This window comes from Thermobia domestica, chromosome 8 (assembly GCF_964235325.1).
Source record: "Thermobia domestica chromosome 8, izTheDome1.hap1.1, whole genome shotgun sequence".
In the NCBI taxonomy this organism is placed as follows: domain Eukaryota; kingdom Metazoa; phylum Arthropoda; class Insecta; order Zygentoma; family Lepismatidae; genus Thermobia; species Thermobia domestica.
This window is the reverse complement of record NC_137461.1, coordinates 212,576,866-212,648,954: the sequence shown is the minus strand read 5'-3', so window position 1 is coordinate 212,648,954 and position 72,089 is coordinate 212,576,866.

Below are 72,089 nucleotides of genomic sequence, written 5' to 3'. Positions count from 1 at the left end.
GGCCTATATATATATTGTGCCGGTGCTGTGTCATCAGTTATAGCTCAGAATATGAAATAAATAAATGCAATCAAATGGGGATGGAACTGATGCACAACACGGTACTTAACTGTAAAATTGTGGTTGAATTTAAATAAAATTCAAATGTTTTTAATTTAAAAAATGTCTAGTAAGGGGAAAGGGTGAGAGAAAGAGAAAGGTTGTAATTAAAGAATAGGAATGAGCACTAGCCTGATAGATCCATCGAGACTGGCGTCGTCCTAGTCATCTGGAATGATGAATATCTGGAGAAGTCTGGATTAGCTGAAGACAGTCAACATCTGAATCTTAATCCTTTTGGTCTGCAAGGGGCGTCGATAAGCGTCTTACGATAATGTCCTTCTACATCTTCATTCTACTACTCTGGTGACAAACTTGAAGCTGTCTGCGGCGATAAACCGTCAGAATGGTACTCTTTGACTTGTGGAGTCGGTGGTCCTCCAATGGTGGGATCCGCTTCTCTCTGATGATCCTACACCTGTCCCAATCGTGTATTGAATACCCCTTGTTGTTCTGTTCTTCGTGGTTTTGATCAATTCAAGAATGATGACCTAATCGGGAAGTATCAGGCTGTGCTCGAAGGTATGCGGAAGGGAAAAAAGGAAGCTAGTCGAAGTTTATTTAACAAATGTGCATTTACAACATGTGTCTGAGAATGTACACTTCTAAACAAAGTTTTCTCTCAAAGTTTTCAAAAGTTTTTGTTTCTTTATATCCAATACATAGTCACTTCATTTCCAATAGACAGATACTTCACACCCCCTCCTCGTAATTAAAATACACGAAAATTTTAATTTTCCGTAGTAGAAAAAGAAAGAAAAAAATATCGAAGAAAGTCCAAAAAAAAAATGTTCGTTAAAGGTAAGAGAGTTCTTTGTGTCACATAATGTTTGTTTTGAATTAATCCTTGACCACAAACTGCAAAATTCTGAGTGTGCGTTCCTGACACAGTTCATATAGTTTACTAGGTAACCTGAAGATATGGCGACAGCGTCTCTGGGAAGATGGAAAATAAGAAAAATAAAAATAAACATTAGTGCTTGCATAATATCATTGTGAGTGACATGTGTTAGTTTGGAGTTCCGTTAAGTGCTCAGGGAGGGGAAATGAAAGGTAGGAATAATACTAAATTTAATTATCTCTAACACAGATTATCAAAACTTAGATACGTATAATAAAATAAAATCATAATCAAATAAATAAATATTTCATAATCCAATGTAGACCTGTATATATGTATATATATATGTTCCTCTAATGCAGAAAAAAAATAACTTCAATATCTAACGTGACTAATACGCGAAAAGAAAAAACGGTGTAATACTATCTACCTAACCAAAGATAGTAAAGTTAGACTGCACAAGAAGGGTACTGAATTCAGTTTGAGAAAAATGAGCTTTAAGTTATTTAGGCTTAAAGCGTCCGTAGACTGGAAAAGAATTCCAAGATATGGTTATAGCCCCATATACTGGCTGTAATCAAACTATATGAAATCAGCACGACAGAACTATTCACCACATATAACCTACAACCCTAACTAACATATAAATTCTTCTTATCTTCATCTTCTTTCTTCTTAAATATTGTCCTCTTCGGGCATCGAATGCTGGACATCAATCATGGCATCGAATCCTAGACATCTAAAGGATGGAGCATGGTTCTTGCAATCTTGACTTTAATCTTCTTACATCTTCTTAATATATCCATCGAAGTAACTATCCATACGCGTGTCGTAGATTTTCTTCATTCTTCACATACTCACATTTCAAAAAAATAAAAGTAAGAAACTTCTGTAGTGATACGCTGTCAAATCAAATGAAGTGGTACAATTCTTGAAGATACTAACATGTTCCAAAATTCGAAGTATTCCAAGTTTCAAAGTGTTCTAAATTTTCGAAGTTTTCCAAATTTTCGAAGTGTTCCACCGGTGGATTTGGATGCACAAATCAAGACCAAGATAAACTAACTTCTAAGCGTGGCCAGTGCTAAAAGAAAGTTCATCATCCATCTGCAAGGTCTTCCTATGCACAATCCAATCTTCAAGAAAAGTAATCCACATACAAGTTACGTGCGGACAGACGGACTGACAGATTCTCCATCAATGGGAAAATATATGGGGAGTAATCGCTGATAAATGTCCCAATTTTCTCTATCATAAACACAAAATACGACACGGTTTACGTCATCAAGATGTTCTTCTAAAAATATTCTTGTTGTAGCCAAGGCAATTTTGGCAGCTTCTAACTTCGGAAATTTAAATGCTCCAGTTGAAATGTTAGGTAATACAATTGTAGAAAGATCATTCTCCAACATCACTTTAAAACAATTTTTGTACGTCTCTCGTAAAATCTTCTTGTCTGAATTCCGTGGTCACATGTCATAATTACATAATTAGCTGGTAAACGATAACCATTGGCAATCTTCGCTTCTCCTGGCTTCAATGATGATATGGTCAAACATTCTTCTAAAAATTCAGATCCAGCTGCGTCTTGAATGGCTTTATCTGCACCACCTAAAGGAGTTAAGGTTTCATTCGTTGGATTTACTAAGGCATCTGCTTTTATGTCCACTATGTTACCTTTATAAATACTAATCTTCTGATTGATGGCAGTATTACAAGCAAATTTTGGTTTTTCTTCTGTAGAATTCTTCCCTATAGTTGCCCACGTTGGTAGATTTTCGGCAATCACAACATCCTTAATATGAAGAGAAGGGATGAAAATTTCTTCTTCCAAACATTGTTTCCTGGGGTTGAAGATCTCTTCAGTTGGTAGTCCTTGATGGTCTTCGCATCTCGTCTTCTTCTTTTTCATCGTATGGTCTTCCGTGCAGACGTTGATAGGCATCTCTTCGTCAGAGTCTTCAAGGTGGTCTTCCTCTTCCGGGGTTTCCTTCTCATAAAACTTCTTCAATCTCTGGACTGCTATGCTGTCTATCTTGTAAGATCCTCGGGCGGTCTTATACTTAACAAAATATGAATTTGGATTTTCCACACGTTCAATTATGCCTGGACCAATAAACTTTCCGCTGAATGCTTTGGCGTGACCTTTTTTTCTTGTAGTGTCTAATATCCAAACTTTTTCTCCTTCTTTAAAAGCAGGTTTCGTATGTCTCTTGTCAAAAAATTTTGTCGCCGTTTTATGACGTTTGTAAAGATTTTCTTGCGCTTTGTCTCTAATCTCTTGTAATTGCTGTAAACGAATGGCATTATCTTCGTATTGATACGGGGTATTTAAAATTGCCTGATGAAGTAACCTAGGTTTGAAGCCAAAAAGACATTCAAATGGTGAAATTTGAGACGATAAGTTCTTGGTGACGTTAAGCGAAAAAACTATGGGTTGTAATAAGTCAATCCATTCTCTTAAATCTTTGTCACATAAAGCTGATTTCAATCGTTGTTCTATGTTCCTAATAGTAATTTCGCAAACACCATTACTATAATGCCCATGTACATTTACAAAACGCATGTTAGCACCAATCATAGCACATAATTCTTTAAATAGTCCACTAGTGAATGCACTGCCTTTGTCTAAGACAATTTCATAGAAAATTCCAAACTTTAAAATTACTTTGTGATAAAGAAATGAAGCCAAAGTACTTGCTGTAACATCAGGAAGGGAATCTGCAATTATGTATCTAGTACAACTGTCTACTACAACTATCATATATTTGTGATTTAACATATTATTGGGGGAATAATTCCCAGCTACATCTATGTGGATGCGATAGAAGGGGGGAACGGAGGGATAAGTAAGCAATGTGCCATACGGAGAACCAATTTTCAATTTCGATACTTGACATATCGTACATTCTTTACACTTCTGATATATATATTTCTTCATGTTGGGAAAATACACTGTTTTTACTAACATATCATAGGTTTTAGAATAGCCAGAATGAGATCATCCCAATGCAGACGTATGACAAGCATTAAAAACTTTATAACGCAAAGAAGTGGGAACTGCAACTAAAAATTGTATACCTTGAGAAGTTTTTTGTTTTCTATACAAAATTCCATCTTTAATAGTAAAATATAATGCTTGGCGTTCTATTTTAGGATTTCTATTTTCTTTCTGTTCCAACCAAGAAAAAATATCTTTAAAAAACGGATCTTTACGCTGTTCTGTTGCCAGATTTGGCTCATTTAAGATTGAAAATGAATTTGTGGTCTGAGTAAACAAAATTTTCGGATCTTCTTGATTCTTTTTCTCGTCTTCCAAATCTCTAGGGGGGTTAGAAAAACGTGAAATGGCGTCTGCCTCTACGTTACTGGAGCCACTGATATGTGAAATAGTGAAATTATACGATTCGATTTCACTCAACCATCTAGAAATCTTACTTACATTCTTTGTTTGCTTCAAATAAATTAAACTATGACAATCTGTCTTCAAATAAAAATGACGTCCCAAAAGAAAATACCTAAATGAACGTAATGAGTACAATAATGCTAGTAATTCAAGCTGATAAGGGTGTAGTTTTTTCTCGCTAGGAGACGTTGCACGACTACAATAACTAATGGGAACTAGATTTGTATCGTCAGGTGAATTTTGAGGTTGTTTGATTAGTCCAGAAAGAGCGAGTTTGCTAGCATCAAAGTAGAGATACAGAGGATAATCAGGCTTGTATCTCATGAGACAAGGTGCTGAAATGATGGCTTGTTTGATATTATTGAATGCTGTCTCCTGTGCGTCCTTCCAACGAAAAGGAGCGTCTTTTTTCAACAAGGAAAGTAACGCTTCTGCTAATTGACTAAAATTAGGTAAATACGAACGAACAAAAGAAGCCAATCCTAAAAACTTTTTACCTGTTTCTTTGTTTTGGGACGTTGATAGTTGGAAATTGAGTTAATTATTCGTTTCGAAATAGACAAACCATCTTTACTAACAGTGTGACCTAAAACATCTAATGAAAAATATCCCAATTTTGTTTTTTCTGGGGAAAGCTTTAAACCAATTTCTTTTATTCTTTGAAGCAACATACGAGTTAACTGCACGATTTCATCAAAACTATCACTAGACCAAAAATAATCGTCAACATAAGCAAATATTATATCTTGTGGAAGACCTTCTAAGGTGAGTTTCACTAATCTGTTCATACCGCTAGTAGATGTCTTGACACCCTGAGGCAAAAAAATTAAAGTGGTACGATCCCACGCCTGGAATCGAAAAAGCTGTAATAGGTTTAGACTCTTCAGTGAGGGGAATATTAAAAAAATGCTCCAAAAACGTCGCTAGAAATAGATATTTGCGTCCTGCCAAATTGGTCAAAATATCCTGGATAGGAGGAACCGGAAAACTGTCAGGAACCATTTTTTTGTTCAAAAATCTCGCGTCTTGTACAAATCTATACTGTCCATTCTTCTTTTTAACAAGCATTACCGGAGAATTGTACGGACTAATACTAGGTTCAATGATCTTACTTTTCAATAAAATGTCTACTTGTTTTTTGATCTCATCCCGTAGATGAAATGGTATCGAAAATTGGGGTCGATTTACTGGGATATTGTCTACTAATTCAATTTTATGTTTATATCCCTTAGCACAACCATAATCAAATTCATTCCAAGAAAAACTAGAATAAAATTCCTCTACTAAATCATATAATTGCTGTTGTTGATGTGGCAACAATTCAGGGTTAACATTTACTCTATATTTATCATAACCTTCAGGAAAAGATTTCGTATCTACTGCATTAACTTGATGAACCTTATTGTTAGTGCTATTTTGTTTCTTGAAGTTGGTATCACTGATTACATTTTCGGCAGAACCCAAAACAACATCTTTTTTCAAGTAAAGTTTACTTTTGGTAGGATTAATCACAGATATTACCGGATGAATTTCGTCTACAACTGATTTACGCACAAAAATTTCTGCCTGCGTATCTATTAACTCATTAGGAACTAATAAATTGCGAGATCCTGCAAGATCATTTACTTTTTTTAATGTAACTTGAACACTTGAATTAGGAGGCAAAACAACAGAGCGAGCCACTAAAAATTGAGGTTTATATAATTTTGCAATATGGTTAGAAATTTCTTCAAAAGATACGTATGGCGGCAATTCAATTCTTGGAGGAATACCAAATTTAACAAAACTAAAAGAATTCTTATTGTGATCAACCATTGCAAGATGATTTTTCAAAAAATCTTGGCCAATTATGCTATTATATGGAAAATTATTATACACTCGAAAAGGATGCGTAAAATACTGTCCTCCTAATTTAAATTTTACTAAAGCGATTTGATCACTTCCTTGAGAATTTTCTGTGATACCACGAATAAAAGTCGTTCCTTTGAGTATTTTATGCTTATTGCTTAAACTATTACCAGAAATTAAGCTAACAGTGCTGCCTGAATCCAATAGAAATAAATGCGGCTTATTATCAATATATGCTTTAACATGAGGCAAATCAGCTTCATATTGAATAGGCACAAAATATCGCTTACTGTTTCTAACATTATTACACATATTATTGTCTAGTTTATTCCTGTTATTCGATTTAACATTCTCATTTACATTGACTGCATTGACAAAAGAAGCAAGACGCTGCGAATGAGAGGAAGCGAAGGATGCAATGGATGGATTTCTTCGCTCGAAACGCGAACGCTCATAAGATTGTATACACACAGATTTTCCTTTGTGTGCGTGAGAAACTTTTGCGACCGCTGTTCGTTGCACAAGATCTTGTAACTGGACTTTGATACCGTCCAACTGAGCTATCAATGTATTTTTTTCTTCAGGCTGACTTACAATTTCATTTTCGTTCTGAATATTAACATCTAAAGTATTTTCTTTTTGCTGCATAGCATTCTTACTAACAGGATGTATATTGTATTCGTTTGTTATTGCCAAGGACTTCGATTGCTGACTACGCATGCTGACAAGAAAATTAACTCTTTCCTCTAAACCTAAGGACTTTGCTAACTCAATAACAGTCTTATATGATTTTCTTACAACTACAGAATAAAATGAAGGCAATAACCCATTGATTATCAAGTTAATTTGCTCGGTCACTGGCATCTTCGGATCGTACTCAAGTATTAATTTCCACTTATGAAAAATGTAATCTAAAACAGATTCAGAATCTAACATCTCCCTATTTCTCATTTCTTGCTCTAAAACTTGCGAAACTATGTTATCTTCATAAGCCTCTATTAATTTCTTCTTAATCTGTACATACATGAGATTATCATATTCTGCGGTTGATTGTAAAGCTAGCAGATAAGCACGAGCCCCATTTTCTAAACAATACGGCAACAAATGACGTTTCTGTACATCACGTAGGTTGTGAAGGACAGAAAAATCCTCAAAATGACTAAAAAATGATTGAACTGACTCGTTCAATTTGCCGGAAAATCTGGGGGGTTCTACTAAACGATCTATAGCAGAAGACATAACACTACTATTCTCCATTATATCTATTTTCAAAATCACACTTATAATAAATAACTTACACTACTATTTATATATATCCAACACCACAAGGAAAAACAAAATATAATAACTTGGCAAAATTTTCTCTTCTCACCCACTTATCATTCGATTAAAATACAACAAAACAAAAAATTACTCTAACAGAACAAATGAATAAAGTAGCGAGGGTGGGCGGGTGGGTTAAAAATAACTCTACTTAATTTCTCTCGACAAACTAAAATTACACAGTACAAATTACTCAAAATTTGTGATCTTAAAGCATCTACCGAATATTTAGAATCGTAATTTATCGAAATTTTAGGATCGTGACAAAGGCGTAAGCCTCATAGCATCTCCATCATGTGCCGGTGCTGTGTCATCAGTTATAGCTCAGAATATGAAATAAATAAATGCAATCAAATGGGGATGGAACTGGTGCACAACACGGTACTTAACTGTAAAATTGTGGTTGAATTTAAATAAAATTCAAATGTTTTTAATTTAAAAAATATCTAGTAAGGGGAAAGGGTGAGAGAAAGAGAAAGGTTGTAATTAAAGAATAGGAATGAGCACTAGCCTGATAGATCCATCGAGACTGGCGTCGTCCTGGTCATCTGGAATGATGAATATCTGGAGAAGTCTGGATTAGCTGAAGACAGTCAACATCTGAATCTTAATCCTTTTGATCTGCAAGGGGCGTCGATAAGCGTCTTACGATAATGTCCTTCTACATCTTCATTCTACTACTCTGGTGACAAACTTGAAGCTGTCTGCGGCGATAAACCGTCAGAATGGTACTCTTTGACTTGTGGAGTCGGTGGTCCTCCAATGGTGGGATCCGCTTCTCTCTGATGATCCTACACCTGTCCCAATCGTGTATTGAATACCCCTTGTTGTTCTGTTCTTCGTGGTTTTGATCAATTCAAGAATGATGACCTAATCGGGAAGTATCAGGCTGTGCTCGAAGGTATGCGGAAGGGAAAGAAGGAAGCTAGTCGAAGTTTATTTAACAAATGTGCATTTACAACATGTGTCTGAGAATGTACACTTCTAAACAAAGTTTTCTTTCAAAGTTTTCAAAAGTTTTTGTTTCTTTATATCCAATACATAGTCACTTCATTTCCAATAGACAGATACTTCACAATATATAGTATGTATAAAATAAACATTATTATGTCCTCGCAACACGTAGTCATTATTAAAGATTTTACGAATTGCACTAAGGGTATTTCAAAATCTAACAGTGGCTCTGTGGTTCATTTTTTAACCCTGATACGTGGTACTTCATTCGATCCCCGTCCAAGATAGGTAACATCGTGCTCACTTTTTCTCGAGGTACTCCCGTTTCCACCTACTTCCTCATTCAATCAATTCTTTCATTATCATTCTCTTGCTTTAATTACTGTATTCCCTAGTCTAACAAGCGTAAACCTGGGAAGTAAAACTCAAATATTTCATGTTTCAAAGTCTGGCAAAGCAAAAACGTGAAAGAAGAAAAATTCAATTACAGACTGTGGCGTAAAAATTTCCCCTTAAGGGAAGAAGAATGAGCACAATTTGACAACATAAGTCAGACTTCCATAATAATTTAAATTCTTATGCTATTAAAGGTAACTAGGATTGTGACACAAGTGTTTTTTCTGAATCAAATCCCGCATGATCTCAACAAAATCTTAGATGAATCAATAGTAAAATATAGAGGGGATACATTTTTAGATAGTTTTACAGTTGACATTTGTGAATCTAATTGTCACTATTCGCTTCATTCACTTTTGTGCACATTGTGGATACAAAATATTGAGAAAGGGAGATAAAATACGGAAAATACAGATAAAACTGAATGAAATGTTAATTCAATTTTGTGAGAGAAAAGCCTCTTGTTTCATACAGGGTTCTGGTTGGAGTATATGTCCTGTTTTCTCTTGTATTGCTCTTTAATTAAAAGTAAATGTTATTTTAGTTGATTGTAATGTTGGATCAAGCGACATACCTCTAACCTCTACTGCGTTTGGATCATTTAACATGGATCACCATACTAATTGATTAGTTACTACGAGTCACACCTTGAGAAAGTTTTGCCAGCATTTCAAGACTTTTCGTATAACTTTATATCTTTAAAGAACTGAACAGAAACATAGCTTCATTCTAATAACATCATATTAGTATATGCATTGAAAATTACACTAAAACCTTGTGTTCTATATGTAAGTGGTATAGACGCAAGTGCTACGCTTGTTGATTTTTTGTTCATTAAGAGAGGACAATTTCCTCATTACTGTTTAGATCGTGCGTACACCTCTGGTCCGTGCTCTCAAACGGGTCGGGTTACGGGTTGGGCCGGGTCAGGTCAACTCGGGTCTGGGTACTCGGGTCGGGTTGTCGTGTCAGCTCGGGTCGGGTAAATCGGGTCAGTTCAGGACGGGATATCGGGTCGGGTCAGTCTGGTCAAATCTGGTCGGTTTGTCGGGTCGGGTCAGTCGGGTCAGTTCACTTTGGTCAACTGAGTTTAGGTTGAGCTTAATCTCGGCTGGAGTCGAAAGCTGTTGTTTTTCACTAGCTGCCTAATTAAAAATAGCAATTTTCAATTGGTTTTATAGAAACCATAAATCTATTTTGAACACTTGCAGCTAGTGTTTTTATGGTAAATGCTTATTTTTGTACTTGTGTGTACTTTAATTTTTAAATGTGGAAGATTGATTTTACCAATCGACTGTGATATTAATATCTACGCCAATATGGAGTTTGCATTTAGAACAAAACTAGAAGTTGTTTAAGCAAGTCCAAAAGAAAGATTGGATATGGACGACCAAGCATAAGTAGGGCCGCGGTGGCTCAGTGATAGAGAATTCATCTCTGGTGCATGGTGTCCAAGGCTCGATCCCAGCTCGTGCTAAGTGGGCTTTGTGGTGGAGAAACGCCGTGTAGTGGGTTTTCTCGGGGTTCTCATGTTTCCTCCCACTTTCTTCATTCCACCGTTTCATTCATTTTTCATGGTTATCATATTCCTTAGCCTCGGTGCAGAATCGAGGGACCTTCAACTGAATATTTCATTTTATTTCACCAAGCCCAAGGACATCGATACAAGAACAACATAAAGATTGGATATACAAGACGAAGTGCATAGTAATCTTGCTCTTGGCTTGTTTTGGTGATCACCAAGTAGCGATGAGCGTATTTTCTTGCTTTCCGTATAGTATGAAAGACCATAATCAAAATCGCACTTGGTCTTCATTTGTACCGATGAGGCGAGCATTCTTGGGTCTTGTATAGCATGAAAGACCAATAAGATTACGAAATGCAGGACCAAGACTTGACTACAAGACAAAGAATAAGACGCAGTATTGATGACCAAGACCCAGGGTGTGAATTGTTTGAATTTCATTTTTGGGCTGAAAGTGATGAAATAAAATTAGTACTTTATAATTGAATAGCATACTGTATTTTTAAATTTTAAATTACAAAATTAATATTATGTATCTTGTTACTTGCAACTATATATACTGTAAAATACGTTTTAATTACCAAGAAAGAAAAATCAAAATGGCACGGGTCCTGGAATCATAAGAACCTATTTTGAAAAAAGAATACAGGTGTTTTCCTGTTTCCTCAACCCTTATCATTGTAATTAAACGATTTCCTTTTGCCTCCGCCAAGAGACTCTTGCTACTGCCTTCCGAGAAAACCCCTGCCGTCCGAGCAGGTGAGAACACTGACCTTGAAGAAAAATTTCGTCACATAAAACTAAAGCAAAAAAAATCTCCCACGTGGGACACTGGTATCAGTTATAAAAAGAAATAAACAAACCTCAAAAGTGCCAAATATTCATTAAGATGCATATACAAATCCCCCTCTTGTTCTAGCTAGTGGTTAACGTGTAAGACTTCGGTACACGTGTTCCGGGTTTAATTCCCAATGTGAGTGCATTTTGGCATTCACCCAGTGTCGTGATCATAGTGCTCTCAAAGGGGTCGGGTCAGTCGGGTCAGCTCGCGTCGGGTTGTCGGGTCAGGCTACACGGGTCGCGTTGTCGGGTCGGGTGAATCGGATCAGCTCGAGTCGGGTTATTCGGGTCAGGTTGTCGGGTCAGGTCAATCAGGGGGGATCATGGATGGGTCGGGTCGGTCTTCAACCCGATCCGACCCGACCCGTTGAGAGCAATAACTGGTGCATGAGGTCCTTGGTGCGATCCCAGCTAGCGCCAAGTGAGCTTGTGGTGGACAAACACCGTGTGTAGGTGTTTCCTCAGCTTTCTTTCGTTTTCTCTCACTTTCTTCATTCCACCATTTCATTCATTTTTCATCATCACCCTTCCCTTTACCCTAGCTGGCACAACAGTGGGACGTAAAACTCAAAATGAACATTTTTAATTTCATATTCATTACTACTTGATTCGAATTAGTTACGCTTATTTATCAATCAAGTGCGTAAACATCTTGGTTGAATATTGATCTCTAGGCGATGCTTACTATATTTTATAGCAAACTCAAATTAAAAGAACATATCCAATTAAGTAGTAGCATGAGCGTACACGCTACATTATGGCTGCATCGGTTACGAAACTAAATTCAACAAGTATAAATCCTTATTAAGGACTGACGTTATAACAGTTGGTGATTTTGATTATGAAGCAAGTAGCTACATGTATATGGACCGTTGGTTTGACGAAAATTGTCTGGAATGACAAATATGTAAAAGCGAAAGTTAGAACACAAGCCAGGGAAAAAATAACATTTCTTACAACACATTGAAGATGAGCTTACTTATACCATTAGCAAATTTCACCTGACAAAGCTATTTCATAAACTAACACAGGAGAATTACAATAAATACAATGCGTTAACTCATTGGAATTTGTGGACCAAAGGAATATGAGGTAAATATACCAAAATGAAGCATCACAACCATTAAACAGACAAAAATATAAATACTATCTGTTACTAATGAAATTTGAAAATAGAAATAGAACGTCGCGTTAACTCTTTTACAAAACTTTAGTCAGTATGAACGAATCTAGTCCTAAAGGAAGTAAGGTTTGCACAGGGTGAAACCAAAGAGATGGCCCAGATTGTGGAGATGTATGTAACGTTCTCGAAATTCTGACTGATGACCTGGTTGATTATCAATTTAATAATAATTAGTATCTACCCTTAATCAGTAAGAATTAATATTTTATTGATTTATATCGCTTTCTTCCTGATATTCTCGTCAAACATGTAAGCCGCTTGGTCGTAAACGATCTAAAGATGATATCTGGCTTACTTTGGTGGAGGTAAGTAAGTTTTAATCAAGCGAAACGGATAAATTTATTATGACTAATTCGAACGTTATGAATAGTTTAACACTTTGAGGCCATCATGTCAATTTGTTTTCGATGATGAGCTTCGTGGAAGTTCATGATGAGTATTCAAAGGATTTCTTGCAAATTTGGGAAGTAGTCGAATGCAAAACGTTGGGTGGTTTTAGCGAGCATTAAAAGGAACTCTTTGTTTTAAGTCCCACGATTATGCCGGCTAGGCTGAAGGAGACGGTGATGATCAGAAATTAGTTAAATGGAAGAATGAAGAAAGTGGAAGGAAACGGGAGAATTAGAAGGAAAGTCACGCATACGTCGTTTGTCCACAACAAAGTTCACTTGGTGGGGGCTAGGATCGCATTCGAGACCCCAAGCACAGAGGTGAATGATTTACCACTGAGGCACCGCGACACCCTTAGCGACCTTTAAATATTGCGTTATTTCCATTTACGGCAGATGAGTTTGGAATATTTCACTATTTTGTAAACAAATAAATAAAATAATTACCGAGCATTTATGGACGCTTTATGGAATGGCGCGTCGAAAGTCCAGGAAACTAAAACTGGATGTGTTCAGATGGTATCCACTACTTAGCATTTGAAAATAGAATTTAAAGTGGTAATACTCTTTGCAATGTTCACCATTTTGTTGCTAACTATCTGCATCTAGAAACATTTGATCCACAGAAACCAATAATATACATTATGGACGAGTATATGAATAATATGTAATTTCATGCCACGTATGAGAGAGTTTCAGGTAAAGAGTATGTTTGGGATCCTATGCTACCGAGACACATTAAAGATGTTACTATACAATGGAAATATAATCGACCTAATTGCAGTTTTCATGTAGATAGTTTTGCAGTTTTGCCCAGCGAAGATTTATGACAAATACTCTTATTTGCAACTTAGTCCTGTAAACGGACACTCATCTAGTTGTAAGCATACAAATCTATTGTAAAGGGTCTTTCTTAGTAAGATAGTAAGATAGTGAAATTGGCCCTTGATCCAAATTCGGTCACTATTGACCCATAAGGTTACCCTTCACCTAAAACTATCTTAAAAAAATGACCTCCCACCCCCTTCCCTTACCGAATTATCGTATCATACATGCTCAAAATTGATTTTTTAAAATTTTGGTGGGGGTGATCGAAACATGTTGAAAGTTTCACAGATTGTAGATACTATTTAGATGTAAATGTGCATAGTCTTCAAAATCATCGATGAGTATTTTCTTTATTTTTTGCGTGTTGAAAATTTCATAAAACTGTAGAAAAAATTGAGGGGGGAGGATACGTCGCTGATTTTTTGGTTAAAAATTTGTTATACTCTTAGGTACAACATTTATTTTTTTCGGGGACTGAAAGTGATGGCAACATTGTCAAGAATAAATAAAAAAGAAAACAAACGTGTTTTTTTGGCTCAAAAATCTCACGTTGGCTGAACGTATCTATCAGTGCTTGCTTCACTGGCCGCATACAGTGGCGCTCTCTACCGCGAGCTGAGTATAATTTTGTTGTGCAAGAGTCGTTGAAGTGGAAGCACTGTTACGGAGATATATGTGGTGTTTCCGTTCCGAATGGATCCAATCGAAGCAGCCGAAGAACGACAGAAGCAGAAGAGACGCAAAAGAAAGGAAAATTGCAAAAAACACGTTTGTTTTCAGTTTTAATTATTTTTGACAATGTTGCCATCACTTTCATGCCCCGAAAAAAATATGTTGTATCTAAGGGTATAACAAATTTTTAACCAAAAAATGAGCGACGTGTCCCACACAAAATTTTTCCTACATTTTTAGAAATTTTCAACACGCAAAAAATAAAGAAAATACACATCTATGGTTTTTAAAAAAAATGCACATTTACATCTAAATAGTATCTACAATCTGTGAAACTTTCAACATGTTTCGATCACCCCACCAAAATTAAAAGATATTATATTTTGAGCAGGTATGATACAATAATTCGGTAAGGGGAGGTGTGGGGCGTCAATTTTTTTAAGGTAGTTTTAAGGGAAGGGTAACTTTTTGGATCAATAGCGACCCAATTCGATCAACGGCTGATTTCACTATCTTATTAGGAAAGACCCTTTTAATAAAAATCAAATTTCACGGTTCATTATCGTTTACTGTTGTGTTATTTGATTGAGACGAAGTATAAACCTTCCTTAGAGTTTAGTAAAGTGCATCAGGTGTTATGGATTGAGCAGTCCTAGAGCTTAGCACCGTGCATTGAATTCAAAACCCAGTATATTTCAAACCAAAATTGTTTTCGAAAAGTATTTCTTCAGTTTCTCGACAACAATAGTATGCCAAAACAATGAAGGACTTCAGAAAATATGAAGATATAAAACTTGAATCTGACAAGGGAAAGCATGAGCCGTATAATACAGTAGACCCTAGAAGCTCCATTGTTCAACACGCAGCAAAATCAGAAAGAAACACGTAGGCCCTATATCTAGAGAGAGAGCAAGATAAATATTCAAAAATGCTGAAACGTCCAAGCTTGCCACGCACATTTTCTATGAATCCAATACCGAAGCAACATTCAAATTATAGATAAACGGACGTCGATTCATTTACTTATTACATCCAAACGGAAGATGAGTAGAACGACATCCGGATAATTATAAATTAATTGGTTCTTTCATACTATACCAAGAGCAAACCATTCAAGCATCGCTCGACACAATAAAAGGATTTCTGGTGAAACGAATTAAGAAATAGGTGGGGATCCCATCATTGAATTCGTTTATCTAGGTCCAAAAAAGTATGTAGTTCACTCAAAATCAGTGATACAACAAATGCTAATTAAATATGTTATCCATAAGGTAAGCAAAACTACAATCAATCAGGACTTCAGAAAAGTCAAGAAACCGGTAAGAGCCTAATGTAGAAGCGTCTAACATCTGAGTACACAAACACGAAATACGTAGCATTTCAAGTGTTAATAGACTCACACACATGTATCTTGGTCGTTAGGTTTCAATACAGATTTCACGAAGCTCATGAAGATTTATAAAATCAAACAGTATTCAACGCATAATGAACTAAAATCGACTACGATTGAATGATTCATCAGGACGGAACATAAGCTTATGGTAGACGCTCGAGTTGCTATTCACATATGATAAGATAAAACAAGGCACATTTAATATAAGACTAGCAGACGTAACCAAACAACACGAAAACTATCTTATGGCTACAGTTTAGTGGAGACTTTACACTTGGTTCAAACCAAAATTTAAAACTAGAAACTTCTTTAGAGTCATAAAATTTAAACAAAACTTCGAGAGAGACTTTATAATGAATTAGTGGACTGACATCCTTTGTTTGACTAAGGTTCTGTCGGTTAAACTCCAACATATCATTTAATGATTCGAATGACCAGTTCATTAATATACTATTTTATGCACGTGAGCTAATGACAGCAGAATTTTCAGACATCTATCTCATTGAGAAAGTACAACACTGAAAAAATATAAAATACACTAAATGATTAGACTTGCGTATGCAATGCAATTGGTGGATTGATAAAAATACAATTATTTGGTATGTAGACGATAGGGAAACGTTTACCCATACTCGATGTTATAGCAAAAACACTATCCAAAGTTGAACTGTACTCTGTTAATATTTGTTGCATTTTTTTCTAGTAGCTCAGTCTGTGGGGGAATTACATCATATATCGTTAACATTGTGTTGGGACCTGAGTGGCTATACTGGGTAGGAAAACATCTACATATTTTCTCCAAGAGCTTAGCGGAGCCAAAATACATACATACATTCTAATCCATGTACAATGATATCAAAACACGATTGACACTTAACTATTTTTAGTCCATCAGTTTTCGAAGACTCTCAACAGAATTCGGTTGTAGTTTGCAATGACAATATTCTCGAGGAATAAAATGAAATACGGAACTACTTCTTTCAACGGAGTCATAAGAAAATCGTTGCTTCTACAGTACTCAAACGTTTAATGTTGTACGCAAGTAGATCATCCGAGACAATGCTAACTTTCTCTACACTTTTCGTCAACGCGGTACTAACGTGATGCTCATATATGACGACAATGAAGTTGATGACATATCATTCGAGAAATTTAAGACGTTAACATATTAGAATGAGCCGTATGGATTCTTAACCACAGAGATCTGCAGAGCATATAAAGAGAGAATTACCGTAATCAAATTCGTTGATAAATATGCATCTTTCTATATCTATATCTATCTATCTCTCTATCTATAAGTAACAAATAAACGAACAAACGTACACAAGAAAATGCTCATCAAACGAAAACATCGTTTCTTATTAATGAACGTAGCTAAACATAAACGTAGAGCCGGAACGGCCTTAGCAGATAAAAAATATTATACTGTAAAATTACAGGGTGAAGCGATTTAAAAAATAGAAGGAAAAATCTCAATGCTATTACGAGAAGCAGAAACGATATCTACTACCTAGTTACGCAATCAGTAATTTGAGCCAGGAAATTAGAACATAACTGATGAAATTAGGAACTTTATTTCCGAGTTCATACCTGTAGCCGGTCAAACTACTACAGCTTTCCCACCAACACAATAAAAAACTTCGTTTGAAACAGAGATCGTAACGACATTCAAACAGAACCCCATCTTCATGTAGCACTAAACAACCTTCTATTACGTTCGTACTGGCCCTAGTAATGAGATAATTCTAGTTAATCTAAACTAGGATCGAACTCCAGCACTCCACCATGACAACTAATATATCGCGATCTATTTAGAAATACCTATGCACCAACTGGGAATCGAACCTAAAGCATCTCCGCCATGATAACCTCCCTGGTTCGTTTCTAATTTGGGGATGATACAAGTGAACTCAGAGAAGTTACCTTCCATTCACCATCTGAAATGAGTGGGAATACGAAGTATAACTAAGCGAGAGGTAATGTTTCTGCTCATGTCAATGCGGGGATTTCTGTATCTAAATAACAACTCCAAATTCCGAGAATAGAATTAATGCTGTATATACTTAAAAGCTTGTGCAAGAGTGTGTAAGGTGTTGTGTATAAATTCGGGAATTTAGAAATGCAAATTGAAACGTTACATATCCAAACATTGAGCCTTCGACAAATGTTTAAGAAGGTAGCACATACATCTGGTTGTCCGGTTCTGCCTCTCCTGGAAATGCTGGTCCGATAGGCTCCTCCCAATTGCCAAGTCACAGGCTGGATAGTATCTCGCTGGCAGGTCACTCCAATGGGTAGAATGGAGTTAAGATCTGAGAACGGTCTGATATGTAATTTGATTACACCGTAGTGATTCAAACGGTCGGCATAATAATATTTCCTCGGTACTACACAATAAATTTTCTAAGTTCGTCTAGCGATACACTGACTCGCTGAAATAAATGAACAGTACCGTTGTCCTATCATAATCAGAGATCTGTTTTTAGAAATTCTACTTCTTCGAACTTTAGTTTCGTTCTCCGGTTTGTCGTCGTTGTTCCGTCTCTCCAACTCTCTTTTTCCTCCCTGTGACCTCTGGTCTTCTGGTTTTGTTGGATTTCCTGCAACCTAGAATTTGCTGTTTCTGTATGACGTCAGTGGCGTGTGGTCTTTCTCATCTAGGAAACGAAACGGTTTCCTCATTTTGGCCGACGACTGGCAATGCTTGGAATGCCCAGACTCACAATTCCTGGCAATTCTAAGATACCCGAGAAGAGTGTCTTGTGTTTACAAGCATCTTACAAATTTACTTACATAAAATTCTACCAATTCTTTCCAGTCATAGATTAATTAAATTCTGAATCCAATTAAAATAATTTGCTAGTCAAGACGTACTACATACCAACATTACATATTTGTTTCTACACTCGAGAGCAATGTCCATCGTTTATGTAATTTGTTTTCTTGTATTATTATTTCCTGATACTTTACTGTCTTCTGTGATTCTAATAATCAAAATCTAAATCTTTATAAAAATACGATCGACTGAAAATAAAACATAGAATAAATAATAAAATATATAGGCTCTGGCACAATATTTACAAAGAAATTACTGCATAGCAATATATAGCATTCTCAAAAGTCATTTAACGAATAATGAAATCGGATAAGTTCTTCTTTCGAAGTAGTATAACGTATCAATCATGGCGTGGAGCCGTAACCAAGGAGCTCAGGTCCTGTTAGACCTCCAAAATTTTGATTGGAGGCTAGGCTCTTCCTCCGAATGATCGTCCCATATTTTAATTGATTTGCAGGTAGGACTACTGTTAATTGTTTCAAAACTTAGCGCAAGGCTTTGTATTTACTTAAAGAATGACCTACTACATATACCGCATAAGCTACCCGTATATTATTTGATACGCATATATGTATAGCCGTATGAAGTAAGTTAACTTGCTTATAATCCATCATTTGAGTTAATTATAAGATTATTTAAGTCCTCTGACTGTTATCGTCTCATCGACGCCTCTAGTGTCCGTATATTTTTCTGGTATTGTGCTGTTTACTGTGAGTGCAAGTAAGCAAAGATTCCCTTTTGTCATTTCGTCGGCCAGCGTTTCGATCCACTTCTGCACGAAAACACTATTTATGATTTGTGTTTTTAACAGTTGGGGGCAACTTGAGTCTGCTGTGCTAGCTACTACCAGGCATAATTAATCTTGAAGCAGGCGTTACTTGGGTTGCCTATCTCACGGACTTTGTACATAAAGAATTTCTGTGGCCTACTGTACACTACGGTAATGAAAAATCTCATACTTGTGACCACGGTGAAGAAATTCTACGTAATAGTTCCAAATATGATCTTTCTATTGAGTTTAAATCACACTTGTTAATCAGTCTCTATCTACAGACTTGAAATTTTGAATTTTCCGATTCCATATTTGCAACTTAAATATATGACACACAAAACTGGTGAACTAATCAAATGTGTAAAAATTGCATTTAATTTGTTATATAGGTGGTTTATAAGGTTTTGCCGATACAGGCCCAGCTTCATCTTTAAATTTTGCTATCTAAATATGTTCCGCATTAAGTTAGATGCCATATCAATTGAACTGAATATATACTGTATACTTACGGTTTATTCAATAAGTTCTAAGTTATGTTGTAAATGCCTAATATAACGTCAAACAAAAACTAATTACAAATATATGCTTATCTCGGACAGACGGAGTAGTATTCATCTTACTACTCCATGTAATACTTTTTTCTGTTTACTTGACTTCAATAATCACTGAAGCAAATTTGTTCCTTATTCAAAGTACTTTTAACTACACTACGAATAACTATGACAATAATAAGGAACTCTATCATACATACCATGGTTCGTTGTCCATCCCATTTCATAGCATGTGAGAATCTAAAATCGCTTTCGTGTGAAATCTGAATGTCAGCAAAACTCACTCTGTTTCTGAAAAAAAAATATAGAACTTGATTTTGAAAACACACTTATTATGGATAACTTCAAGTTTTCTAACTTCACATTCCAAATAACATGCCAAATTTGACTGTAATTTCTACCAAAATTTTAAATATTTGGTTTATTTCCAATTTCATTATTGTAAAATTCCATTAAACTCACCTTCTTTCTATAGTCGGAACACGTATTCCTGAGCATGATTTCCTATGTTTTTAATTATATTTTTGTTTGTATACAGAACATTTATGCAAAGGAAACATTCTTCTTTTTTATGTAATCATGTGTTGCAAGTAAGATACGTAATAGTAATGTGGTCATTATTATTAAGAATATTTTTCAAAATTAATAATTACAAACACTTTTTTTAAGTATTTTTCTGCAGAACAAGAAACCACAAACAAAACCATCTTTCTGGTTACCTTCTGCAGTACCAAAATGACTATTCTTGATGACTATGATAGCACTGTAAATAATAGGACCAAATAAATAGTTAATATTAATATGTGATGTGCAACGTTTTCGAATTCTTTGCAACAGCCTCCTCCCCAAGTTTTGGGATTCTAGATCATCCAATGAAATTGCTACACATGTATTAGTAGAGCAAATAAACGTATGTTTACCTACTTGTACATGAATATTTATTATTTTTTAAAGCATCTCCATGGCGCAAGGGTTGAGGCAAGATGAAATTACTAGCCTCCTGTACTCAGAAGTTTCATCTGATTCCAAGGCCAACTTCTGCAGTGATGAAGATGACTATCCGACGAACGATGAGAGTCATCATATTAGCGAGGAAAATTTTCTTCATTCACGTGAAGATTACAGTGACCCTAATGACTCTGAAGTGAGTGATTCCCAGACTGATTAATCACAAATTCATATACTGGATTATTCTGTAAATCAGGTGAGTTCGGCGACCTCCTGAAATATCTCCGAGGAGAATTCACAATCTACATCTCAACATCATTCAAATTCAACATCAAGACAATGATTACGTAAATAATGTTCCTGCTTTCAGTGGACAGCGTAATATCAATATTGACGGAAGAGGCCTATACGAATACTTTGTACAATTAAATACGAAAAGCTTGATGGAATTATTCTGACAGAAACCCATCGGTATGTTTTTCAGAAAGGTAAACATTGATTCAAATTGACTCTGAATAAACTGAAAACATTTCTAGGAATTAATATAATGATGACGTATATTAAATATCCAGACACACGTATGTACTGATCGTCAATTCAGAGGTTGAGAATGATCATTATAGTCAATAGTATGTTAGTGAAAAGATTTGAAGAAATCAAATGCTTCATACATTTCATCAAAAATGAACTCAAGTATGATCTGAAAAGTGATGATTACTGGAAAATGCGTACAGTCATTGATACCTTTCCTAACACATTTCATGATTGTGTGGATCCAGATGAACACCTGGATGAAATGCTAATACCGTTCAGAGAAAACAGTAGGATGAAATAGTATATCAAATCAAAGCCGAAAATGTGGGGTTTCAAAATTTGTGTTCGAAACTGGACTGGTTCAGTTACGTCCATTGCTTCAGAATGTATGAAGGAGCTAATAATCAAACAAAAACCGAACTCGGTCCAATCGGGAAACTATTGTAAATTTATGTCATGATATGGTCGGTAAAAATTTTAAAAAATATTGGTTGATAACCTTTCCACTACCATTCCTTTACTTCAACACATGGAAGAGAAACAAAATTTTGCTTTAGGAACTGTTCGATTGAATCGAGTACCTAACGTAGACTTAAAACTTCTTCGTGGAAAACATCTACCTCGCGGTGGCTCTTCCATTGCAAATATCAACCCCACCCTTGTAAGATGGAAGTACACGTGAGAAGTGCATATCCTAATCTTACACAGGTGCCCAGCGGAAGATGAGGTACAAAAATGTGACCGCGACGACCAGTATATACGTGTGTCTGGATATTTAATATGCGTCATCATTATATTAATTCCTAGAAATGTTTTCAATTCATTCAGAGTCAATTTGGATAATTGTTTACTTTTCTGGAAAGCATACCGGTGGGTTTCTAACAAAATAATTCCATCAAGCTTTTAGTATGACTATTCGCTATTGAAGAGTACAACATACTTATGGCGGTGTGCATCTAATGCACACAATGATTGTACACTCCGCATCATAAAAATGCGACACCTAATGCCGTGCAGCTAGGCCACCCAATATACACCATCTTATCCCATAATCGTGTCTGTTAAATAGACCCCTCTTTCTCCTCCTTTTTTCTCTCCATAACTAAAATTAGTTAAAAAATGAACGCAAATCTAATTTCAAACTACACATGCATTACTATCGATAAAATGAAATAACAGAACCGAGACGAAACCAGATTCATAAGTTGATTTAGGGAGAGACTGAAAAACACACAATGAAAAATTGGAACAAATTGATGTTACACAGAGGTTCAGATATGAGCCAGAGAGAGAAAGAGAAGGCGAGAGAAGAAGAAAAAGAAAAGGGAGAACAGATAAAAATGTGGAATTTTAAACTCAGTAAGGAAACAACCTAATATTATAAACTTCCGTTACCAGAAATCCAACAGTAATATTGAAATATCGTTTGTCTTTACATTTTTTCAGGACTATTCGAATATATGGAGAATGCATGAAACATTTATTAAGACAGTTTCCAAAAGGATAGCATACTCAATTTCCATTAGAACTGTACATCTCACAGACACATCTAAGATAATGTCAACAGTTTAACAGATCCTTTGTTTCCGCGTGGTTCGAATGTAAATTCGGTAGTGTTCATTGGACGTACTGATGCAAACTACATTCTAATAAACCCAGTAGGTCGCGTAGGTCATATCTTCCATTCCAGACTACTAATGCAAAGTGAAGAAAAAAGAAAAAAATGAAAAAAGGAAGAGAGAAAGAAAGTTAAAATTGAATGAGTGCTACTTTACTGGTAAATTTTTATCAGAAATATCCTATATTAAAAGTCCTAACCGTATCATTATGAAAAGTTACAAATGTTCAAATGGAAAATTGGATGTTCCTTATAGATGTAGCAAACCTTGAATGTTTCAAATTTCAACGTGAATAAATCACATTGAATTATAGGATGGAAACAAATTTGTATCGAACTCTTATAAATAAAATTTGGTTTTCAAATAACCAAAGAAGTTGCCATTTTCTTGCCTTTTCCGAAAATTTATCTGTTCCGAACATCCTGTATCACTTTCTTCTCTTATGGATATAACGTTGTAATTTGAATAGAATGAACACGTTAAAGCTCAAATGGATCATAGTCAGTCGGATGATGTTGGTTATCTTATGGACCACCACTTGGTGGAGGATTCGAAACTGTAGTGACCCGGTAATTCGACTGAGACTCGGAAACTCAGATGATGAAAAAGATATTTTGCTTATTCCTTTGCGTTTAAACAGTATTTCTTTCAGAGATGACCAGGACTGGAGATGTTATCCCCATAGCACAAAATCTCGACGCTGAAGTTGGCAGTTAATTACATTTTCCAGACCAGGTCTATCGGTCTCATGCTCCGTTTTATCTTTAGTACATGAAGTGCATGTGTAGGTGAGAGAGAGGGGAGAGAAGTGAAATATGCAAAGACAGGATAGGGAAGCGTCAAGAAAGAGAGAGAGAGAGAGAGAGACGAATATAAATATATAAAACATACTTATCATTACAGTGTATGATGAAGAAAACACACACTGCTTAATCGAATTCTCGCCAGTGATGCTTTGTAAGTTCTCCAACAGAAGATAAATCTCTGTTTGCAGCCATTATTTTATGCGAAAATTTTATATTACCTGACGGGGAATCGAACCTAGATTTCTCGCTTGGAAGTCTGCTACTTTACCACTAAACCACCGATTGCTTTAGCTAAACGTTCTCCACCAAATGTTTGTAATATCTCTTTCTGAAAGCGGTAACACGAAAAATGTTTACTGCCGATCAATGAAGTGTTTCGAATATCCTGGCAAATCACTTGCCCTTTCTCAAACAACATTCGTAAATCGTCTCTATCATATTAAAGGCGTTCGCTTCCACATTCTTAAGAATAGCACGTCTAATATGCGAGATGGATTCTTCACTATCTCTTTGTAAAAAATGCAAGCTTGGTGTGAACAGGATTCGAACCTATGCTGGACAGCTATACTAATCGTAACTCCAGTACGTTACCGCTACACTGTCATCCCACCTGAAACTTGAAGCCAAATATTACTTACTTTAGCCTTAATCATTGGAACGATCAAGCTTCTTCTTGTATTGTTATTTGCACCTAAGTGCACAACGAAATTCATTTATTCGACGACCTAGAGAGAAATTAGTGAACACTAATAAAGAAAATCACATTCAATCTAGGACAAAATACAGAAATAAAAACATATTATGCAGTAATTTCACCGTGCAAGTTCAAAAGGACGCGAATAATAATAATAATAATAATAATAATAATAATAATAATAATAATAATAATAACCTATATTATAAAATTAAAGTGGCAGTGACTTATAGTATCTTGAACCACTCGACCGATCTCGATCAAATATTCAAACATTTATAATGTTGGGACCTGGGAGTATTTTTATCTATTCGTTTGGATGGTGTTACTTAGGGGAGGGGGAGAATGGAAAACATAAAAAATAAAGAAAACTTAATTACTTTCGAATCAAACTAACAATCTGGGTAATAAGTTTTGAATCAAACGATCAATCTGGATGGAATTTGCAACATAGAATACGTTTGTGCATGGAATGCTTTTAACCATTTCACCTCGATGGAGGAATGTAGGGAAGGGGGAGGACGGAGAGATATACAAAAATGAATGCAAATAAAAATAAAACTGACTATGTTAATTACTTACTAAGTCTTGAACCACCGGACAGATCGGCATCAAATTTTCAACATGGATGAAGATCGAGTCTGGAGTAGATTTCATCATATCACTTTGACGGTAAAACTTAGGGGAGAGGAGGGGAGGGGAGAGATATATAAAAATAAATAAAACTTAATAACTCTTGAACCACGCTACCTATCTCGATCAAATTTTAGCATAGATGAGAAACATAAATAAAATTTAATAAGTCTTGAACCAAGGTACCAATCTCGATAAAATTTTCAACCTAGATAAAGTTCGAACCCGAGATGGTTTTCCTCATATCATTTTCATGGTGTAATTGAAGGAAGAGGGACGGAGAGCAACATTTAAAAGAGAACGAAAAATGACCGATATTAGTATCGAATCTACAATTTTTAGAGTCGCTGAGATGAACAGTGACACATCTGAGGACTTTTAAATCCAAATTGGACCCGCAACATGGAGGAGGGGAGGACATATAAAAATGATCAAAATAACCAATATCATTGTCTAAATTCATAGTTGTCCAGGTGGCTGAGGTGAACAATGACACTAAAGATGCTGTGCTCCGCAACTTGGGAAACATAAGACTCAACGAAAATGACCGATATCAAAGAGCGCATCAGTAATAAAAAAAAGTGACTGAATAACGGAGGGTATTATTATTTTTTCTCAAATTAGCCCAGCAAAGCGGCAAATTGATGCTAGGAATAATAATAATAATCATAATAATAATTCGTGTACTTTTGAACTTGCACGGCGAAATTAATTCATAATATGTTTTTATTTCTGTACTTTTTAGTGGATTGTATGTGGTTTCTTTACTATTGCGTACTAATTCCTCTCTAGGTCATCGAATAAATGAATTTCGTTGTGCACTTAGGTGCAAACCTTACAGGAAGAAGCTTGATCGTTCCAAAGATCAATGCTAAAGTAAGTAATATTTGGCTTCAAGTTTCAGGTGGCATGACAGTATAGCGGTAAAGTAATGGAGTTGCGATTAATAAAGCTGTCGGGCTTAGGTTCAAATCCTGTTCGCACCAAGCTTGCATTTTTTACAAAGTGATATTGAAGAATCCATCTCGCATATTAGACGTGCTATTCTTAAGAATGTGGAAGCGAAGGCCTTTAATATGATAGAGACAATATACGAATGTTGTTCGAGAAAGGGCAAGTGATTTGCCAGGATATTCGAAACACTTCATTGATCGGCAGTAAACATTTTTCGTGTTACCGCTTTCAGAAAGAGATATTACAGCATTTGTTGGAGAACGTTTGGCTAAACCAATCGGTGGTGTAGTGGTAAAGAACCAAATTTCCAAGTAAAAAATCTAGGTTCGATTCCCCGTCAGGTAATATAAAATTTTCGTATAAAATAATGGCTACAAACAGAGATTTATCTTCTGTTGGAGAACTTACAAAGCATCACTGGCGAGAATTCGATTAAGCAGTGTGTATTTTCTTCATCATACACTGTAATGATAAGTATGTTTCATATTTATATTCGTCTCTCTCTCTTTCTTGACGTTTCCCTATCCTGTCTTTGCATATTTCACTTCTCTCCCCTCTCTCTCACCTACACATGCACTTCATGTACTAAAGATAAAACGGAGCATGAGACCGATAGACCTGGTCTGGAAAATGTAATTAACTGCCAACTTCAGCGTCGAGTTTTTGTGCTATGGGTATAACATCTCCAGTCCTGGTCATCTCTGAAAGAAATACTGTTTAAACATAAAGGAATAAGCAAAATATCTTTTTTTGTCACCTGGGTTACCGAGTCTTGGTCGAATTACCGGGTCACTACAGTTTCGAATCCTCGACCAAGTGTTGGTCCATAAGCTAACCAACATCATCCGACTGACTATGATCCTTTTGAGCTTTAACGTGTTCATTCTATCTGTGCAAATTACAACGTTATATCCAAAAGAGAAAAAAGTGATGCAGGATGTTCGGAAGAGATAAATTTTCGGAAAGACTAGAAAATGGCAACCTGTTTGGTTATTTGAAAACCAAATTTTATTTATACTAGATCGATAAAAATTTGTTTCCATCCTATAATTCAATGTGATTTATTCACGTTGAAATTTGAAACATTCAAGGTTTGCTACATCTATAAGGAACATCCAATTTTCCATTTGAACATTTGTAACTTTTCATAATGATACGGTTAAGACTTTTAATATAGGATATTTCTGATAAAAATTACCAGTAAAGTGGCACTCATTCAATTTTATCTTTCTTTCCCTCTTCCTTTTTTTCATTTTTTGCTTTTTGTTCACTTTGCATTAGTAGTCTGGAATGGAAGATATGACCTACGCTACCTACTGGGTTTATTAGAATGTAGTTTGCATCAGTAGGTCCAATGAACACTACCGAATTTACAACCGAACCACGTGGAAACAAAGCATGTGTTAAACTGTTGACATTATCTTAGATGTGTCTGTGAGACGTACAGTTCTAATGGAAATTGAGTATGCTATCCTTTTGGAAACTGTCTTAATAAATGTTTCAAGCATTCTCTATATATTCGAATAGTCCTGAAAAAATGTAAAGACAAACGATATTTCAATATTACTGTTGGATTTCTGGTAACGGAAGTTTATAATATTAGGTTGTTTTCTTACTGAGTTTAATATTCCACATTTTTATCTGTTCTCCCTTTTCTTTTTCTTCTTCTCTCGCCTTCTCTTTCTCTCTCTGGCTCATATCTGAACCTCTGTATAACATCCATTTGTTTCAATTTTTCATTGTGTGTTTTTCAGTCTCTCCCTAAATCAACTTATGAATCTGGTTTCGTCTCGGTTTTGTTATTTCATCTTGTCGATAGTAATGCATGTGTAGTTTGAAATTAGGTTTGCGTTCATGCTTTTTAACTAATTTTAGTTATGGTGAGAAGAAAGGTGGAGAGAGAGAAAGGCTCTCTTTACCAGACACGATTATGGGATAAAAAGGTGTATATTGGGATAAAAGGTCTAGCTGCACGGCTTAGCTGTCACAATTTTTTGATGCGAAGTGTACATTATTCACATGGAATCAAAAACAAAAAGTGATAACTCAGAGTGCCCTTTCACCGCTTGAACATGAGCATTGTTAACGCCTGGATATGTTAGACAGAAGTGTTAAAAGTTCGCTTACGTCAATTCAAAGCCGCTATCGATTCGACAGTCATATGCCTTGTGAGGGACAATGATAAGAAACGAGGGCGTCCATCAAACGAAGAGAAACCTCAACCAAAGAAGAAAAAGATCTTCAAGACACCAAATCCACTATGATACGATGGTATAAATCATTTTGCACGAAAAGTGAAGATCAAGCAGACTTTTGATGCTATATAATCGATTGTCCAACACAAGAACCAGGTACATTTCCTAGAAGTACAATGAACCTGCGTGTCCGGATTGGATGTAGAACTTTTGTACGAGACAGCGAAACAGAGAAGACTATATATGGGTATCGGTTATGTAGTAGTCTTTTGCTTCTTTTCAGTGAAATTTCTTTGCTATTTTCATACTTTGTTCTGTATAAATTTTAAGTAGCATTTTTCTAAATATTTAGCAGTACATGTTTCCATGGAGAATTTTCACGCAAGATAGTGAAACAAAAAATTGACTATGCATGAACAGTAGTTATGCAGTAGTTTTATGTGCTTTTTCGGTGAATGCACTTTTCTATACAAATGTATTTTGTTCTGTATGAACGTTATATAGCAAAGATTTTTAAATTGTAATGCCCCTAGTGAATGTATTTTTTGCCAAAGTAAATAACTTTCTAATTTATGAGGACTCATCCGAAGGACGTCGTCATCTTCATCCCATTGAAGGAAATAGCAAACCATTATAAACTCACCTTGCCCAGGGACCTTGGGATTTGCCGTCGGGAAGAACACCACATCATCATCGTTACTTGAAAGTAACTTTGAAAGTTATTTCAATTTGTTACAAAGATGTGGCATCACTTAATGCTAAGTCAAGTACTCCTTACTTGCACTCTGGCAACAAGTGATGCCAGGTCCCTGGGTCCCACTAGGACCATCAGAAAACAAAACTAACATTCTTTCTGACTTATACGTCTAATTATTAGTGTGAATAGAAAATTCATATTTTTTTTCACACCTAGAACATATAGCATACAAGAAAATGTTAGCGGTAACTGCACCAAACTTTGACATATTTATTACTTGAATCTTATAACTTTATGCTTGAGCACCGACCTATACTAAACTGAAAGAGACGCCTGGTGACAAAATATCAATCAAGAATTGTAACAAAATGAATAATATACATAAAAAAGCTCCTGTTTAATGTGGAACTCGGTAACTAACCAGATTGTATCGATGATTAATATCAAACCACGCATCAAACATACATACATACATACATATATATATATACAAGTGATAAAGTTAAATATACATTTAAACGCTGTGGCCATTGAGTAGTTAGGTGCTCACATGAACCTCTTGTTAAATGTAGAAATTTAACAACATATATTCTCACAGAGAACCAAACCTATGATTCATATGCCATGTTCAATGAAACTTAACGTTGAACAATATCCATTATACTTGATTTCTAAGATATTGTGTTTGCATTGAGCATCCTGTTTCAGTACTAACTTTCATTTTATTAATAAGTAAATAGTACTAACAAAATTGACAAATCACAGATAGAGTATTTACTGAAATTTCTGAAGTGGTAATTGGTTTCGTTTAATATTTAAAAAAATCGATGCTTCGATTAAGCGATTTATAAGTAGAGATCTTTTTGCAACTGAAATATAGAGTTGGTTTCAATAGCAAGTCCATATGAAACGTGGCCCTACAGGGTGCGATGAGATTCAAGCTCAATCTGTTTTCAGCAGGAATCGAATCCAGTTTTCCTACTCCAAAACATGTATGATATTCTGATATCTACTTAGAAGATCACTAAAAGTAAGGAATTTCAGTGTATTTTGCGTCGTTAGTTCTTCTTCAAAGTGTTGATTTCTTGATATTGTAGTGAACTCTTGCAGTGAGGAGTGCGGTTATGTGGAATGAGACATAGGTATTAATATTGTGCTTCCCTGTAGATAAAGTACGTGAATAAATAATTATTTACCCGAGTAGCGACAAACCGCGAATTTGAATGGAAACGAGTGACATATAGTAAACTAGGGAGGTTTGAGACAAGGGAGGAATGAGACAATGGTTATAATTCTGTTCACTTGGCAACACTGAAGTTGTTCTTCCTGTAGGAGATAAGGGCCCTCGATAGTCATTTGCTGAGTTGGAATCAAAAGCGGTGGACGCTACAGTTTAGAGCGTAGAGTGAAAAAACTGTTTTCACGTAGGTCGAGTAAATGTAGGCTACTACTTATTGAATGTATTTAACAAGTATTGAACTGGATTCTGTTTTATTACTATATGCACATTAAAAGACACGAATTTCAATGATCTTTCGAAACACTCGGAATGTAATTTAGAACTAAGTAATTTACACAAAAAAAGGAAAAACTGTGAAATGGCGGGAAAGGGAGAGTTGAGACACCTTTAGGAGGGAGGATTGAGACGTCTCAAGCCTCCCTACCAATGACTGTCTCAATCCTCCCATCGTTTGTTGATTGATATGTCTGTTATTTATTTTATTTTGCTAGTAAGATAATATTGAATTTGATGCAATTCTAGTAAACAGGGAGAGAAAATAAGAATGTGAGCGTTGGTTAGTAAGAATTTATTTGAAAAGTTCCCGTTAGATAGGGAGCTATAGTTAATTTTCTGTGAATTGACAATGATTCCTCGTTTTATCATTTTCATAGGTCATCCGAGAGACAGACAACGAACCACCAAACACCGGCAGCTCAAAAATTTCAGTTAGGTTATGTTGGGTTTAAGTAGAGAAGGGAAGGGAAGGTAAGGTAAGGTTAGTTCAAGATAGATTCGTTTAGAAATATAACGTTCGCCTTGTCAGTTTTTTCCGTGTTGGGGTTTTGCTGACTGCCTTTTGAGTGTTTTTGGTTATAGATGTTTTAATCAGTACCCGAGATATTTCCTTTATTTACCGAAGGTGGAGTTTCAGTCAAACTTTTGCGTTAATGTAAATAGACTAACAGGGCATAACTAGCATACATGTGAAAGCAATTAACACTTTGTGATTTGATGCGGTGAAACTGGGTGATTGGAATTGAAACTCAAGGATCTTTGTCTCATACTGAGCCCAGCACTTACTCATTCATATTATTGCAATATTAAAGTCTTAAGTCTCTAGTCTTGTTCCAATCTAAAAGTTACAGGAGGGATCCTCAGGAAATTAAAATGATTTGTTTTATTTTCACAAGTTTACAGGGGAACTGGGAAGATATTTTATTCCTCTTACTCATAAATCGTTCTCCAGATAGGTTAAAACAATAGTTTTAAAAGTCGTTCTCCATACAGGATAAACAGCTGTTTAAATTAGTCCTCTAGCCTTAGTCAACGATTTTGACGCAATTTTGTATTTTTTCATCACAAATAATGGTGTTAGAAACCTACTACAATGCCTTTTCGATGGAAGAAACGAACTGATCGCGTCACAGTCCCAGGACATATCATGGAAGCTGCTTTGCGTGAAGTAATTAATGGCAGAGGTCTACGATCAACCGTAAGAAGATTTGCAGTAGATAAGCAAACTTTTTCTCGTTATGTGAAGAAAGCAAAAGAAAGTGCTCCCTATGAAACTATATCTTATCTTCTGAACAGGAAGCGTTCCTAGATTTTTTTCTGATAGAGAAGAAGCACATCTTGCTGCAGCAAAGACCCATTACGGACTTTTGGTATTGGCTGTGCGTGATCTAGCTTACGAATATGCTTTAGCTAATCAGAAGAAAATGCCGCCTCAATGGGAAGAGAGACGAAGAGCAGGTTATGATTAGTATTTAGGGCTTATGCATAGATAACCCAATCTATCGCTTAGAACTCCTCAAGCCACAAGCTTATCTCGAGCTACTAGCTTCAATAAAGCTAATGTTTCATCCTTCTTTACGAATCTACAGCAAGTGTTGATGAAGAAAAGATTGAGCCTCATCAAATAAGGAATGTTGATGAAACTGCAGTTACAACATGCCACAAACCTCCAAAAATAATTGCAAACAAATGAGCTAAAAAAGTTAGTAAATCAACATCTGCTGAAAGAGGTTCACTAGTTACAATGTGTTGCGCAGTGAACGCAACAAGAAACACCATTCCTCCGTTTTTTGTTTTCACTTTAAACAGCATATGTTGTCTGGTTCTCCAGCTGGAAGTTCAGGCGCCGCTCACGTATCTGGTTGAATGACAAAGGAAATTTTTACATATTTTTTGATCATTTCGCTTAACATTCAGGCTGTTCTCAGGAAAGAAAAGTTCTGCTACTATTAGATAACCACAAGAATCATATATATATAGCTTTCATCCAGAAAGTCAAGGATAATTATATAATATTGCTAACGATTCCTCCACACACAAGTCATAGACTTCAGGCATTGGATGTGTCAGTGAGGAAATTGAAGTGACTCAAGTGATGAAATAGAATCTGAGGATAGTGGTGAACAGAACTACGGAATGGAAGTGAACTGTATGGATGATATTGAAGTTGGTGACTTCCTTGTCGTAAATTTTACAACTAAGAACACGTGCGTTCATTATGTTGGACATGGTTTTCCATGGTAATCAAGAATGTGAAATAAGTTTCTTACACCATAAGGGGAGGAGCAAATTCAATTACCCTGATGTGCCAGATTTGGCAAATTTTCCCTTGTATGACATTTTGTATAAGCTGCCATCTCCCTTGTGTTCTGGAGGAACTAAGAGAATGAAGAAATATGCCATTTTCTCAATTTCTTTCGCAAAGGTTAATTTGCGATAATAATGAACATTAAAGACGCCCGTTTATAAGTAGGGCCTTGTACAGCAAGTAAGGTTCGGTTTCTTTTGTAGAATTGAGAATATTTGCGTTTGTTTTTGTGAATCACGTGAACGCACACAAATGGTCTCACTTGTGGAATTCATATCGATCCTATAGCTTTTGCCAGTTTTTGATGATTTCTTAAACAAAGCAAGGACCTGACTGGAAATCGAAGCCTCATTTATGTTTCACATATGGGCTACAGGATTTCTTTTTTATCATTGTTTTTCTAGAATTTTTAATCATACATATTATAGAGTATATTATCATACAAACATTTTAATTTTGCTCTTTCTCTCTCTCACACCTACATTCTCTAACTGAAGATGGTCACATAGTAAATTTTGCATGTATTAAGGTCTAGATTATATTTGGTCTCGAAAGCACGTTCTAGTCCTAGTACAAAAGAATTATCTTAATTATATTCTAAATCTAAAATATGTTTTTTAAAATAAGTCTGCTTGGCAATAAATCCACATAATTTTGTCAATATATGCAAATTTGCTTACTGTCTCAATCCTCCCTTGCGCATGTCTCAGACCTCCCTAACTTAGGGAGTTTTGAGACATTTCGGACAGTGTCAGAAAAATGTGAATAATTTTCTTCGTAACGCGAAACGGAACTCAATAAAATTTACTTATATAGCTGAAACTTCAAACTAACACAAGGCAAAAATTCATGTAAGTATCGTTCATGGTTACAAGGGAAAAAATCTTATGCGAATTTTGTCTCATACCTCCCTAGTCTCCCCTATATCTAGCGCCAAAAAAGTTGAGTTTTCTCAATGTTCATTGAAATTATATAGAATATAGAAGATTAATGAATTACCATCCACTGAAAATGTAACTGTAACGAAATAGATGTTTGTGAACTATATCGACCACGCTGATAACGAAAACGACAATGAAATACTGAAATTAGCTCTCGTTTCCAAGTTAAAGGGGGGCGGTGCATTTAATAATATTTATTATATTTTATTAGCATTCATTGTCAATCCCTTCCCATATAGGCTTCAAATCCCGCTCATTGTAGACAAAGTGATTAAGTTTTCTGCAGGCAACAATAGCTATGTGTATTTTGTCGCTATTTTTAGCCCGGGCTTGTAGCAACAGCGGGGATGAAGGGAGGAGTGGAGTATGTTTCATTTAAGCGCAGTTTCAGTCTGTTACAAGTTATGTTGTGTTCTTGTGGTGGAAGAACGTGTTATTGAACTGTAGTTAGTGCGTGTGGTTATTGTAATTCCTGTGATTTAATATGCCTCGCAGATGCGTAAACAGTGCTGACTATTTTTGTTACATTTGTGGACAGGCTACATTGAAATCGCACAGGAGACCACTAACGCCATATATTAGGAAGGCGTACAGATTGTACTTCGGATGTGAAATCGGGAACCAGACAAGCCCTGGGCTCCTCATGTTTGTTGCATATCTTGTGTCTTCAGTCTTCATTCGTGGTTAAACCGTAAACGATCTCTCATGGGCTTTGCTATACCCATGATCTGGCGAGAATCATCAAACCATGTGGATGATTGTTACTTTTGTATGACAACTCCTCTAACACATAGCATTTCTAAGACGAAAAAGTCTTCCTTGATATATCCTAACATACCATCGTCCATGCGACCGGTGCCTCACGGAGATGGAGTGACTATTTCTGTTCACCTGATTGTGATAGTGACGATGGTGATAGTGAAACTAGTGCTGCACCATCACCTTCAAAACCCAATTCTTCGAAAGATGCTGATTTTGTGTGTAACGATGAGTGTACATTGAGTCACAAAATAACGTAGTGTGAACTTAATGACCTAGTGAGAGATCTGGAATTGCCGAAAGATAAAACTGAACTGTTGGCGTCAAGACTACAACAGTGGAATTGCCTTGATAAGACCGTAAATGTGACTGCATTCCGTAACCGCCATATGTCATTCGTTCCATTTTTCGAAAGTGAAAAGAACATGGTATTTTGTAGTGATGTAGAGGGACTAATGGCAGATATGGGCATTGACTATAAAAGTGATGAGTGGAGGTTGTTCATCGACTCCTCCAAAATAAGTCTCACATGTGTCCTCCTGCATAATATCAACGTGCTACCATCGTTTCCTTGTGGGTATGCACCTTACATGAAAGAAACATATAATTACATGAATCAATTGTTATTGCGATTGAATTATGACAAGTTTAAATGGCAGATTTCTGGGGATCTGAAAGTCACAGGCATTTACTTCGGCTACAACAGGGCTACCCCAAATATTGTTGCTTCCTGTGCCTCTTGGATAGCCACGCAAAAGCACTTCATTATAAAACGAAAGATTGGCCTAAGCGTCAATCATTTGAACCAGGACCTTACAATGTTATGCACGAAGGACTTATTGAATCCAAGAACATAATTCTATCTGTTCTTCATGTAAAACTGGTCCTAATGAAAAGCTTTGTTATGGCCATGGACAAAACTGGGGAAGCATTTCTCTATTTGCACGAGAAAGTTCCACGTCTTAGTGAGGCGAAAATAAAACATGCTATTTTTGTGGGTCCTCAGACGTAAACTGTACAAAGATGAGTATTTCAACACCATCCTGACAGGTGATGAAAAATTAGCTTGGGATGTCTTTGTTCAAGTATCAACAAACTTTTTAGGAAATAAGAGGATAGAAAACTATAAGGATCTTGTGGTAAATCTTGTGCACTGCTACGGTAGACTGGGGTGAAACATGTCCTTAAAGTTACATTTCTTAGATTCCCACTTGGACATCTTTCCTGACAACTGTGGTGCTGTAAGCGACAAGCACGGGAAACGCTTCCACCAGCAAATTTCGGACATGAAAATGAGATACCAGGGAAGGTGGAATGCATCAATGTTTGCCGACTATTGTTGGGTACTAATCAGGGAATCACCAGCAGAAAACTCCAAATGCCAGGAAAAGATGTTGCACCTTTAGTGACCTTCCTGCGAGGGATAATAACAAGGTAAATACACGGATAAGCTTATATAAACAATAACGTACAATTATCACAACTTCAAGACGAGAGCTAATCTTGCACTTTAATTAATATTTTCGTTACCAGCACACCCGAAAACAAAAAGATTAGCTGTTCTCATACCAGTTACAGAAAAAAGTAAAATTCTGTTGGCTAGTGTTATCAATAAACAAATAAACATCTAGAAATAATCGTCATAAGTTAGAAGTGAATAACATGAGAAGCACACTTTCAATGTACTTTCAAAGAGATTAGATTTTTTGGCGTTTCGGAAAATTTAAATAATATTAATCGTCAGAGGAGAATTCTAACTTAAATGAAAGTTTGTCGAAGAATTACTGACCGTGCAACAAAGACGAAATTTAGATAGGGATAAGATACAATCAGAAATGATAAATAACGTTGGAATTAAACTACCTCCAGGTGTGTAGATACGGAGGCCCCAAAATGATTTCCTAGACCTCGAAATGGCCAGCTTGTGAAACATCTTCGCAAAATTATCCGATTCAGTCATTTAAAATTAAAGTTAACATATAAATAATAATTTACGATTAAATTATTTACCGATCCTTACCAATCGAAAAATAGTGCGGTCGCTCTTCTATGTAGGAATGACCAAATACACAGTTTGCTACTATATTTGCCACAATCAATTGATTTAGTACTCCTTTGCAAATCATCTCGAATACGAAAGATGAAAATATTTTATTGGAACAAACTGTGTGGAAGATTCCAGAAGTATGGAAAATAATCCAGAGATACAGTGTCCTACTGATTTACAGTTGAAAAACCCATAGAACCAATTCTGTTATCCAAAGTCGGAAATAGAAAAGAGATCACACTCGTTTTCAAACAAGTGGTATGACGGAAGACAATGGCTAGAATATTCCATTTCTACTGAAGCATAATAAAAACTACCTCGTACATAATATTTATGGAGTAAAAGAAAAAAAAGAGTCTTTTTAGTTTTCTGTACGGAAACCAAAATTTTCCTGTTTCCTCAAGCCTAAAAATCACTGGATATAACACAACATTTTTGCCTTTGTACATTATAGCTGGCCCACCGTCAAAAACAATGTCCTCCTCTTAGATAAATATGCTGGCTACACCCCTGACTACATCTAAAAATACGTAAATACTTTGCGTGGAGGGAAACAGCTGACACGATAGATTTAGCATATTATAAATAACTGAAAAGTAGTTTCAAATAATGCAATAGGCGTAAAATCACAATCATACTACCGAATGCTTAAAAGAAAACCACAAAATTATATATATATATATATATATATATATATATATATATATATATATATATATATATATATATATATATATATATATATATATATATATATATATGTGTGTGTGTGTGTGTGTGTGTGTGTGTATGTATGTTTGTATGTATGTAACTGAAAACAAAAAAGGAAGTTCTAGTAGTAATGTTTGCTTACTTTAAAATAGGATTGCGATATATAATACGCAATATTTCTACTAATTATTAGAGTATAATTGGTGGAAATTTAAGTGTCAAATTGAACACTCTTGCTATCAATTACTTGGAAAAGGAGATCGTTAATTAAGGATGTAAGACCATACTCAACATTCGGAATGAATCACCTATGAAGCATAAGAAGATTAAATAGTGTATAAATGCGTACATTGTATCCTCGTCGCCAAAAGTGCCTTTACATCGCTGTGACGGGTATGTCATCGCGCAGTACTGCAAGGAAGGGATGGTTGCATAAGAAATTGTGATTAATTTTGAAGAGTTTTTATTTTGACTAGGGAATTAATATAGGTGAAGGGAGAAAATACACAGATTTGAAGCATCAGTGCACTGTTATTGAAGCATCAGTGCACGAAAAGATTCGTATTCTCAGTTTTTCTATTTATTGTTTTATATGTTAAGTTAAACACCACAATATGTATCACTGATATCGAAGATCGTATTATTTTTAAAATCGTGTTTGTAACCTATTGTCAAAACATTCATCTCCAGACATGATGTAGAGAGAAGAGAAAGAGATACGACATCTGTAATATATGTATATGTGATTCACTAAGTAACTGTAGAAATTAGTTAAAGGACACATAAGAGAGCAAAAAGCAGGTCTAGAAGTCTGAACTTTTTAGAAACGTCCTAGATAGGTGAAAATATAGTTAAAAATTGCGAAAGGTATCATGTAATTTACCTTTCTTTTCTAGTATACTTTTTCTTTCACATCCAAACATCTCGATTCAGAATTACGAGATAAAGGTGAGGAGAGAAACATTTCCATTTCAAGAATTATATCAGGAAAAAAATCTACTACTTGACTTAGACTAGTTTCGAACTCGCAACCCTTGAATCCATAGCTCAGCGCTCTACCGATTGAGCTAACAACTTCTGCGGGAAAAGCCTGATTTCTGCAACTACCGGTTGCTGAATGGTGTGTATTAACCAAGCTGGCCGAGATAATAGCTTGATATAGCTATTGCAATAATAATAATAATAATAATAATAATAATAATAATAATAATAATAATAATAATAATAATAATAATAATATAAAGCAGAAGAAAGAATTTAAAAAGTCGCATATGTTAAAAGTTTGACGTGCAGAGTAAGTCCTAATATGAGATTTTATTAATTATATATAATAAATGTAAGCGTGGTTTATTCGTGCGTGCTACTCAAACTGCGCAACTCACTACCGTAGTCCCATAAGGGTTGTACGCGCATGGTACACTAGCCTTGCGTCCTCCAACCGTGAAGAATGTTTCGGTTTGAACCTATGCGTGTCCTAAGAGGAAGGAGGAGAAGGAAGTATTAGTTTTTTTTTTTTTTGTTTTTTTTAAAGTGTGTTCCTAGTTTCATCAAAGGACTGAGAACATTTCTTTAAATAAAACTTTGGCAACTACTTTTCTCTCAAACTCCATTAGAAAGGCACATTATATGAATTGCAAATCTAAAATCCACAGCTGAGAACAAAATATTATGTTCAATATTTCATTATTTTCCTTTGACTTGTAATGAAAAACTAATTATAAGCATTGACGATTTCAGAAGATTCTCCCCCGGTAATGGTCAATATATGAATGAGAGAAAACTGATAAAACATTATTAGTCCACTTTGAGCATGGTCCAAGATAACTTATGGACATGAAAGGGGAAATTTATGTCGACAGAGTCTCAAATTCTCCCACAGGTCATGCCCTGAAATCATCACTGTTTGAAAGGTTTCCTTAATAAATAGAATATTACATTTATTTCTCGTTCTACGTTTTGAAATGGAAAAATCATAATTTTAAAGTGAATTATAATACGATAAACATAATGATTTATAGAACTAATGAAGTAAATATTCTTGTGTAAGTTATCGATTTCTAATCAGATTAAAACTCGAATATTCGTTTGCATCGCACTTTAAAGTAAATCCTCTCTCTATATAACTCTTACTGGAAAGTATGTATAACTCCAATTACTTAATCAATATTTTTAATAATATATTTTTATTGTAATACTTTTACTATTCAATGTTGTATACACTACATTTCCCAAAGCAAAACCTCGCAAATGTATAGTGGACTAGTGAATATTATCAAATAAATTATCATTTTGTTTACGTAAATACTGCATCGCCTCATTTGAAACTTCGTACTTTAAATAATAATAATAATAATAATAATAATAATAATAATAATAATAATAATAATAATAATAATAATAATAAAATCATAGCCATACCTTTATCAGAATTTCAGGCTTAGTCAATAAATGAATTCAACGTGGTCTCTATTCGAAGTTCTATTTAATCAAATCCGATAGGAATACAAAGAGAAACTTCGAGAACAAGTAAAAGAAAAATGTTACTTTGGTGGGATTGGAAGTAACTTTTACAGTGCCCGAGAATTATCCTGGCAGTGACGTAGACTTCGCTCTTGTTCAAATGCTATCCCACTGGTTAAAGCAGACGCTTCGTTCAATTTAACGTCCAATCCTAGGAAAGAGAAAATGCGCGAACACAAATACCAATTTAAAAGCACGCTCCGTTCTCTACAGCAGAAAAGCGAAAGGAAATGAACCGAAATGGGAGGCTCGTTTTTGATAAATATACTTGTCATCTTTGTATAACGATAACTGGAGTTCGAGGAGACATAAATGCTACATTTTTTGCTTTTATATTTATATAACTTTCATGAAGAATATGGTTCCTTATATTTGAATTTTATATTATAAGTATGTGGAAAAAATGTTAAATGATAGCCATTTATGTTTATTCTGTTCTAACAACACTCAGATTTCAACATGCTACAAACTTTCGTTCTATTGAAGATAGACACAAACATGCTGTGGACGAAATGGGAAGGGGAGTCCAAAGTTTATTTTAAAGAAACTCCCATGTCTTTACCTATCACGGATCTTGAGTTAGAGGATGATATATGAATTTGTTTCCTGGTCGCGGAAACAGAGGGGGGTTAGTGAATGTAGCTTCGAAAAGTATAACATTTACGAATAGGACATAAGAACAGTATTCCAGGAAAAACACATTCAAACAAATTAAAAAACAAAAGCGAAATGAAATGAACTGAAAAGCGCGTGTTTTCTTTGTGTAGGGCTGTACAGTAGGGTGGAGTGAAAAATTGAAGTTTGCACATCGGTAGTAGTAGGCCCCCCGTTATGGCGAAGTTTGGACTTTGACCCCGACCTTTGTGACGTCATAGGTCAAAGGTCAATGACCTTGGCCTGGGGTCAATGACCTAGGGGTACATAGGACCACCCCCTCTAAATTTTGACAGGGATACCTTGGTCCACCCCCTAAATTTTGACAGGGGTACATAGGACCACCCCCCTTAAATTTTGGAAATTTCCAAATTTAAAAATTTGGTGTGGTAGCCTAGGACCATAGTATGTACCTCTATCAGTATTGGGTGTCTATGTCGTGCCCTTTCATGGGTAAAAAATTGCCAAAAATTCAAATTTCGGGGGTTTTGGACCTAATTTATCCCCTTTGATGAGGTGTTATTACCCTATATAGTTATATGGGCGTATACAGGGGTTCATTACCTTTCATAAGACATGGGTATATTAATGCACCCCTTGAAAAATTTGGGAGGGGTACCTTGGCCAACCCCTTAAATTTTGGAAATTGACCAATTTAAACATTGGGTATTATAGTACAGGACCCTAATATGTATTATGATAAATTTGGGCGGTCCACCTTGTTTCCTTCTAGGGGTACAAAATTGCCAAAAATATAAACGTAAGCAATACGTTATACCACGTGTTTGGTTTTTGGTCGATTTTATCCCCTTTGATGAGGTGTTATTATCCTATATAGTTATATGGGCGTATACAGGGGTCCATTACCTTTCATAAGACATGGGTATATTAATGCACCCCTTTAAAAATTTGGGAGGGGTACCTTGGCCCACCCCTTCATTTTTAGAAATTGCCCAATTTAAACATTTGGTATAATAGTATAGAACCCTAGTATGTATCACTATAAATTTGGGTGGTCCACCTTGTTCCCTTTCATGGGTACAAAATTACCAAATTTTAGTACAACCACGTGTTTGGTCTTTTCACCTAATTTATCGCGTTTGATGAGGTGTTATTATCCTATATGGTTATATGGGCGTATACAGGGGTTCATTACCTTTCATAAAACATGTGTATATTGGTGTACCCCTTGAAAAATTTGGGAGGGATACCTTGGCCCACCCCTTAAATTTTGGAAATTGCCCAATTTAAACATTTGGTATAATAGTATAGAACCCTATTATGTATCACTATAAATTTGGGTGGTCCACCTCGTTCCCTTTCATAGGTACACAATTGCCAAATTTTAGTACAACCACGTGTTTGGTCTTTTCACCTAATTTATCGCGTTTGATGAGGTGTTATTATCTTATATCGTTATATGTGCGGATACAGGGGTTCATTACCTTTCATAAGACATGGATATATTAATGCACCCCGGGAGGGGTACCTTGGACCACCCTTTAATTTTGGAAATTGCCCAATTTAAACATTTGGTATAATAGTATAGGACCCTAATATATATTACTATAACCTCGTTCCCTTTCAGGGGTACAAAATTGCCAAAATATAAACGTAAGCAATACGTTGTACCACGTGTTTCGTTTTTTACCTAATTTATTCCATTGGATGAGGTCCTATTACCTTATATGTTATATGGTCACGTATGGGGATTCATTTCCTATCATAAGACATAGGTACATTTGTGCACCCGGGAGGGGTACTTTGACCCACCCCTTTAATTTTGGAAATTGTCCATTTTATATGTTTGGTATTATAGTATAGGACCCTAATATAAATTACTATAAATTTTGGTGGTTCACCTCGTTTCCTTTCATGGGTACGAAATTGCCAAATTTTAGTACAACCACGTGTTTGGTTTTGGCTCAATTTATCCCCTTGGATGAGGTCCTATTACCTTATATGGTTATATGGTCATGTATATATTGGTCCATTTCCTATTATAAGACATGGGTACATTGATGCACCCCGGGAGGGGTACCATGGCCAACCCCCGTAAATTTTGGAAATTTTCCAATTTGAGCATTCGGTATCATAGTACATGCCTCAACATGTATCATGATAAATTTGGGTGGTCCATCTTGTCCCCTTTCATGGGTAAAAATTGCTAAAATATAAACATAAGCAATATGTTGTACCATGTGTTTGGTTTTTGGCCCAATTTCTCCCCTTTGATGAGGTTCTATTACCTTATATGGTTATATGGTCATGTATATGGGTTCATTTCCTATCATAAGACATGGGTACATTGACGCACCCTTTAAAAATTTCGGAGGGGTATCTTGGCTCATCCACTCGGTTTTAGAAATTGCTTAATATAAGCATTTGGTATCATAGTACAGGACTTCAATATGTACCACTATAAATTTGGATGGTCCACATCGTTCCCTTTCATGGGTAAAGAACTACCAAAAATCAAATTTCGGAAGTTATTGACCCCTATTTAGCACGTTATATGGTTTATTACCTTTATATATTTATGTTTCCTTTTAAATTTGGGAATTATCAAATAACAAAATTCGGTAAACGTTTTCTAGGACCCATTGGTATTCCTCTTATGACCAAATATTCAAAATTTAAAGGTTATTGACCGGCTTTATTATTGAATAAGTACAGGATTTATTACTTTTTCATAAGACACAGGTGTATTTGTGTACCAATCTTAAATTTTGGGAGGGGGTACATTTCTTATTGTCATACCAATAATTGGTAATTGTTCTTAAAATTGGATAGTATCTCATTCATTGGGTAAATCATTGTCAAATATGAGTATGATCACGTGATCAGTTATTAACCTATGATGGGATTAGGAGTCCAGAACATTGGTACATTGAAACTTTGTAGGATTTTTTGAGAATGCGTCATTGGTTTTGATTATTCCCCCCAAATATAAACGTAAGCAAGACGTTGTACCACGCGATTGTCCTTGATGAGGTAGTGTACAGGGATTCATTTCCTTTGTTGTGGTACTTCTTAAGTTTCAGTACACACACACTTCTAGAAAACAGTTGGTTCTACTCAGGTAAACAATTGACGGACATTATTGACCTTATTGAACATATAATGATATGATTAACTCTAAGACTTAGGTATATCAAGAGAAGTATTCTTTAAATTTGGGAATGGTGATAAACAGAATTTTAACATAAGGTGCGAAATTTGAAACAATACATTGAACTTTAGTCACAGCTCATAGTCTAAGATCATTGGTGGTGATTGATTTGACCTTGAGCTTTAGAAATCTGATAGCTAACCTTATTGAATCTTATGACTCATAGACGAAAGGCAATACATGCTACAACAGTTTAAAATTTAATCATAAGGTGATGTAATCTGACACTAGCAAAGTTATTGTTAATGCAATTTGATTGGCTGATCACTATCTTTCCTGCAATCTGATTGGTTGATCACTATCTTTCGTGCAATCTGATTGGTTGATGAGTTTTAAATTTTTTTCTGCATTCAGTTTTGTTTTAACATTTAAAAAGTTTTTGAATTTTTTTTGTTTGAAACTTTGGTTTGACATTTTTTCGTTTCCAAATTTTTTGTTTAAAATTTTTTGTTTGAAAATTTTCAAAATTTTGTTTGAGATTTTTTCGTTTGAAATTTTTGTTTGAAAATTTTTTCGTTTGAAATTTTTTGCTTGAAAATTTTTGTTCGAAAATTTTGTTTAAAATTTTTTGTTTGAAATTTTTCGTTTCCAAATTTTTTGTTTGAAATTTTTTGTTTCAAAATTTTGTTTGAATTTTTTTTCGCTTCAAAATTTTGTTTGAATTTTTTTCGTTTGAAATTTTTTGTTTGAATTTTTTTTCGTTTCAAAATTTTGTTTCAAAGATTTTTGTTCTAAATTTTTGTTTCAAAGTTTGGTTTGACATTTTTAAAAGTTTGTGCACTTTCAGTTTTAAGTTTTGTTTAACATTTAAAAATCTTGGTTTCGTTCAACATTTTGCACTCACTGATAAATATGATCAAAACCGTTTATTTGTTAATCGAATAGTTAAAAACCGGATAAAGTTTGACGGTTAACCGTGAAACGTAAAATTTTTAGTTTGACATTTTTTTGTTTGAAACTTTTTGTTTGAAAATTCTTGCTTTCAAATTTTTGTTTGAATTTTTTGTTTCAAAATTTTGTTTGAAATTTGTTTCAAAAATTTTTTGTTTAAAAATTTTTCGTTTGAAATTTTTAAAAATTTTTTCGTTTCAAAATTTTGTTTAAATTTTTTTTGAAATTTTCGTTTCCAAATTTTTTGTTTGAAATTTTTTGTTTCAAAATTTTGTTTGAAATTTTTTTTCGCTTCAAAATTTTGTTTGAATTTTTTTCGTTTGAAATTTTTTGTTTGAATTTTTTTTCGTTTCAAAATTTTGTTTCAAAGATTTTTTGTTCTAAATTTTTGTTTCAAAGTTTGGTTTGACATTTTTAAAAGTTTGTGCACTCATTAGTAAAGAACCGGAACTGTTTAGAGCAAAAACCTCTGGCAACATTGTGGTGCAATAGTACACGTCAGAACATGATAATGCAACGTCATCAGTTTTGCATCATCGTTCGAGTTAGTATTCATGATAACATCATCATGGCTACTTGTCTGCAGTTTCTAAACACGCGTGATGTGATGAAATCAATTACCAAGATTACTGATTTACAACAGAATGTACCTTATAGAATCTTAGCTAGCCAAATGATCCCTACAAAGTTTAGATTAAGAATCGTAGTGAAGCTTGAAAATGATAAGAATATAATTTTACCAGCAAGATATTTACCCATGGAAGCATCAAAACAAGAAGAACTGCTGCGTTTCTTAAATACAGGATCTGTATCTTTATGTTACAAAGGATTCTTGGGTCGAAGTCATCAATTTGAATTTAGTACACAGCCGGATTCGTCAGCAATTGTAATTCAAACGTCAGCACGTCAAACATAGTTGTATGAATTTGGTTGGTCAGCAACTGTGATGAAACCATGAATTCAAACGTTACTACATTCCTTTCCAATGACGTCAGCAATAACTATAAATCAACCAATACACTGTCACCCCACGAAATCATTTGAGCAAGTGCTTTTCAGGAGGAAAGATGTGTACTTCTAACGATAAAGAGTTCATCTTCGCAAGCTATTATCCAATAAATATATTTCAAACAAAACATGTGATGATTGGTATCAGTGCTAGAACATTTGAACCACTGATTCGATTGGGCAAAGCAGAACATTTTGGTGTACAACTGACCTGTGAAGAATGGCACGAATCGACCAAATGAACGATTATTTTCATAATGAGCTAAATGTGACCATAGTCAAATCATTAGGCTCAAATCATGAAGTGGTGCTGCGTACAGTCCTCGAAGAGAAGATGGTGCTGTTACGTAAAGAGAGTACATTCCATGTCCCTCGCAACATGGTGTATCTAACACAAACGGAATGGAACAAATTCATCAGCGTATTTCAGTGTGTGAAACATGCAGTGGAAGTGTGCAACAAAACAAGTATATTCCTGAAAAAGTACTATTTTGAAAAATGTGTTATGCATATTGTACAACATGTATCTAGATAATGTGATGGTTGTCAACATCGTTCGTGGGTGCATACCTGCATTGATAAACAGTTTATTTGTGATCAAATGGACATTGAGTTTCCACCAATTGATATCGCAATAGACCTTAAAAGACTTGAATTGGAATTAAAATTATACGCTAAAGACAAACTAGTGCAAGAAGTTCAAAATACATTGTATCGACAATATCCAGAACCACTATCTGGTATGGATGTATGTGGAGTGTAATAAAATGATCCATTTCAATGAATTGTGTTTCTTTTCATTTCAAGTACAACCCCATATTCTGACGTGTACTATTGCACCACAATGTTGTCAAAGATTTTTGCTCTAAACAGTTCCGGTTCTTTACTAATGAGTGCACAAACTTTTAAAAATGTCAAATCAAACCTTGAAACAAAAATTTCAAACAAAAATTTCGAAACAAAAATCTTTGAAACAAAAGTTTGAAAAAAAATTTTTGAAACGATAAAACTTGGAAACGAAAAAAAATCAAACAAAAAAATTTCAAACGAAAAAAATTCAAACAAAATTTTGAAACGAAAAAAATTTCAAACAAAAAATTTCAAACAAAAAATTTGGAAACGAAAAAATTTCAAACAAAAAATTTTAAACAAAATTTTGAAACGAAAATTTTTTTAAAATTTCAAACGAAAAATTTTGAAACAAAAAATTTTGAAACAAAAGTTGTCAGAAAAAATTTCAAATAAAATTCTGAAACAAAAAATTCAAACAAAAATTTGAAAGCAAGAATTTTCAAACAAAAAGTTTCAAAAAAATTTAAGTTTCACGGTTAACCGTCAAACTTTATCCGGTTTTTAACTATTCGATTAAGAAATAAACGGTTTTGATCATATTTATCAGTGAGTGCAAAATGTTGAACGAAACCAAGATTTTTAAATGTTAAACAAAACTTAAAACTGAATGCAGCAAAGATTTGAAAATCATCAACCAATCAGATTGCACGAAAGATAGTGATCAACCAATCAGATTGCAGGAAAGATAGTAATCAGCCAATCAAATTGCATTAACAATAACTTTGCTAGTATCAAATTACATCACCTTATGATTAAATTCCAAACTGTTGTAGCATGTATTGCCTTTCGTCTATGAGTCATAAGATTCAATAAGGTTAGCTATCAGATTTCAAATCAATCACCACCAATGATCTTAGACTATGAGCTGTGACTAAAGTTCAATGTATTGTTTCAAATTTCGCACCTTATGTTAAAATTCTGTTTATCGCCATTCCCAAATTTAAAGAATACTTCTCTTGATATACCTAAGTCTTAGAATTAATCATATCATTATATGTTCAAGAAGGTCAATAATGTCCATCAATTGTTTACCTGAGTAGAACCAACTGTTTTCTAAAAGTGTGTGTACTCAAACTTAAGAAGTACCACAACAAAGGAAATGAATCCCTGTACACTACCTCATCAAGGACAATCACGTGGTACAACGTCTTGCTTACGTTTATATTTGGCGGGAATAATCAAAACCAATGACGCATTCTCAAATTATCCTACAAAGTTTCAATGTACCAATGTTCTGGACTCCTAATCCCATCATAGGTTAATAACTGATCACGTGATCATACTCATATTTGACAATGATTTACCCAATGAATGAGATACTATCCAATTTTAAGAACAATTACTAATTATTGATATGACAATAAGAAATGTACCCCCTCCCAAAATTTAAGATTGGTACACAAATACACCTGTGTCTTATGAAAAAGTAATAAATCCTGTACTTATTCAATAATAAAGCCGGTCAATAACTTTTAAATTTTGAATATTTGGTCATAAGAGGAATACCAATGGGTCCTAGAAAACGTTTACCGAATTTTGTTATTTGATAATTCCCAAATTTAAAAGGGAACATAAATATATAAAGGTAATAAACCATATATGTGCTAAATAGGGGTCAATAACTTCCGAAATTTGATTTTTGGTAGTTCTTTACCCATGAAAGGGAACGATGTGGACCATCCAAATTTATAGTGGTACATATTGAAGTCCTGTACTATGATACCAAATGCTTATATTAAACAATTTCTAAAACCGAGTGGATGAGCCAAGATACCCCTCCCAAATTTTTAAAGGGTGCGTCAATGTACCCATGTCTTATGATAGGAAATGAACCTATATACATGACCATATAACCGTATAAGGTAATAGAACCTCATCAAAGGGGAGAAATTGGGCCAAAAACCAAACACATGGTACAACATATTGCTTATGTTTATATTTTAGCAATTTTTACCCATGAAAGGGGACAAGATGGACCACCCAAATTTATCATGATACATGTTGAGGCATGTACTATGATACCGAATGCTCAAATTGGAAAATTTCCAAAATTTACGGGGGTTGGCCATGGTACCCCTCCCGGGGTGCATCAATGTACCCATGTCTTATAATAGGAAATGGACCAATATATACATGACCATATAACCATATAAGGTAATAGGACCTCATCCAAGGGGATAAATTGAGCCAAAACCAAACACGTGGTTGTACTAAAATTTGGCAATTTCGTACCCATGAAAGGAAACGAGGTGAACCACCAAAATTTATAGTAATTTATATTAGGGTCCTATACTATAATACCAAACATATAAAAGGGACAATTTCCAAAATTAAAGGGGTGGGTCAAAGTACCCCTCCCGGGTGCACAAATGTACCTATGTCTTATGATAGGAAATGAATCCCCATACGTGACCATATAACATATAAGGTAATAGGACCTCATCCAATGGAATAAATTAGGTAAAAAACGAAACACGTGGTACAACGTATTGCTTACGTTTATATTTTGGCAATTTTGTACCTCTAAAAGGGAACGAGGTTATAGTAATATATATTAGGGTCCTATACTATTATACCAAATGTTTAAATTGGGCAATTTCCAAAATTAAAGGGTGGTCCAATGTACCCCTCCCAAATGTTTCAAGGGGTGCATTAATATATCCATGTCTTATGAAAGGTAATGAACCCCTGTATACGCCCATATAACGATATAAGATAATAACACCTCATCAAAGGTGATAAATTAGGTCAAAAGACCAAACACGTGGTTGTACTAAATTTGGCAATTGTGTACCCATGAAAGGGAACGAGGTGGACCACCCAAATTTATAGTGATACATAATAGGGTTCTATACTATTATACCAAATGTTTAAATTGGGCAATTTCCAAAATTTAAGGGGTAGGCCAAGGTATCCCTCCCAAATTTTTCAAGGGGTACACCAATATACACATGTTTTATGAAAGGTAATGAACCCCTGTATACGCCCATATAACCATATAGGATAATAACACCTCATCAAACGCGATAAATTAGGTGAAAAGACCAAACACGTGGTTGTACTAAAATTTGGTAATTTTGTACCCATGAAAGGGAACAAGATGGACCACCCAAATTTATAGTGATACATACTAGGGTTCTATACTATTATACCAAATGTTTAAATTGGGCAATTTCTAAAAATGAAGGGGTGGGCCAAGGTACCCCTCCCAAATTTTTAAAGGGGTGCATTAATATACCCATGTCTTATGAAAGGTAATGGACCCCTGTATACGCCCATATAACCATATAGGGTAATAACACCTCATCAAAGGGGATAACTTAGGTCGAAACCAAACACGTGGTACAACGTATTACTTACGTTTATATTTTGGCAATTGTGTACCCCTAGAAGGGAACGAGGTGGACCACCCAAATTTATCATGATACATATTAGGGTCCTGTACTATAATACCCAATGTTTAAATTGGTCAATTCCCAAAATTTAGGTGGTGGGCCAAGGTACCCCTCCCAAATTTTTCAAGGGGTGCATTAATATACCCATGTCTTATGAAAGGGAATGGACCCCTGTATACGCCCATATAACTATATAGGGTAATAACACCTCGTCAAAGGGGATAAATTAGGTCCAAAACCCCCGAAATTTGAATTTTTGGCAATTTTTTAACCCTGAAAGGGAACGACATAGACACCCAATACTGATAGAGGTACATACTATGGTCCTAGGCTACCATACCAAATTTTTAGATTTGGCAATTTCCAAAATTTAAGGGGGGTGGTCCTAGGTACCCCTGCCAAAATTTAGGGGGTGGGCCATGGTACCCCTGCCAAAATTTAGAGGGGGTGGTCCTAGGTACCCCTAGGTCATTGACCCCGGGCCAAGGTCATTGACCTTTGACCTATGACGTCACAAAAATTTTTGCTGACTCAGCGAGCCATACGGGGGGGCCTACTACTTCGGTATTCTAATAGTGAGGGATTATTGCTTCTTAGTAAGTATTTTAAAAATCAATATTTATTTTCGTTGAAATCTATTATCTTTGGGTGCCACCAGAATGGTTAATCCTTTGCTTCCGCAAAATTTTCCAACTTTTAGGTTGGCGAGCAAGGAGACTAGAGGAATGGTTGATATCCTGCCAAATAATTGTCTCAGAAACTTGAACTAAAAAGAATTGAAATGGAGAGTATGTGTTTTTATTCTGCCAAAGCATTTTACAATACGTAGAGTGAAAATATTTCAAGTTTTCGTGCTATAAATACAAAGACTGCTACAAACACTGGCAGAAAGAGTGTAATAATACGACGTTTAGAAGAGTCTGTTCAGAGACTTTTGCAATGGTTGGTTTGTCTGCTGCACGTAAATGAGCTCCCTTTAAGACATTTGCTAGAATCAATTGATGGTAAGACAACAGGTCCTCATGCATTTTCTGCACAGATTGGAAGATCATTATTAAATTGTGAAAACAAACCAGTTGTGGAATAAGATGTAATTGAGAACCATCTTTCAGCTTTCGAGAATTATAATGATCTCTGCGGATCAGAAGTATTTGTATGAGATTTGCAGGGCTGTTTCAAATGAACATTTTCCTGATTCTTTGGCAAAACGCTATCCAGGAAACATTTCGCACGTCAGGTGGGTTCCTACAGCAAACAGAATTAATCGATTGTATGTAGCTACATCAAACCCTTCAGAAGAATTAAAAGTGCTCTCTCAGTATGTTGTAAAAGTGTATGCGCCAGTTTGGTTCAGCATAAAACAAACATTTTTGCACAGATGGATCAAGACGTTTCTTCAAAATAATTCAGTTATCGCGCTTCCTTCCTGAAAAGTACAAGGCAGTCATTCATCCTGTACTTCAAAGAAATGGATATTTTGCACATTCTGAAAACATTCTCCTATCTATGATGACAGATGAGAAGAAACATATCAGAGAACTGGACTTAAGACGAGTCCTTAAAGCAAAAACCTCGCAAATGCCTGGAATCAGAAATTACGACATTCCTTTAGTCAATTTTGAAGCTGAAGACTATACAGAACTCATAAACTGAACAATTTTGGCTATAACTTGTCCCCTCCCCCATTTATTATGGATCTCACTGCTTCGAATATTGATAGAGTCATTCAAGGTGATACCACAAATATTGAAATTCCGAATATTCCATGCCTTAGCCAAGCTGTAGAACGATGTGTAAAATTGGTGACAGAAGCATCGTCTTGTGTTTGTGGTGTAAGTGCACGAGATGGATACATAAGGGCAAGACTCGAGTCCCGAAGACGTACGCCTGTCTTCAACACAAAGTCAGAGTTTTCTACAGTGTAATGTATGTTGACATGTATCTCCACATATTATTTTGATATGAAGTTTTCCTAGCTCATTTTCAAGAATAGAAAGTAATGTATTTTGTCATGTCTTCACATATTATTTGTATATTAAGATTTCCTAGGTTATTTTCAAACTGAGATCAGAAATGTTCATGTCATTACATGACTTTTCTTATATTTGCAATTAATCTAAAAATTGTGTGAAGGTGTCTATTGTAACATACACTACACACAAAAACCTAAATCTTATGTTTGTACTGAGTGGTGTATTTTTGTCATCTTTTTTAAAATATAATATTATAAAGCTTTCTTAGCTTATATTCAAACAGACAAGAATGAAAAATCGCCTCAGTAACTTCTCTAATATTATTAATATACAGTATTTATTAATGATGCTTGTAGTTGAGTATATACGTAGGGCAATAGAGACTGCACATAAATCTAGTCCAATTTTACGTACAAGGTAGTGATCTTTTTATGTTTGTTCACATATGTTTATAAAGATTTTCCAACTGATTTTCAAACTAAGAAACAAAAAAGTTGATGTTATGAAACTTGTGTAATAATTATAAAGACGTTGTATTCGAATATAGTGAGGTTTCTGTGATACAATATTATTGCATAACAACTTTTCCGAACAGAAAAAATGCCTCATTTCACAATACTGTTAAAAATACATATTTCAGCCAAATTTCAAGTCCGTATAGCTTTCAAAGGAAATGACTCAGGAGACTAATATTTCTGTGGCACAGTACTCTAATGGTGAGGTAACTTTTTCTCTTTATTAGAAAAAATAATACAGAAAAAAATAATTTTGTCCATTTTACCAATACGGATAAAAATATTGGATTTCAGCCAAATTTCAAGTCCCGTGTGGCACCCAAAGGAATTAATTAACGAGACTAATATTTTTCTGATACAGTACTCTAATGGTAAGGCAACTTTTCCGCCCTATTAGAAAAATTAATTCCAAAAAAATTTTTAAACCACTATTTCACTCCACCCTATTGTACAGTCTATGCTGACTGGTGAAAGTTGTCAATCCTTTGTTTTATTCTCGTTCTCGAAATTTAGTGTATAAGAATGGCTGATAGTACCTTAAAGAAAGGCAAGCCGTTGCATTGTGATGCAGGAGACATTGTTTTTAATGTTTACAACTTTTCTTGCAGCAAACAATAATAAATCTGACAGTGTTCATGAAACCTCTCGAGCAACATATATCAGTGAGAGATCCGTGTGGCGAATTGTGAAAGAGAAGGAGTAAAATCTGGACAACCCGTCGTAACACCCTGTAAAGCAAGGCCAAATATACAGAAAAGACAAATAAATTTAGATTCTTTCGATGAAGTAGTAGCTCGTAGAACAATTCACAATCTCTATGCTGAAGACATTGTCGCCACCTTAAATAAATTGTTGTACGAACTTAAGAAAAGCATTGACTTCAAAGGTTTTGAGTGGGCATTACAACAAATACTGCGCATGTTGGGATTTAGGTTTTAAAGAAAAATCTATTGGAAATAGAAAACTGCTTTTTAAAAGGAAAGATATTGTTGTTTGACGACATAAATATTGGATCTAATCTTATTTTTTCTTTCTTTGTCGTAACAATGCACATATATATGCTTGCATTATTCAAATACATTGTTATCTAAATTCTCTCTAGTTCGCTACCAGCATTATTTTAAACTGTAGTTACGACGTGGCGTGCGAAGCGTACCATATTTCTGAATAGCGTAAGTTGGTAGCCTTGCAACTGAGAGCGTTGACGTCACTGCCAAGATAGTTCTCGCCGACTGTAGGAGTTCTTTACAATTTACAAACAAATGCCTTAGACAGTTTTTTTCTTTTCTTTAAGTTAACTTATTCACCGAACGTATCTGAGTAACTTCTCTCTATTTTCTACTCGGTTATATATGTTTTACAATCATTTCCGTTAATCTTGAACGACAGGAACACGAATACAAAAACATCTAAGAGAATTAAAATTCCAAATTCCCCCCACCTGGAATCGAACCCGGGACCCCATACACCTAAGGCACACGTGCTAGCCACTAGACCAGCGGGGAAAGCAAGTGAAATGCATTTTGTAGTATCCGAAGTTTACATCTATTTCATTCTGCTGTAATAATGTTTACCGTATTCGTTACTTTGAGGAATGATATATGTTATTCCTATAGGTTCTCTTACGTATTCGTCCGTAAATATTATATAAATTATCAGAATTATTCATGATCTTCCATGGAAATTCACTGGTGCATGCGAAGTAGAAACAGAAGAATGCAGTTTACTGATATTAGTCAATTCCCGGCGGGAGCTCATGTGGTTCGGATTCCACGTTAATCAGTAGGTCCACGTCTCACATAGCCTCGCTGCTGAAAGGGACGCTAAACTAAAATCAACTCAACTGATATTAGTCAGAATGCAAATTTCTCACAGGCTATCAGAATTCCTTATTGGAAAGCAGTGGTTCCCAACCTGGGGACGCGCAGCTTCCTCCTGAGTAAGCATGAAGTGGGAGTAAGGGGGCGAAAGCTACTGGCAGAAATGAATTGTGAATTAAATTATTATTATTATTATTATTATTATTATTATTATTATTTGTCATACCAATAAATCAATTTCTTCACTGCTTTCTCGTCGCAGCCCAAAACCCAAGCTATCTGAATGAGAGTTTGTTCCACTTTTACTAGACTATAATTTCTCCTCGCAGACTAACAGATAGTTCTCTACAGCCTTTAGAGCTAGGCATTTTGACAACTTGTAGAAATTTGCATTGTGATTCGTATTAGCAATGACAGTAAAGTGGATCTTTCTGTTTCTTCTGTGCATAATCAGCATCATTATATCAGAAGTATTCCGCCATTACCAGCGGTCACTTACCGTAGCTGAGAAGCTGCCATGCTCCACAATCTTCTGGTAACCTCTCCATCTTCACATACGATTTTTCTGTTTTGATATCGCCAATAGCCTAATTATGTTTCTATATAGTCTAATTCGTCCCCTCCATCTCTTTCCTGCTACCATACCCGCTAGCACATCCCTCATGATACAGTTTCTTCCTAACCAATATTCCAACCAGTTTCTCTTCCTCTTCTTAATAATATTTTTCTGCTTCCATTTCCAACCATCTCATTCGTTTTCCTCTCGACCCAGCTATTTCTCTCCATTCTTCTCCACGCACATATTTCGAAAGCCTCCAATTGTTTCTCATCATTTCTGCGTAATGTCAATGTTTCTGTCCTATAAATACAGTAAAATACAGTACACGAAGCATTTTATGAGTCTTTTCTTTTCAACTCTAAGGCCCCACAAAATAGTATTTTCTTCATCCTAAAGGCTTCTTTCGCCATTTCTATTCTTGCTTTTATTTCACGTTCTCATGTCATATCACTAATAATACTATTCAGACATCAAAAACTAGTCACCTGTTTTTTTCCCGCTCCTACTTCTATATTTGACACCGATCGCTTCGTTTCAGTCACTATGGATTTTGTCTTTCTAACATTTATTTTCATTCCATATTCTTCAGAAGCCTTTCTCAAGTTTTCTACATCTTATTAATTTTCTTTATAGATTCTACAACAACTATCATATCAACCCCAAACCGTATACACCTCATCATTCTATCTCCTACCGAAATTCCATCTTCATTATGAAAACTCATTTTTTGCTATCTCTTCTACATAGCTATTAAATAATGTCGGCGAAGTATATAATATATGTTGAACTCACCTTCCAATTACACTGCCTGTCTACTGTGCATGCGCCAGTGAATTTCCATGGAAGATCATGAATAATTCTGATAATTTATATAATATTTACGGACGAATACGTAAGAGAACCTATAGGAATAACATATATCATTCTTCAAAGTAACGAATACGGTAAACATTATTACAGCAGGATGAAATAGGTGTAAACTTCAGATACTACAAAATGCACTTCAATTGCTTTCCCCGCTGGTGTAGTGGCTAGCACGTGTACCTTAGGTGTATGGGGTCCCGGGTTCGATTCCCGGTGGTTGATTTTGGAATTTTAATTCTCTTAGATGTTTTTGTATCCGTGTTCCTGTCGTTCAAGATTAACGGAAATGATTATAAAACGTATATAACCAAGCAGAAAATAGAGACAAGTTACTCAGATACATTCGGTGAATCAGTTAACTTAAAGAAAAGAAACAAAGTGCCTAAGCCATTTGTCTGTAAATTGAAACGAACTCTTAAAGGTTAGTTCCAGTTCCACCAAGGTAACATTTTTCTTTTATCTGTTCTCGAAGTTTCTCTCTATATTTCTATCGGTTTCGATTAAATAGAACTTCGAATAGAGACCACGTTGAATTCATTTATTGACTAAGCCTGAAATTCTGATAAAGGTATGGTTATGATTTTATTATTATTATTATTATTATTATTATTATTATTATTATCATTATTTAAAGTACGAAGTTGCAAATGAAGCGATGAAGTATTTACGTAAACAAAATGATAATTTATTTGATAATATTTACTAGTCCACTATACATTTGCGAGGTTTTGCTTTGGGAAATGTAGTGTATACAACATTGAATAGTAAAAGTATTACAATAAAAATATATTATTAAAAATATTGATTAAGTAATTGGAGTTAAACATACTTTCCAGTAAGAATTATATGGAGAGAGGGTTTACTTTAAAGTGCGATGCAAACGAATCTTAATCTGATTAGAAATCGATAACTTACACAAGAATCTTAATCGAGTTTTAATCTGATTAGAAATCGATAACTTACACAAGAATATTTACTTCATTAGTTCGATAAATCTTTATGTTTATCGTATTATAATTCACTTTAAAATTATGATTTTTCCATTTCAAAACGTAGAACGAGAAATAAATGTAATATTCTATTTGTTAAGGAAACCTTTCAAACAGTGATGATTTCAGGGCATGACCTTTGGGAGAATTTGAGACTCTGTCGGCATAAATTTCTCCCTTCGTGGCCATAAGTTATCTTCGATCATGCTCAAAGTGGACTAATAATGTTTTATCAGTTTTCTCTCATTCATATATTGACCATTACCGGGGGAGAATCTTCTGAAATCGTCAATGCTTATAATTAGTTTTTCATTACAAATCAAAAGGATAATAATGAAATATTGAACATAATATTTTGTTCTCAGCTGTGGATTTTAGATTTACAATTCATATAATGTTCCTTTCTAATGGAATTTGAGAGAAAAGTAGTTGCCAAAGATTTATTTAAAGAAATGTTCTCAGTTCTCTGATGAAAATAGGAACACACTTTAAAAAAAGAAACAAAAACGAATACACCCTTCAGGGTTTGAACACATAAACTTCTAATTGAAAGACGAATGACCCAAACCGCTCGACCCGTTCGTATGTCTTCAGTACGTCTCTTTTGACTTTTGGGTAAAGTAGTTTCCTGCTTCACACTTCTTTTTGTTTATGTCGATACGACTATAAGTTTGTGGTGAATATTTGACAGTTACAGGTCTTGCAATGCATAAAAGTCTTTTTCGTATAAATTATGTTCAACTTTACGTCCTAATAACTTATATACAACAGGTTGAATCTGTGAAATGATTGGGGTTAGAGTGATCGTAAATGTTTTCATAGTTAGGAGCCTGGATATGCACACCCGCTTAACGTGGGGATTTACTTTTGAGAAATTTGGTACTCAAAAGCTATGGATTTAACATTAATATAGTTCATTTTCGATTATTTTTACATGTTCCTGTGTCTCCCATAATAGAATTAGAGGTGATACGGGTTTCGATTCTCGTCAGGAGTCGTGTGGTTCGGGTTTCACATTAAGTCGTAGATGCACGTCTTGTATAGAGTAGTACCTGAAAGACACGCTGAACTCTATATCACCTCACCTCGTAAGATATTCTACGTTTGCATAATTTCTAAACCACTTTTCATTCTTTGAATCTCCTCCTTCCTCTTAGGACACGCATAGGTTCAAACCGAAACATTCTTCACTGTTGTAGGACGCAAGGCTACTGTACCATGCGCGTACAACCCTTATGGGACTACGGTAGTGAGTTGCGCAGTTTGAGTAGCACGCACAAATAAACCACGCTTACATTTATTATATATAATTAATAAAATCTCATATTAGGACTTACTCTGCACGTCAAACTTTTAACATATGCGACTTTTTAAATTCTTTCTTCTGCTTTATATTATTATTATTATTATTATTATTATTATTATTATTATTATTATTATTATTATTATTATTATTATTATTATTATTATTATTATTATTATTATTATTATTATTATTGCAATAGCTATATCAAGCTATTATCTCGGCCAACTTGGTTAATACACACCATTCAGCAACCGGTAGTTGCAGAAATCCAGCGCTGAGCTATGGATTCAAGGGTTGCGAGTTCGAAACTAGTCTAAGTCAAGTAGTAGATTTTTTTCCTGATATAATTCTTGAAATGGAAATGTTTCTCTCCTCACCTTTATCTCGTAATTCTGAATCGAGATGTTTGGATGTGAAAGAAAAAGTATACTAGAAAAGAAAGATAAATTACATGATACCTTTCGCAATTTTTAACTATATTTTCACCTATCTAGGACGTTTCTAAAAAGTTCAGACTTCTAGACCTGCTTTTTGCTCTCTTATGTGTCCTTTAACTAATTTCTACAGTTACTTAGTGAATCACATATACATATATTACAGATGTCGTATCTCTTTCTCTTCTCTCTACATCATGTCTGGAGATGAATGTTTTGACAATAGGTTACAAACACGATTTTAAAAATAATACGATCTTCGATATCAGTGATACATATTGTGGTGTTTAACTTAACATATAAAACAATAAATAGAAAAACTGAGAATACGAATCTTATCGTGCACTGATGCTTCAATAACAGTGCACTGATGCTTCAAATCTGTGTCTTTTCTCCCTTCACCTATATTAATTCCCTAGTCAAAATAAAAACTCTTCAAAATTAATCACAATTTCTTATGCAACCATCCCTTCCTTGCAGTACTGCGCGATGACATACCCGTCACAGCGATGTAAAGGCACTTTTGGCGACGAGGATACAACAATAAACAGAAAGGATTTAATATGGAGAACGTATATAGTATGGAGAACGTATTCAAATAGTGTGTCAGATAAACCTCCACCTCGAATATACAAAGAAGGAGAACAATTCATTTAAGTCTTTCAATGAAAGAAATATCCAAAAAAAAAAAAATTAAACCCACATTTTATTAGCTAGAGAAAATAAAATTCATTATATAATGATAACTTAAGTAAGTTTTGGGTAGAGTGAAGGAAACTATATTTTGCTGTGATAGCTAACAAAATAACTAACTCTATGACCTATGGAACCAGAAGCTTCGATGAAACGTTCACTAAAGTTTTCCGTGGACTTTTATCCTTAGCCAACTGGATGCAGTTTCTACTTTGTTTTCCTATTTCTGCCAAATTTGTCTTAATATTGTCGTCCTATCTGCGCCTAGTTCTTATAATTGTCTTTTTCCGATTCAATTTCCAGTTCAAACTTTAAAAGTGTTTCTATTTTCTTCCATTCTGGCTACATGACACATTCATTTTAGCTTCGTCTATTTGATGATCCTAACATTGTTCCGTAAACGACATAAATTATATAGCTCTTCGTTACGAAGTTACCGCCATTCCCCATTACCTTTCCTCCTGAGTCTGAATATACGTTCTTGTTTTGAAATATTTTCAGTCTAATTTGTACCCTCAGAGTAAGCGACTATGTTTCAAATCCATACAGAACAACAAGCATGATTGTCATTTTATACATCATGTTATATATACTTTAAACATCAAAATCCTCGACAGAATTTGCGATGACAAAAGGTTTTGAACTAAATAGTAACACGAATTCCCTTCTTTTGGTCGACATCTCATTCTTTCCTGAGTATGGTTTGGTCTGCTAATGTTGATCCTAGATATTTGACAATATCCACTTTATCTAAAGTATTATTTGATATTATATGGCAGGCAGTGTTACGATATTAATTTGCACTGTTACGATCGCGATGAACTTCCCTGTATTTAGGATTCTTTCTGCCATGCTTCTGCAAGCGTTTAATAACATTTCTGCATTTCGTTCTCTTGTTATTCTATCATCTGCTATTCAATCTGCATCATCAGCATACACTATAACCTGAGGAATACAATTCAGCTTTAGACCTTCCTTGTTATCTTTGATCTGCCTTGTAGAGTACTTCAGAACTAACTTGAATAATAATAACGACAATGGAACTTCTTGTTTCAGGCCATTCTCGACTTCAAAGCTCGTGAAGAAGAATTCTTCTACCCTGAGTTTACCTTTAAATTCTCTTAAACATATCTTAATTAATCTAACTAGCTTTTCAGGTATTACAAATTCGGTAAGAATGTTGTACAGTGATTTTTCTCCTAACCGATTCGTAAGCCTTTCTAAAATCAATCAATAAATGATGTACTGGGTTATTCTATTGCCATTTCTTTTCGAGTATTCGTTAAATGGAAAGTATTTGGTCGAAAGGTGATCGAATTTGCCTAAATCAGCACTGATAATCTCAAATAATTTCATCTCCTTATAGGGTCAATCTTGCTAATAGAATGTTTGAAAGAATTTTATAGCATGTTGACAGGAGAGAAATATATCGATAATTATTACAATCAGTTTCGATGTCTTTCTAGTGAATTGGAGCAATAACTGATTTTTCCACTCTTGTGGCAATTCCTCCTTGTTCTAGATAAGGAAAATGAGCATGTTTATCTTGTCCCACAATTTTCCCACTCTAGCTAAACTTAACCCGAAATTCGTTTACACCCTGAGATGTGTGTTTCTTTCTATTTCAATTCAGTTAGGCTGTGGAATATTCAGTTCTGCTATTTGCGTTTCTCTTTCTCCACGAACATTAATGTTCGCTGAGTGTTACTCAAATAGTCAAAGAAATCTTTCCATTTATTCAAGACGCCATCTGTGTCAGTGAGAACTATTCCGTCGGCTGTCTGTAATACATAAGTATAAGCCCGAGGTTGATAGCCTTTTTAAATTGGATGATATCCTTATATACGTACGAACGTTTGTGTTTTAACTACTACATTCAAGTTTCTTAATTTTAGCTTTCAAAAAATTGCATTTCTCTGTTCTAAAAGTTTTGGAAGTTTCTTCTCTGATCTCTGCGAAATTTTATGTAGTTATTTCATTCGAACTTTGTAGCGAACACAATTGTGAGTTGATTTTAGTTTAGCGTCCCTTTCAGCAGCGAGGCTATATGAGACGTGGACCTACTGATTAACGTGGAATCCGAACCACATGAGCTCCCGCCGGGAATCGAACCCGGGTCTCCCACGCCAAAGGCGCGTACGCTAACCGCTTAGCCACGAGGGAGCTCGAACCCAATTGTGCCTGGGTTCTATTCTGTGGTAGTTTAATGCATTCTTGGTCTAACCATGTTTTTTTTCCTACGTATTTCCGCGTGTGCTAATTTTTCTTTTGTTGAAATTTTAATGCTATCTCTAGTTTCAATCGAAGTATGATCAACATTAATGCACTCTGACCCTTCTAAAACTGAGAAACTATTCGAACGTTGAATCTGGTATTCCTCTCTTACCTGGTTCTCCTCTAGTTTCTTTAAATTATACATTTAAGTTTTCCAACCTTCAATATTTCCTCTTTGCAACATTAATCTCTATCTTATTATGGCTGCTACCAGGTAGTGATCACTGTCACATTGAACTTATTTAATATCCAAATACCAGTTATGCAAGACTGTCTTCTTTTATTTAATAAAACGTGATCAATTTGATTATGTGCTTTGCCGTGTGGTGAGGTCCAAGTATATGTATGAACGTCGCGGCTTGGAAATTTTGTACTCTACACAATAAGATTTTGGCAAGTTACAAAGTATGGTGGTCCGAAAAAAACTTTATTCTTTTATGTCGCTATACCGCGGAAAAGTTGCCTTTGGTACTGATTAGAAAAATTAAGAAAAACATTTGAAATCGGTTAACAACTTCTGTTCGCGCATCGCAGTTAAAGTTTACCAAAAATGACGAAAATCGTGTGATTTTTAATTTCTTTTGTCTTATAAATAAATAATATTTAATCGATTCCATGATTTATTTTCGTTAATATAAATTGTAGTAAAGTATAAAAATAGTTACAGTGTGTTATTTTGTTTTATGTTTTCCAATTGCACAACTTTACTGAAAACACTTTTGACTGGGAAATATTTCACCGCAGACCGACAATTTACTGGATTTATCCCCACTTTCCCTCCATTTCTGCAATATAGCTTGATTTTGAGAGTGTTCGAGGATTGTTGCTGAATGCTGAACGCTGCAAGTTTTTACACGCATTCCGTGTCCGTCACGTCCTCGTCATTTCCTCACTTAGTGATTAAGTGTAGCGTTGTGCGGAAGTCCTCTTCGCTGTTAGCTGTGTTATTACATTTATATTAGTTGTTCATTTAATCTTGAATTATAGTGCTTAGTATTTTTGTTGCATTCCGTACGGTGATCTTTCGTAGCGCTACAATAGCAGCTTCGAAGATGATTACGAGACAAAACTTTGAGTGTCCTCTTTTTGGTCATCCCAGAGATTTGCCACTAACTAAAATGTCTACAAATGAATATGTACTTTTGTGTTCTTTTCACGAAAGACTACAATTGTACTCAGAAACAAACAATGCCAAAGTCAGCTTTTCAAAAGTTGCTGCGATAGTAGCAAGAAGAATAAAAAACATTTATGGAAGAGCGTCCATTCCTACCGTTACTGAGTACAGGATCGTGCAGTTTGTCATTGTGTATCATGAGAGTTACTATAAACTGAGAAAGTCGTACGGTCGTGATTTGAACAAGCCAACATTTGCAAAGAAGATAGCAGACTTCAAGCAAAAATCATTGTCGCTATTTGATGTGGCAGCATTCAAATGTCCTATCATTTTGAACTGTACGTGTAATAAGATAGACGATTTGTGTGAATGTTTAATTTCTATCAAGTGCAAGTGTGAAAAGTCTAAGAACATACCTTTGAGTTACGATTCATCTCTTTTCAAAGGAAGTGTTGGTTTGGGTAAAATTGGATCAATAGATCTTCAAGAAACGAAAAGGCTAACTTCAAGATTAAGAAGAAGGAACTACAAACATAAACTTAGTTTTAATGATACGCCTTCTTGTTCATCAACCATTTTTGAAAAGACCCACAGATTATTTCAGTTCAAGACTTCAACAAGATGGTTCGGGCTCTTCCGAGTTCTGTGAAAGCGAAAATGACGAGTTCGTCCCAGATATCCCCACGAAAACTCCGTCAGAACGGCAAATGAGAATAAAACTGAAGACGGCACTAAATACTGATAGTGAGAACGGTGAGAATAGTGAGAACGGCACTAAATACTGATAGGTTTGGTATATCTGACTGTGCTACTGATGCAATTGTTTCCAGCGTTCTACAAGATATTGGAATGCTGACAGACACGGGCTATTCTGACGTGGTCGATAAAAATAAAATACGGAGAGAGAAAAGTCATATCAGGAGATCTTTACAGTGTAAACCTAATACTTTGCTTCGTGGTCTATACTTTGATGGGCGCAAAGATGATACCTAGGTAGTTGAAGAACGTGGTTCTAAGTTATTTCGTAGACTTCAAAAAGAGGAGTACTACACTATCATTCAAGAAACTGGGTCGACATATATTGGCCACGTTTCTCCATCATCGGAATCATCTATTGATATCGCTTCCAGCATAATTTCCTACTTGACTGAAGTTGACATTTCTTTGGACGAATTAGATGTTGTTGGTTGTGATGGTACTGTTACCAGTACAGGACGGAGGAATGGTGTAATTCGGAAAATTGAAATTCATATAGGTAGGTAGACCGTTGCAGTGGGCTGTATGTCTTCTCCATTGTAATGAGTTGCCTCTCCGCCACTTATTTCAACACGTCGATGGGGAAACAACAGGTCCTAAAACCTTTAGTGGGCCGATTGGTCAACTGCGTAATGGCTGTAAAAATTACTTGTAGTTGAATTTGAAAGAGTTGACTGCATAATCCCTGAAGTAGACTGTCAAATTCTCAGCAAAGACAAAACAGTACCTTTTGGATATTTCAAGATTATTAAATGCAAGTTAATATCCAAAAGATTTGTCCTATCGAGACTCTGGCCCTATATCGCACTCAAGATGGCTGACATCCGCAAACAGAATTCTTAGGTTGTACATCAGTACTGAAAATCCCTCAGAAGGTATTAAAGAATTGGTACTTTTTATATTGCGTTCGTACGTGCCTTTGTGATTTAAAATCAAAACAAGCCATTCTTTTTCAAATGGTTCCAAACATCTTTTGGAAGAATTGCTACAAGATACCTCCCTGAAACTCTTCGGAAAGTGGTAGAGCTAATGGACGAAGGGAAATACATTAGAGAACTTGCTCTTAGACAAATAATAAAGGAAAGACAGGCAAAAACTAAAGGAAATGCAATCAGGAACATACCACCCAAACTCAATTTTAGTGCAAAAGATTATACGGAAATGATTGACTGCTCGACCTGCAAAGTATTTTCTCCTCCATTGTTGCGTCGAATCAATGATGATGAAATCAGACTCCTTATACAGAGTGGCATGTTACCCGATTGGGAAGTTGTAAGAGGATTCCTTGCCACACAGAAGCTGTCGAGACACGTGTAAAACTGGTAACAGAAGCAACTGGCAAAGTATGGGGTGCTCAGTCAAGAGATGTATATGTCAGTGCAGCTCTGCAATCCAGAGCTAGTATGCCACACTTCAGCCTAAAATCTCATTTCAAAGTGAATCCTCATTGCTAAAACAAATGAAAAATCCATAAAAATCAAGGATTAACAAAAAATATGTAAAACACACCTGCATGGATGGTTAGTTGAAAGCGATGTAGGTGGAACTCAAACTGCAGCCACCTTCTCGTGGTGAGTTCTGGATCACTCCTGTTTACGAATGGGCAAAGAGCTGCAGATGAAATTACTTAAATTTTAAGTATAATTAAAAAAAATAAAAAAAAAGTTTCATGAATGGTTTTACAATGTTCATTTTGCTTTTTAAACCAGTCATTTAACTGAAATAATCCAAACTATGTTATACAATGAAAAATGTTAGCTTTTGGAAAATAATTTTCAGATATGTTGTGAATTTAAAAAATACAATAATCATTTCTTTTACGGCTTAATTCAATTTATATTACAGAGAATAAATCATGGAATCGATTAACTATTATTTATTTATAAGACAAAAGAAATTAAAAATCACACGATTTTCGTCATTTTTGTTAAACTTTAACTGCGATGTGCGAAGATGTTAACCGATTTCATTTTTTTCTTAATTTTTCTAATCAGAACCAAAGGCAACTTTTCCGCGCTATAGCGACTTAAAAAGTTTTCTTTCGGCAAACCCTATTACGAAGTTCATAAGTCTAACAATGTTGACATTACTTTAATAATGCAGAATTTTATTTCCTATAATGAGTTTCAATATATCCTCCCACCCTACCTTCGCATCGAAATACCCTCATGGAAATTTCATATAGTTTAGTTTCCCGAGAGTTTCTCAAATACGTATTGCACTTTTTCGTAGAAACTGTCATTTATGTAGTCATCCTTATCTTGTGCTGGGGTAGGTACGTTTAAACAATAATATCACACCAATGAAAATTTAACCGACACCGATAACATAATATTAAGAGTAATAAAAGAAAGTCCACTATTAATAAATTCAATCTGCTTCATTGTTGTTGTTAGTGAACGAATAACCCTGTTTCTAACTGGTTATTTTTATTTCCTTCCACATAAAGGAGCCTAATATTTACTGACTACTACTAACTTTCCTTCCTTCTTACTTTCTGAAATAGTACTAGATCCATTGTCTATTTCTGTTACTCGTTGCGAATTTTAACGCGCCTGCCCCATAGAGACTTCTAATACTCCATGTTCAAAATCTTATGTCCATTTTATGTTGCTGAAGTCGTGTCACGTTATCAGTCCTGATGCGGGGCTTCTATGAATGTTTCTGAAGAAGTGCATTTTTGATGGAATGAGATTGTTAGGTTCACACCATATCCCCAAGTTGGAGGACCACGCCTTGTCTTCTGCCTTTAACAGCTTATTCAATATATTCGCAGCTATGCTCTATATTTAGAGGCCTTCTCCTCGATCCGCGGAGACAGGAACCCTCTGCTGCTTTAAGTGTCATAATTTATTCGTTCCATGACACAAGTGCAATATTCTCTGCTATGGTAAAAGCTAAAACTCCAAAGACATTACTTGTCATTTGGTAATTGCGTACACCATTCATTACAAAAGTGAACCGGACAATGCCTTACTATCATAACTGCCCCAGGATTCACATTCAACATTGTTTCGAATCTAAGTTCAATGAAGAAATGCAGTTGTAGTTCTATTTTCTTTATTTCCACATGACCTTCTAGTCAGTTTTTCCAACCTTTTCTCGAAGGTTTTAGTCGATCATTTACATGTAAAAGATAATGGAGAATTGTTACACATATTTAAATTTTCTTATATGTCCTGCAGTAGATAGTTAAACAGAAACTTTCCCTATAGCGTTAGCCTTACTAAATAGACCTAACTACACCTAAGCATTATCACATATAAATTATAAAGCAATTCTGCTAAAGAATCATTAACCAAAATGTATCACTAGACACTTGAAGATAATAGTAATAATAAAAATATTCGGGACATGTATAAGGTGTTCAGCGAATTTAAGAAAGGCTATCAACCTCGTGCTTATATATTAAAGAAATCTGACGGAACAGTTCTGACTGATACGGATAGCCTCTTAAATAGATGGAAAGATTTCTTTGACGATTTGCTGAACACGCAGCCAAAAACTAATCTGCGTGGAGGAAAGGAGATACACACCGCAGAACCGTATATTCCAGAACCCAATCGAATAGAAGTGGAAGCCGCTATAAAGAAATTAAAGAAACACAAATCTCCGGGTGTAGATGAAATTCCGGCTGAGTTAATTTTAGCTGGAGGCGAAAAATTGTGGAACAAGATACACAAACTCATTCACCTTATCTGGAACAAGGAAGAATTGCCACAAGAGTGGAAAGAGTCAATCATTGTTCCAATTCACAAGAAAGGCGACAAAACTGACTAATAATTATCGAGGCATTTCTCTTCTGTCAACATCCTATAAAATCCTTTCAAATATTCTGTTAGCAAGATTGACCCCATACGCAGATGAAATTACTGGAGATTATCAGTGCGGATTTACACGAAATCGATCAACTATCGACCAAATATTTACCATTCGCCAAATACTCGAAAAGAAGTGGGAATACAATACCCCGGTACATCAACTATTTATTGATTTTAGAAAGGCTTACGACTCGGTTAGGAGAGAAACATTATACAACGTTCTTACAGAACTTGGAATACCTAAAAAGCTAATTAGATTAATTAAGATATGTTTAAGTGAATCCCAAAGTAAAGTCCGGGTAGGAAAATTTTTGTCCAGGAGCTTCCACGTCGAAAGTGACCTGAAACAAGGAGATGCGTTGTCGCCATTATTATTTAACTTTGTGCTGGAATTCGCCATAAGGAAAATCAAAGATAGGAACCAGGGCCTAGAGTTGAACGGCATTCACCAGGTTATAGCATATGCTGATGATGTAAATTTAATAGGGGATGATAGGAGAACAGTAGAAATAAATGCAGAAATCTTTTTAAACGCTTGCAGGGACATGGGTTTAGAAGTAAATGCAGAGAAAACTAAATACATGGAATTGCGTCGGGACCGTAATACGGCAAATTGTGGAGGCGTTAAAATATTAAATAATGCTTTTGATAAAGTGGATACTTTCAAATATTTAGGATCAATATTAACAGACGAAAATCATATTCACCAAGAAATTAAACGTCGACTAAAAGCAGTTAATTCGTGTAACTATTCGGTTCAAAATCTCTTGTTGTCGCGAATTCTGTCGAGGAATTTGAAGCTTAAATATATAAAACGATAATCATGCCTGTTGTTCTGTATGGTTGCGACATGGTCGCTTACTCTGAGGGAAGAACATAGACTGAAAGTATTTGAGAACAGGATCCTGAGAAGAATATTCGGACCCAAGAGGAACGAGAATGGGGAATGGTGGAAGCTTCATAACGAGGAACTACATAGTTTATACGGTTTACCCAACATTGTTAGGGTCGTCAAGTCTAGGAGGCTTAGGTGGGCAGGTCATGTAGCTAGAATGGAAGAAAGTAGAAACGCTTTCAAAGTCTTGACTGGTAGACCCATAGGAAAACGACCATTAGGAAGACCTAGGCGCAATGGGAGGATAATATTAAGATGGATCTCGCAGAGATTGGAATACAAAGTAGAAACTGGATGCAATTAGCTAAGGATGGAAGTCAGTGGAGAGCTTTTGTGAACGCGGCACTGAACCTCCGGGTTCCATAGGCCATAGAGTTAGTTAGTTAGTTAGTTAGTATCACTAGACACATACGTTAATACCAAATATGATTTTCATTGAAAAATGACATAAGTATTAACTCATATATATAATTTAGTAATATAAACGGATACTTAATATACTCCTGTAAAAGACATATAAATAATATGTTCTTCTTTTAATATGTTTACATATCGCCATAACTAACGCACATAACACATTTTGCCAATCTCCCAAAATTGTTGGAAGCAAGAAGTTAGTTATTGGCGATGGCGAAAATAGTTTAATTTTAGCACCTGCCGAGTTATTAAAAAAGAAGATAACAGGAATATTCTTTGCTGTTTGGTTATGCATATTCAAATATAGATATACACAACCAAATAAGAAATACTAAGGATTTCTCTAATTCTAAACATATATTTATCCGCTTTTATTTTGAAACTCGGTAAAGCTCGGTGGTGTCTCCGGCCCCCAGATCCCCGGTCATGGCTTTACCATGAACTGTGATTACTTGTAAAAGAAGTAGTGACAACAAATTTACTTTTTTTGGTGCAGGGACTCTCACCAAACACACTTCAATTCAAACGATATTATTTCCTGCATATCATCTTCAACTGCATGTAAACTATGTATTCATAAACCTTTACAACCTTCAATAATGATTTAGCGCAAATGAGCAATGCAGAACTAGGACATGCTCAAGAAACCTCGTATATAGAGAATAACTAGGAGGAAAACTTTAATTGGTTTATACATTATTGAAATATCCTCTGTTATTTCCACCTTTAGTTGTTATTGTTTAGACCTATTTATAATATTTAATTAGTTATTTTTTAAATAAACGCTTATATAAAATCATGTAATAACGAAAATACTTGGCTCGCGCAATACAAAGAAAAATTTCTTTAATAATACAAAACAAGCATGTTAGGAAGAAATAAGAGAGAAAATATTTTTTTTTCCTATATCGAAATCGAGAGTCCTATTGGTAAGCGGACGTCGTATTTCTTGTCCAAGCTACTACGTCAAATAATGACCGTTCTGATACTTCCACATGGTCCATAACGCATAACAAGTCCATTCACAAGCATGCGAACTACCTTTAAAACAAGCGTTTGGAAACTATGAACAATTTCTACATTTAATTTCCAACGAACATCGTGCCCTTCTTACGATATCCGAATTGTTCCGTTACTCACACGACATGCTGAACATGTCGCGAAATGTTCTGTTTTTATGTTATTGGAAAGTATGAGAACAATTAATTATGTACAGACATTACAGATATATAACAATAATAACTCCCTAAAATTAGATATTTTACTCATTAACAAATAGTAAAAGAAACCCTAGAATATCACTATTCCTCGCATTTAAATACTTCGTTCGAAAACAAATACGAATAGTCAAAAAGCATCTCACAAATACAATTTCACCTACCAGATCAAAATCGTATTGAAACATCATGTGCTACGCCGAATTATATACATCTAAATAATTTTTAATTTGAAGATAGAAAGAATAATTAAACTGAAGTACTCACATATTTAACCTAAGGAAATAAAATAATTCAAAAAACTCTCGTTGAAACACCATGATATCCAACAGACATACACTCTTGGAAACAGTAAGAAAACTTCAAACAAACATATACACATATTTTTTTTTAAATATATGAATCAAGATATACGATTCTCCCCATTACTAAATTACATGCAAATAAAAATAATAACAACCAATTTTTCAAAATCCCATTCATTAATATAAAGAAATAGCAAGACATTTTATTCATTACGATATTCTTTAGAAGAGCACATATATAAGGTCATTAGTATCTCGATTTCAGAGGTGAAATTCCATCTACACTGGCCCCATATGTACTATGTGAGGCGTAAGTAGAAAAAAGCTAAAAACGTAATAAATTGAGTAGTCCGGCGGAAACATATGACGTTAGGAACTAGGACACCCGGGTTCAATCATTATAAACTTCTTTTCTTATTTTGTCTTTCTTGGAACGTTTACTTTTATATTGATTGCTAAAAAGCTTGAGTCCATTATGCATGGAATTTGATTTCCACCTTGCCCAACAGTCAAATTATTGAATTGAAAAGGTCACTTTCCCACGTATCTCATATATTATAATTATGTAAGCTGCCGACGAGACAGTTCCCAAGGGGCGTTTGCATATGTGTCTGAGTCTGCTAAAGTTTATTTTCCGGCAACTGACGCAATTTCGGGTTTCCACCATATATGCAACTTGTCTAGAATTAGACGCTCCCATAGAACATTCCTAACATTTTCTTACCCCCGAAGATAACTATTTTTTTCATGTTTAAGCACGCATTCGGAAACTACACATTAGTATAAACATCAGCTTTAATTTTCGACGTTCTAGCAACAGCTGTTACAAATTTCACATTTTCTCGATTTGCACCGCCAAACGAAAACGAATTTTAATTATTTTTTTTCTAATACAAACTATTTTCCTAGCTTCACTGCCTGACATAATATGACGTTTCTATGATGTGTGCAACTACTATAAATACCAGCATTTCAAAACAACGAAAAACTTCGACTTTTCATTTACATGGAAAATGCCATTTCCAAGATATCAGAATTTTCACGTCATTCACATCAGATGGTGAAGATGTATGCGAAATTTGGTGCAAGTCTATCCATCACGACTCTAGAACTCACTAAACAAATAATAAACACTTTTGACCAGAGTATACACACTTGTTTATTAAAAACTAAATTCCAGTGTAACAGTTTCAACAACGTAACGTTGTCTTCATCAGACACTAACTCTGATGAAGTGTCTGATGAGTGTCTGGAGTTAGTGTCTGATGAAGACAACGTTACGTTGTTGAAACTGTTATACTGGAATTTAGTTTTTAATAAACAAGTGTATATACTTTGGTCAGAAGTGTTTATTATTTCTTTCAAGAAATTTGGTGATTGTATGTTTTGTGGAAATATGCAAAGAATTAAGTGTGATTGCGATTTTAGAGGTATATAATTCCACAAACACTGGCCGCATATGTACTATGTGAGCAGTAAGCAGAAAAAAGAAGTTAAAAATGTAAGAAATTCAGTACCCTAGCGGAAACATAAGAGCTTAGGGACTAGAAGACCCGGTTTCAATTCCTACCAACTTCTTTTCTTACTTTTTTCTTTCTTCGAACGTTTACTTTTATAATGATTGCTAGAAAGCTCGAGTCTAATTTGCATCGAATTTGATTTCAACCTTGCCCAACAGAAAAAACTATTGAATTGAAAGAAACACTTTCCCACGTATCTTATATATTATAACTATGTAAGCTGCCGACGAGTCAATTGCCAAGAGGCATTTCTATGTGTGTCTGAGTCTGCTTAAAATTTATAATCAAGCTTTTTCGGCATCTATTATGACTATTCTCCAAACCATTGCTCAGATATACACGAACTTTCTGTTTGAAGGCGAGACTTGTGCTATGGACTTAAAAAGTAGTATACGCATGCATCTTAACGAGAATCCAAAATCGGCATAAAAGGGATATTTTTTTTTCTATCTTCCGCATCCTTTCCTTTTTGATGCACACATTTGTTGGAATTGAAGAGTGGCACAAAGTGCTTATTAATATTGCACTGAACGTTGCTAAGTTAAGAGGCGTTAGAATGTAAAAATGAAAAAGAAGAATGGTTGCGATTAAGACGATTGATTAATTCGTAATCACGATTTCAGGGCTTTGCACGAAATGGAGTTAATGAGATTAAGTTATTGAGCTAGATTACAATAGTGAGTTTTTTGTCCAGTAAGATATGTTTGGATTAATGTTTACTTGGACTCTGTGTTACATAGTTACACGTTTCTTGTGGGAAAGACAAATAAAATAATTTGATTAGCATATAATTTTGATTAACATATTTGGCGCAGTCGGTAGGATGCCATATAGTAAAATGTGTCTGTTCAAACCTATAATTGTTTCCTTAAGTTGTGATGATCAAGATATGCAATTTTTAGTGGAT